Genomic DNA, 56337 nt, shown 5'->3' with positions numbered 1-56337 from the left:
TCCTATCCTGGAGAGCTTACACCGTAGAACGGTTTTTCCTCAAACGTGGGTACGATGGCGGGGGGGGGGGTTGCCTTCTTTTCCCCTTTCCCATCTGTTTCTCTCATCTTGAAACAGCTGGTACCCTAAGCACTAGCTGCCATGGGTCACAGACCACATTTTAGGAACTGCAGTTACAGAAAACAGGGTGATTGAGGTGGTACCTTTTAATCCCTTAGTTCATTATTTGTGGGTAGCCTTAGGAGGGAGTTGAATGGAGGTTAGGCAGGTGTTTAATAGACCAGGGCATTAATTAAAAAGGGGAGTTAAGGCAGACTTGATTAGAGGAGTACTAAAGCTGCATAGGTGCTTTAGGCCAGGATAAGCAGGTTAAACATGCTAGTGGATAAAGACACTTCAGTGGGGTGGCTGAGACACACGTGATGTGGCCTGAACGAGGAAGGCTTAGTTTTTGGTAAGACCCAATAGGAGCACTAGAGGAGCCAGAGTGGCTGGGGTGGTTGATGTAGAAGTAGATTCTCCCCCCACCCCCAAACTCGTCTTCTTCTGACCCAACTGTTACGTTGTGAAGACAGGGACTAGATTCAGTGACCGTTTAGTATAGGAGGAGGATGCAACATTGAAGGAGTTAACTTCAGATGACCTAACTTGCCCCTGGAGTACCAGTCAGAAGTTCAGCTCCTGCAAAAGATAGACTAGTCCCTTCCCCTGAGAATTGCAGGGAAACTGCTATAACCTGCAGAAGAGAAGCTTCAGTAGAACAGGGATGGAAGGTAGCTGCCCTGCTCTGTAGGGACCACGCTGGCTTTAAGTGGAGTGTAGCCCTCTCTCTGCCCCACTGTGGTAGTCCAATCATACAAAGCCACGCCCAACTTTAAGCTTAAACTCCCTTAATTCTCTTAGTTTTGCTCTATTTGCACAGTGCCTAGCACATAGTAGTGCTAGGCATGGACCAGGAGCCTAGCATGCTACCACAATCCTATGTCCCTTCGCTAAAGAGCGTACAATCTAAATAGTGGGTATTCATCCACAAAGTGGGTATTCACCCACGAAAGCTTATGCTCCAATACGTCTGTTAGTCTATAAGGTGCCACAGGACACTCTGCCAATTTTACAGATCCAGACTAACACCGCTACCCCTCTGATACTTGACACCATGCAAGGCACTGCATGTAGCCGTATGGACTGGAAATCCATCAACCTCATGAAGAAACTTGCACAAGTACAGATAGATACCATCTTCCTTTCCAAAGGCAAATGGATGGACATCATACCAAATGGACTGAAGGTGAAAAATCCATTGCTATCTACATACTGCACAGATCAGTGAGAGATTATGCCACACACTTTCAAAGAAACTGAGGAACCACCTGATCGGCATCCTATACAGAAAACAGGAAAACATCAAAAAAGAGCTCTCCAACCTGGAAACTCTCATAAATAACCAACCTTCCATACAAACGGACTTTACTAAAATAAGACAGTATATCTACATTACACACTTCCTCTCTACAAAGGAAAAAGGACTGTAAGCTGTCTAAAATCCTACCTGCCACCTGGGGCCACAATAGTGGTACCCCTAACTCATCCAGCAATATCGTCAATCTATCCAGCTACACACGCAGCCCAGCAGAAGAGTCTGTCCTATCTTGCAAAAAGAAAAGGAGGACTTGTGGCACCTTAGAGACTAACACATTTATTTGAGCATAAGCTTTCGTGAGCTACAGCTCACGAAAGCTTATGCTCAAATAAATGTGTTAGTCTCTAAGGTGCCACAAGTCCTCCTTTTCTTTTTGCAAATACAGACTAACACGGCTGCTACTCTGAAACCTGTCCTATCTTGGGGACTCTTTCTGCCCTGCCACCCCCACAAGCATGATACAGTTCTGTGGTGATCTGGAAGCCTTTTTTCGCCATCTCTGACTCAAAGAATACTTTCAGAATAACACTGAACAGCACACATACACCGATACCCTCCACCAACAGCACAAGAAGAACTCCTCCACGTGGACAACTCCTGAGGGTCAAAATGACAGTCTGGACCTATACATCAGATGCTTCCGCCGACGTGCACAGGCAGAAATTGTGGAAAAACAACATCGCTTGCCTCATAACCTAAGTCATGCAGAACGCAATGCCATCCACAGCCTCAGAAACAACCCTGACATTATAATCAAAGAGGCTGATAAAGGAGGTGCTGTTGTCATCATGAACAGGTCTGACTACCAAAAGGAGGCTGCCAGACAACTCTCCAATACCAAATTCTACAGGCCACTTTCCTCAGATCCCACTGAGGAATGCACTAAGAAACTGCACCATCTACTCAGGACACTCCCTACACTAACACAGGAACAAATCAACATACCCTTAGAGCCCCGCCCGAGGTTATTCTATCTACTACCCAAGATCCACAAACCCGGAAATCCTGAACGCCCCATCATCTCGGGCATTGGCACTCTCACGGGAGGACTGTCCAGGTATGTAGACTCTCTACTCAGATCCTACGCCACCAGCACTCCCAGCTATCTCCGTGACACCACTGATTCCCTGAGAAAACTACAATGCATTGGTGATCTTCCAGAAAACACCATCCTAGCCACCATGGATGTAGAGACTCTCTACACAAACATCCCACACACAGATGGAATACAAGCTGTCAGGACAGTATCCCTGATGATGCCACGACACAACTGGTCGCTGAGTTCTGTGACTTTATCCTCACGCACAATTATTTCAAATCAGGTGACCATATACACCTCCAGACCCGTGGCACTGCTATGGGCACCCGCATGGCCCCACAATATGCCAACATTATTATGGCTGACCTCGAACGACACTTCGTCAGCTCTCGTCCATTCACGCCCCTTCTCTACCTACGCTACACTGATGACATCTGGGCCCATGGGAAGGAAACCCTGGAAGAATTCCACCACGATTTCAATAGCTTCCACCCCACCATCAACCTCAGCCTGGACCAATCCACACGGGGAGTCCACTTCCTAGACACCATGGTGCAAATAAGTGATGGTCACATTAACACCACCCTATACCGAAAACCCACCGACCGCTATGCCTACCTTCATGCCTCCAGCTTCCATCCCAGACACACCACACAATCCATTGTCTACAGCCAAGCACTGAGGTACAACCGCATTTGCTCCAACCCCTCAGACAGAGACCAACACCGACAAGATCTTCACCAAGCATTCTCAAAACTATGATACGCACGCAAGGAAATAAGGAAACAGATCAGCAGAGCCAGATGTGTACCCAGAAGCCTCCTGCTGCAAGACAAGCCCAAGAAAGAAACCAACAGAACTCCACTGGCCATCACATACAGTCCTCAGCTAAAACCTCTCCAACGCATCATCAGTGATCTACAACCCATCCTGGACAAAGATCCCTCACTTTCACAGGCCTTGGGAGGCAGGCCAGTCCTCGCCCACAGACAACCCGCCAACCTGAAGCATATTCTCACCAGCAACTACACACCGCTCCATAGTAACTAACTCAGGAACCAATCCATGCAACAAACCTCGATGCCAACTCTACCCACATATCTACACCAGCGACACCATCACAGGACCTAATGAGATCAGTCACACCATCACTGGTTCATTCACCTGCACGTCCACCAATGTAATATACGCCATCATGTGCCAGCAATGCCCCTCTGCTATGTACATCGGCCAAACTGGACAGTCCCTATGTAAAAAGGATAAATGGACACAAATCAGACATTAGGAATGGCAATATACAAAAGCCTGTAGCAGATTTAAAAGTAGCCACCCTGCAGCAAAAAAACTTCAGGACCAGACTTCAAAGAGAAACTGCTGAGCTTCAGTTCATTTGCAAATTTGTTTAATCCTGAGCTGATGGTGTCAAAGACTGTGACTGGCTTGCCAATGACAAAAGCAGTTTCTCCTCCCTTGGTGTTCACACCTCAGCTGCTAGAAGCGGGCCTCATCCTCCCTGATTGAACTAACCTCGTTATCCCGAGCCTGATTCTTGCTTGCATCTTTATACCTGCCTCTGGGAATTTCCACTACATGCACCCGACGAAGTGCGTATTCACCCACGAAAGCTTACGCTCCAATACGTCTGTTAGTCTATAAGGTGCCACAAGACTCTTTGCCGCTTTTATTAATCTAAACAGAGAAGGTGAGACAATAGAGGGAGCCAGGAACAGGGGAGAGCAGAAGGGACTACCACATCTTAGATGTGCTGGAGCTGTAATTACACTTCTCATTATGCGCCTCGGGGGGTCCACTACCAAAACTGTGATGTATAAAGTGATAGGCAAATACCCCCTAGGACTTGAAAACGGGGGTAGCTCTTAACAAGGTCCGCTGTAGAGAATATCCACACACGGCTCTGATTGGGTTGTAGATCCCTAGCCCTGGTGGGTAAAACACCAGTGGACTGAGCTGTAGTGTAGGCAGGAATGTCTGTGAGGGGAGGGCTCCTGCCTCATACTGGGAATGAGGGGCGATCAACAGGTTATCTCAAGTGCTTATATACAAATGCACAAAGCCTTGGAAACAAGCAGGGAGAACTGGAGGTCCTGGTGATGTCAAGGAACTATGACGTGATTGGAATAACAGAGACTTGGTGGGATAACTCACATGACTGGAGTACAGTCATGGATGGTTATAAACTGTTCAGGAAGGACAGGCAGGGCAGAAAAGGTGGGGGAGTAGCACTGTATGTAAGGGAGCAGTATGACTGCTCAGAGCTCCGGTACGAAACTGTGGAAAAACCTGAGTGTCTCTGGATTAAGTTTAGAAGTGTGTGCAACAAGAGTGATGTAGTGGTGGGAGTCTGCTATAGACCACCGGACCAGGGGGATGAGGTGGATGAGGCTTTCTTCCGGCAACTCACGGAAGCTACTAGATCGCATGCCCTGATTCTCATGGGTGACTTTAATTTTCCTGATATCTGCTGGGAGAGCAATACAGCGGTGCATAGACAATCCAGGAAGTTTTTGGAAAGCGTAGGGGACAATTTCCTGGCGCAAGTGCTAGGGGAGCCAACTAGGGGGGGCGCTTTTCTTGACCTGCTGCTCACAAACCGGGTAGAATTAGTGGGGGAAGCAAAAGTGGATGGGAATCTGGGAGGCAGTGACCATGAGTTGGTTGAGTTCAGGATCCTGACGCAGGGAAGAAAGGTAAGCAGCAGGATACGGACCCTGGACTTCAGGAAAGCAGACTTCGACTCCCTCAGGGAACAGATGGCCAGGATCCCCTGGGGGACTAACATGAAGGGGAAGGGAGTCCAGGAGAGCTGGCTGTATTTCAAGGAATCCCTGTTGAGGTTACAGGGACAAACCATCCCGATGAGTCGAAAGAATAGTAAATATGGCAGGCGACCAGCTTGGCTTAATGGTGAAATCCTAGCGGATCTTAAACATAAAAAAGAAGCTTACAAGAAGTGGAAGGTTGGACATATGACCAGGGAAGAGTATAAAAATATTGCTCGGGCATGTAGGAAAGATATCAGGAGGGCCAAATCGCACCTGGAGCTGCAGCTAGCAAGAGATGTCAAGAGTAACAAGAAGGGTTTCTTCAGGTATGTTGGCAACAAGAAGAAAGCCAAGGAAAGTGTGGGCCCCTTACTGAATGAGGGAGGCAACCTAGTGACAGAGGATGTGGAAAAAGCTAATGTACTCAATGCTTTTTTTGCCTCTGTTTTCACTAACAAGGTCAGCTCCCAGACTGCTGCGCTGGGCATCACAGAATGGGGAAGAGATGGCCAGCCCTCTGTGGAGATAGAGGTGGTTAGGGACTATTTAGAAAAGCTGGACGTGCACAAGTCCATGGGGCCGGACGAGTTGCATCCGAGAGTGCTGAAGGAATTGGCGGCTGTGATTGCAGAGCCCTTGGCCATTATCTTTGAAAACTCGTGGCGAACGGGGGAAGTCCTGGATGACTGGAAAAAGGCTAATGTAGTGCCAATCTTTAAAAAAGGGAAGAAGGAGGATCCTGGGAACTACAGGCCAGTCAGCCTCACCTCAGTCCCTGGAAAAATCATGGAGCAGGTCCTCAAAGAATCAATCCTGAAGCACTTACATGAGAGGAAAGTGATCAGGAACAGTCAGCATGGGTTCACCAAGGGAAGGTCATGCCTGACTAATCTAATCGCCTTTTATGATGAGATTACTGGTTCTGTGGATGAAGGGAAAGCAGTGGATGTATTGTTTCTTGACTTTAGCAAAGCTTTTGACACGGTCTCCCACAGTATTCTTGTCAGCAAGTTAAGGAAGTATGGGCTGGATGAATGCACTATAAGGTGGGTAGAAAGCTGGCTAGATTGTCGGGCTCAACGGGTAGTGATCAATGGCTCCATGTCTAGTTGGCAGCCGGTGTCAAGTGGTGTGCCCCAGGGGTCGGTCCTGAGGCCGGTTTTGTTCAATATCTTCATAAATGATCTGGAGGATGGTGTGGATTGCACTCTCAGCAAATTTGCGGATGATACTAAACTGGGAGGAGTGGTAGATACGCTGGAGGGGAGGGATAGGATACAGAAGGACCTAGACAAATTGGAGGACTGGGCCAAAAGAAATCTGATGAGGTTCAATAAGGATAAGTGCAGGGTCCTGCACTTAGGATGGAAGAATCCAATGCACCGCTACAGACTAGAGACCGAATGGCTAGGCAGCAGTTCTGCAGAAAAGGACCTAGGGGTGACAGTGGACGAGAAGCTGGATATGAGTCAACAGTGTGCCCTTGTTGCCAAGAAGGCCAATGGCATTTTGGGATGTATAAGTAGGGGCATAGCGAGCAGATCGAGGGACGTGATCGTTCCCCTCTATTCGACACTGGTGAGGCCTCATCTGGAGTACTGTGTCCAGTTTTGGGCCCCCCACTACAAGAAGGATGTGGATAAATTGGAGAGAGTCCAGCGAAGGGCAACAAAAATGATTAGGGGTCTAGAGCACATGACTTATGAAGAGAGGCTGAGGGAGCTGGGATTGTTTAGTCTGCAGAAGAGAAGAATGAGGGGGGATTTGATAGCTGCTTTCAACTACCTGAAAGGGGGTTCCAAAGAGGATGGCTCTAGACTGTTCTCAATGGTAGCAGATGACAGAACGAGGAGTAATGGTCTCAAGTTGCAATGGGGGAGGTTTAGATTGGATATTAGGAAAAACTTTTTCACTAAGAGGGTGGTGAAACACTGGAATGCGTTACCTAGGGAGGTGGTAGAATCTCCTTCCTTAGAGGTTTTTAAGGTCAGGCTTGACAAAGCCCTGGCTGGGATGATTTAACTGGGAATTGGTCCTGCTTCGAGCAGGGGGTTGGACTAGATGACCTTCTGGGGTCCCTTCCAACCCTGATATTCTATGATTCTATTCCACCCCTTCTTTTGGAAGGGGCAGTAAAGGTACCCCAAAAGTTAGGAAGAAACAAGTCTTGCAGCTCTGGTAGTCATTGTCTGCAACAAGGTGCCCTCCCTGGAACCTGCCTCTGGCTTTCTCCAGTCACCAAGACACACTGGCCAAGCCTGGGGTTCAGCTCTAGATTCATCTAGGGCAGGGGTGGCCAACCTGTGGCTCCAGAGCCACATGTGGCTCTTCAGAAGTTCATTTGCGGCTCCTTGTGTAGGCACTGACTCCGGGGCTGGAGCTGTAGGTGCCAGCTTTCCAATGTGCCAGGGGGTGCTCACTGCGCAACCCCTGGCTCTGCCACAGGCCCTGCCACAGGCCCTGTCCCTACTCCAATCCTTCCCGCCCCCTCCCCTAGAGCCTGCCATGCCCTCACTCCTCCCACTCCCCCTCCAAGCCTCCTGCAGGCCACGAAACAGCTGATCCAGAGGTGTGGGGAGGGAGGGGGAGGTGCTCATCAGGGGGGCTGCCAGTGGGCAGGAGGCGCTGGGAGCAGGGGGAGCTGATGTGGGGCTGCTGACGTATTACTGTGGCTCTTTGGCAATGTACATTGGTAAATTCTGGCTCCTTCTCAGGCTCAGGTTGGCCACCCCGGGAGAGGGGTTGTTTTTGGCATAAGAGCCTGGGACTCATCTGCGAGGAGAGGCAGCGTTCTGTTTAAGGTGTTTCCTAGGTCTTTGTTCTCCATGCATGTTCACCACTCTTTCAACATTGAAATTAGGTCACCCTAATGAAAGAGCAGCAAAGAGTCCAGACAGACCCCAATCATTGTACGCAGTGGGTCATGCCTGCTGTTTAGGGGCACAGCAGCCACGAGCATTCAGCCTTACACACAGGGCTGCTGGAGGCCGATGGCACACTCTTGACTTTGGTGGTACATCAGAGCGCGTTCTTTGCGAACAAGAGCTGGCCTACATCTAATACATGAGGGCTTGGCCACGGAAGACCGTTGTCATTGTCTGTAGCAGGACTTGCACCTGCTGCCAATAGAGATGAATGCCCTGGAGTTCAGACTCCATGCAGGGATGTAAGTTACATTAAGTTTATATTCTTGTGCAAGTCTTTATCCTAGCACATTAGGCAAGTGCTTTAACAGCTGTGCTATAGTCACCTTTGCTATCTGTCCGCACCCCAGTGGTTGAAGCAACCAACCTCTGTCCCAGATCTGACATCATTACCCCCCAGCCAGCTGGGGTAGGGAAGACCAATGTGTTCAGCTCAAGTGACTTCTTTGCTCATGTTGCTTCTTTGATGCCTGTGCTGTAAAACCAAACAGCTTTGTCAGTATCCGCACAGGGCACCTTGTCATGCCTGGCAGCTGCTCTCTTGTCACGAAGCTGGAGCGAGACCTAGACAGGCAGGAGAATGCTCCCACCCCTCCCAAGACTAGATTTGCTGCGTGCAGGAGTCCTACACAAGGCTCTAGCTATACCTCCAGACAGGCAGCCTGCAGAAAGCTGCTTCTCCAGCTGAGGAGGCAGCAGCAGTGCTGGAGATAATCGGAGGGAGCCGCCAGACCGTCTCAGCTACACGCTGCTGTTACAGTATTGCTGTCACAGGGTTTCAGTGAGACGGGGAAGCTTCTCTGATCAACTCTGTTTACTACTGTCCGATCACTGCTGCAGAACACTGGTCAGCCCAGTTTGAGGTTGGGTGTAACCTCTCTGACAACGCCAGAGCACAAGAAAGGAGGTAGAAGGGATGCAGAGGAGAGCACTGTGTTCTTCCAGCCTGGAAGAGGTGATGTGAAAGCCAGCAAGATGGGAGGACTCCCCACCAGAGCCAGGGCATCATGGTACATTTTGTCCACGCAGGCATTTCTAGGGCCCCAGTTGCCATAATGTCTAGAGGTCAATGCGATGCTTCTGAATTTATGAGTGTCAGTGTTGGATGGCAGAGAGCTGCTGGATCACATCAGAGACTCTCCCCGCCAGATGGGTAACAAGGCTTTGCCAAATGAAGCGCTCACTGGAGTGGTAATAGAAACATCCATTTATTAGGAAAAACAAGAACCTTATAAATAGTAAAATGCGGGATTGTTAAGTTACAATTTCCACTTCTCAGGCTCAAGGGATCTCAGAGCTGGGGAAACGTCTAGATTTTTTTAAAAAAGGGTCCACTTCTAAACAGAACCATAAGCGTTAACTGTACATTTATTACATGGCAGCAATTTGAGGCACTAGAGGTCCTTTTAAGACACGCACAAACTGTCCCCTTCCCCCCCATGAAGTAAGACAAAGCGATGCCAACACCAAATGAGTTTCCAGCAGTCACTCTGGTAGGAGAGTGGGAGTATAGACTGAAATTAGTACGGTTGTCTTCAAAGATCTAAAATACAGGTCTGGTGGGATGTTATAGGAAGGTTCACAGAATGAGGTGCGCTATCCGCTGCTGTTCAGCAGAGGGGAATTAATCCAGCTGATCCCATATTAGGACATTTGTCTCCCACAAATGGCATTGTGCAGGTCAACAGCAAGAGGACACAGGCCTATTTATATTTCACTCCCCAACTATCCTAGAACAGAGCCACTCTGTCATTTAGGTTCCCACCTCTGTTCACATAGGGCACATGGCCTCTTTTATAAAGGTGCCCGTGTGACCCTAGCAATAGATTGGTATGTGATCAGTGTAACCCCAGTAGGGCAGATCTGGGCAGGAGTTTGCACGCACACTTCCCACAGATGGGTCTGTGGTATTTAATTTTTGTAAATAGTTCTGGTTCTCTCCAGTCTCGATGAAGCCAAGTGCTAGGCATTAAAATAAAGCTGTTTCTTAAATTTAAGGAGGGGAGCTTAATAGCAAATGTTTTCAAGAAGCATCGTTTCCAGTAAGTGAATTCCTAACCCTGCCAGTCACAGTCGTGACAGTTCAATTCCCTGAAAAGCAATTTAATACGCCCATTGGAATCCATTTCATTTTTGATCCACTCCAAGTGGATCATAGTCCTTTTAAGACACAGAGTTTTCCCCCTCCCAGAAGCAGTACAGGTGGCAGCTGTTGAATTTCATTTTAGCCTCTTCCTTGGGGATTATTAAATTTTAGGCAGGTAGGTACCAGAAAATAGCTCATTCATTCTCCCTCCCTCCCTTTCCTACAAGACTCCTGAGATTCCCCCAAGTTTTAACCAAAATAAACTTTGGTAACTTTCAAAATGTCAGAGCAGGAGGAGATGTGCAGCTGACTTCCCAGTCTGCTCTTCTCCCCGGGGGCTTGAGAGCCGTTCGTCTTTTTACTTAGGCCAAGAGTCACTAGAGCAGAGTCATGGTACGCAGAGCAGTTCTCTTGCCCTTGTTCATCGGTGAGGACGAGCTGGACTCCAGCCTCCATCTTGCAGCACTGGTAGGAACTCTCAGGAGTCCTGGTTGCTTCCTGTCACATCATTCCCACAGCACCGATACAGATGCTTGTCGTGCGTCAGAACACGGGCAGTGGGGCAGGTTGGTGGACAGGAACCACTGAACGACAAAAGTACAGGGGCCTAATGGGAATAGAGAAGAACCAAATCTCCAACATCAGCAGGGACAGGACAGCAGAAGTCAAGCACAGTTCAGCATCCCACCCCTCTCTGGTTCTTGCTTCTTTCCTTCCAAAGCAACAGCTGGTCTTGGCTTCTCTGGTCGAGATCTGTTGCTCTCTTTTGGCTCCAGTCAGATTGCAGGGACAATGCGGTTTTAAACATCGCCCGGGCCGCTGTCCTCTCAGCTCTCACCTACAGGTCATCGTCTGAGAGCATCAGCACTCTCTTCTCAATGGTTTTGCTTCTTTTCCTATTTTGCCCATCAGCTTTGGGTGCCGTGTGCCCAATCTGCCCAGGAGCTTTTGTCTCCGCCTCCTGCATGGACTGCTGAGTGTATTGCTGGTATGTGGGGGAGAAGTTGTGGATAGCATCCTGGACAATGTCCTGCGGGCTCATTGTCTCCTTCAGCCCACTAGAGATGCTCTGCATTGGGGCCACGTTTGCTGAAAGCAGAGAGACTTGTTATGAGTGATCCACTTTTAAAAGGAAGTGCCTCGCTAGGCAAGGGAGATGGGAGGGCAGGAGGGACCAGACAGAGGTCCTGAGCCTAGCGATGTAATAAAACCTCTGGCCAACAGGAAATGAGTCCCAACGTGCAGCAATCAAAGCACACTGGACACGTTTGATTTTTGAGTGGTTACAGTTTGATATGCCCTCCTGGAATTGGAGATGAGTGAGTGGGTAATGTGCAACAGAAAGGGTTAAATCCATTGTCATCTAAATCCATCCACAGATGAAAAGTTCTGTGTCATTGTTAAATGGACAACTAGAAACGTGGACCAAGATATCCCTTCTATACTCCAATCCTAGCAAAAAATAAAAGCTTGGTGCTTTTCTTCAAGCCATGAGCAAGTACAGCCTACGTGGAAGGTAGCAGGTAGGCAGCATGCAGAGATACAGCACGGTCCAGATACAAAGGGTGAAACACCTCTTCCAACAAAGGGATAAAATCCATCTCCTTGCATGCTGCCCACACCAAGCCAACTGCTCTGACTCTGCTCTGCCCAGAGATCATAGGCAGGTCAATAGCCAGTGACAGAAGAGGATGCTCTGAGCAGAGTAAATCTTTCTCTAAGTTTCCTAGGAAGATGGGAAGCCATCCCTGCAGGATGCCCATCCCACAGCACCATTTAGGTGAAGGGTTTTGTTTGCCATTCCTGGGGGGAGAGGAACAAGAGGCCAAACTAGCCCCTTCCCCAACTCCCCCCCTTTTCACTCTCTTGCACATTCAGCCTTTGGAGTTTGCAAAGGACCCAAGGCCACAGAGCACACCAAGGACCAGCCAGATACCTCCCCATTATAAAGAGTCCAACTCCTTGAAACCACTGCCACCTACACCACAGGACCCCAGGGCACAGAGGCCCTGCTCCAGCAGCAAAGGCTGGATGGGAAGTCTTCTGAGGCTATGCTGCTCCTTGAGCAGCAATGCCGGTTCTTACTGGAGCAACACAAGGCTTCCCTGTTCCCATGGGCACCCAGTGTAGTAACTGCAACATTCCCATCTCTGGAGACAGAGGCCAGTCATGGGATTTAAAGTGGAGTTTGGGGCTTGGCAGGAGATAGCCCACCAGCTTGGTTGAAATATCCCTTATAAAAAGGGATGCTATTACAGAGAACAACTGTCACCATTATTACAGCATCACCCAGGGGCCACCCTCCATATCAGGGCTCCATTGTGAGCAGCAGCCGTGTCTTCATAACACAAGAGCAGGCAGCCTAATTCAAGGCAAGAAGCCAGGACAACGAGCAGTGGGAGGGAATGGGAGAGGGACTCCATGACACATTTCAAGAGGTCAGCTTCATGCACAACTTGATGAATCTGAATCCTTTTTGACACCGGGTGTTTCCTGACAACATTATCTGTAATATTAACAATCCTCTGTCCCAGCAATCCCTCCTGAGAGGGCTCTTCCCAGCCATTAGCACTGCCTGAAGGCATCACGGGGAAAAGAGCCTAAAGGGAGGATTTAACAGCAGAGAGCCAAGTGGCTTTTAAGGCTCTTTACTGTTCAACTGAGAACAGGATCCCCTCATTGCTTATGTGCCTGGGGCCCCTAGAGTGTAGAGAGGATGGCTTCAGAGGTAGAGAGGATGGCTTCAGTTACCTGTTGAGTTTTCCTTCTTCTCTCTGTATACCTGGCAGGTAAAGGCATAGCGCAGAGCAATGGCGGCAAATAGCATCTCAATGCAGATTATGAAGTTCTGGTAGCCAGCAGCTACCGTCCCAGCTCCCACCTCCTTCCCGTCAATGATTTGGACTTCAGGGATCACCCCACACTTCTCCATGATGGCCAGCAACATCCCTGTAAAGAGACACAGAAAGGAGGTCAGTTCTGGTTCAGGGCGTCCAGTAGGTTGTACAGCTACCATGGGTCCTTCTGCTGCCTCCCAACTCATTGGGTGGAGTGATCAGGTGCTGGGAGAGAAGAAGGGCCGTCCTCCTGGAAACCCCACGCCCTAGGACCCACCTTGCCAGAAGGAGAGGAAGATGATGGCCTTGATGGTGAGGAACTTGAGGACTGGCTCAAAGGGGCGCAGGAGCTCCAGGGTGGCAAAGTAGAAGAGGAAGAGCGCGTAGAGGGCCATGCTGACAGAGAAGTTGTAGATGATGGTGATGTAGAGGTATCCACTGTGAATGCTGAAGAGAGGGAGTTACTGAGCTGAGCTGCTGGAACTATGCCCAATCACAGATCACACTGGCAGGTTGCCAAGAACCTACATGGGACAAGCTGCAGCCACTCCTCATCTGTGACACAGAGGCTACCCGGAGCCTACAGAGAACCAGATCATGAGGGAGTGTTACATACTGGAACTGATTCTCTCCAGCTGCAGCATCTCCTCCACACTTCGGATAAAGGCACCTGCAGCCCTATTGCAAAGGGCTGTGTTTGGCTGGGTGACAAGTAGCATACAGAAACACAGGAAATTGCTACCATGGTGGCTCACTAGGCTAAGGGCTCCTTGGTAGCAGGATGGGAGGTTAAAGGCCCAGAAAGATCTTGGTCCAAAAATTAAAGTGCACAGCTAGAACAAATATAGTGGGTGGAAACCAGCCACAGTCTAGCCCTGAAGTTAAAGGAAGGATGGGAGAAGCCCAGGTTTGTGTATCTGGATTAACAGCATAAAAATCTTCCCTTGATTCCGAGGCCTCGCCCCCTACTGCACATCTATGGAAGGCATGCAAAGCCCTCCTCACCCCAGTACACGCCCCCCCACAACCCATGGCCATGGTTACCATCACAGGGCTTAGAGCTCTTGGACATACCATTTCAAGTTCACACACAGGAAAGGGCAACAGCCCATCTCTCCCCATTCCAAGGCTTGTCTGAGCCCTGTTGCTCCTGGGAGTTAAGATTTCCATAGACCGCAACCCCCTTGAGCATTCGCGTGCTAGGAACAGTGCAATGGAAGAGTGGAGAGGGGGTCCCCAGTACAGCACGGTGCTGATCCAGCAGCCCCAAGGAAGAGCATTTAATTTCCCCATATCTGGTTTTCTTGTCCCCACCACTCCCAGAGCAGCCCCCTTTGAGAAAGAGTGCCCTGGGGATTTGGGAGGGGGAGGGGAAATGCCTTTGCCCATTCTTAGAGGAGAGGACTGATGCAGCCATCTCAGCCCAGGGGCAATGGGCTGTCCCATCGCCCTCGCATTCTCACTTGAAGTCACCATCGTGGTATTTCCCAAATGCCTGCAGGACAATGGTGAGGATCGCCACCAGGGGCTTCACAATGCAGAACTGCAGCGTCGCCTGCAGCAAGACAGAAAAAGACACCGTGCTATTTCCAGCTCTGTGTTCGAGAGAGATCCCACCACACTCCCACCGGAGGCACTCGCTGTTCTCCCAAGAGCTGCTGGGACCGCAGTACGCACAGTCCCACTCCACCTGACCCCAAGAGAAAGGAACCGAGTGTGTACTGGTCCCCACCACTCCCAGGATGGAGGGCAAGGAGCTCTGACATTTGGGGAGAAAGAAGAAGAGAGAGATTCCTCCCTCTCTTCAGATAGGGAGCAAACACTTACACCACTAGCAAGGGTGGCCAGTGATATGGAGTGAAATAGACCAGCCCTTAGCAAGTGGCCTGTCTGCAGCCACAGTGCACCTTACTGGCAGGATCCCTTCCCCCACATGCATCCAGCCTTCCCTGGCATCCCAGTGAAGTGCTCCAACCCAACCAATCATCTCCCCCACCTGCCAGGTCTCTCTGTGGCCTTCCTGTGCCAAGAAATCCAGTCCTATCAACTAAAGCCTGCCCCTCATCAAACCCCCAGGAGCTTCCCCCGGGCTCATTCATGAGCAGCACAGTAAGGAAGCAGGGCGGTAGCCCCATGGGATTGTCATGAAGAGCAGCAAACCCATTTAGGATACATAACTGATAACTGAAGTTACCCTCCCTCCAGCCCAGGACAGCACCCGCAGAGATATGTGCCAAAACTTGCCTGGTGGTAGGCGCCTTGGGTAATCAGTACCAATAGCTAAAGGAGCCTGGGAGCACTAAAACAGGATCTAGGCACCCCAGTGGGAGGGGACCCTGACTCAGCAATGAGTCAAGAGGCAGAGCAGATGACACCAAGCACAGCTGATTGCTGCTGGCTCGGTGCCTAATGGGCTGCGTGCGCTGCCTCACTTTGGACGAAAATTCAAAAACTCAGGCGCAGGAGGGAAGCATGAACGCCTCCAGAAGGCAGCAGTGAAGAACAGCCTGCCCAGAAAGACCCCTACAATTTGATGGACCAGGGCTCTCGTTTAGCCTTAATCTATGTAATATGAGCTAAACAGTCCAGGCCAGAGACCAACCTGCTTGCAGAATCTGAGGAACCCAATGGAATAGGACATTCCTTGTAGACAGCAGGTCCCATAAAGGCAACTGGACCTAGAATCAGAACACAATGAGAATTGGTGATGTTGGCCCTAGAGAGAAAGCCAGTGAAGGGAGCCAAAGAACGGGATAGGGACTCTGACTTACGCGATGGGCTTCCCCCGGATCTCAGACATGATGGTGCTCTCCCCTCCAAGGTACTCAAAGCAGAGGCTCAGGAAGCTGTAGATTACAAATGCTGACAAGACAAAGATGGGCATGTGAGCAGCGGATTGACGAGGCAGGCAGGTACTCATGGAAGGGCTACGTACATGCTACACATTAGTATTATTAGTTGCTTTCTGGTAGTTAACCGTGTCCTGCCTTCTGAGAACAAACTCTCCCTGACTCCTCCTGATGATGTAACAATCGCAGTGGGAGAGCTCTGTGGGTGGAGCTTCCTGGACTGGTCTGACCTGTAATCAGCTCATTTCCTTGGCAGCTTGAGCTAGTTGAATTAAGTTTCATTAACAAACCCAATTTGGTATTTTTCCCCTTTCACCTTCAGACTCTTACTCCAAACAGTATAAAATGCAATGGTGTCAACCAACCAACAACTTAAACTCCAGTGGGCTTAGGGCTCAGGGCTCAAAATGACCCAGTGTCACCTACTTCTTGGCTGAGTCCATCCATTTCTCAAGGACTCAAACCTTCATTTTACAAATATTGCATTTCTGCCACAAATGGTTGCATTAAAAAAAAAAAAAATTTCCGTCCCGATACAATGTGGATAGACAGTGCTGTGTTCCTGAGCCTGCAGACAAGCTAGAGCTCTGCGAGGTGTGATGGGTCCCTGTTCATAGGCCTTTTTGCTCCCTGGCTGGACTCCCACTGGGCTCTCTCCGCCTGGGATTTGATTTCATTTAGATGCATGCAAATGCTAAAAGATGGTGTCTGTTCATTGATACCGGGTGCCGTTGTATTTAAATCATCATACACAAAACCCCCAAAGCCCGTAAGTCCAGCAGTACCATTTAACATAAACCACTCCCGGTGAGCCAAGCAACTTAAAAACTTCAAACCCCCTCCCCTAGCACAGCCAGCCAGATAACAAGCACATGAAGCATGACTGGGTCTCTCAGAGGTTGCAGATGAGAAAGACCCTAGCAGCGCATCTAATCAGGCAGTCAGCTAGCCTGGGAGGGACTGCACGGTATAGTCCTGTTGAAACTGATCACTGAAGAGGGAGGCAGTGCCCTCCAACCCCCAGGCAAACATCTATTAAACTGCTGGAAACACAGACTTTGCTCTTGACATATTCTGAGCGTATTGATTGCATAGCAGGGAATCTGACCTCTGGGATTTGACGTGAAGGGAGGCAGCTGGCAGTATCCACCCTTGGAAAAGGATTGGAAATATTTGCCGTTTGATGAAACCTGGCACAATCCAGAGACAAAAATTCTGTTCTTCAGAAGTATTTGAGCCACAGGGATAATGGAGCCTATGGCCGTTTTATTCCGTTTTGCTCTTAGCCATCTCTGGCAAGGTACTGCTAGCTGCCCCAAGTGGAACTCCAGAGGTAAGTAGTCACCTCAACCCTCCCCTTCAGTTTGGTATGGAATTTTACCAGGGGTTCCCAGGAACATTCATCTCCCCATCCTGACTCGCAAGAGCCTTCTCCAGTGCATCACTGCAGCTTAGGGGCCCATCTCCATTCAGCACCAGCTTTGGTGACAGGGAGAGGAGTGGGTGTTGATCGTTTCCATTGGTCTCTAGGACAACAAACTCAAGAGTTACTATCAGGCAACCTGAAAACTCTCCCTGGGTTCCCTCTTGGACCCTGAAACACTGTGATCTGATTTGTGGGTGGGGTGGAGGGGGAGATGCCAAGTCACGCTGATGTGCCATCTTGCCTAGCTTCCACTGGAGGGGAGAGACAGACAAAACCCTTGTGCCCTCCATCACAGGTTCCTCCTGCACCATTCTCCTCCCAACCTCTACCATAGATGCCACCCCGCCTTGCTCACCTTCATAGCAGTCACGCACAGAGTTGAAGTACACATAATACTGGTGACTTCCAATGAGGAGGAGACTGAGCCAGGAGTCAAAGGCGTAGATAGGCACAATGAAGAGGATGCGGATAATATAGCGCTGCTCGTTAGGAATAGTGTAGTTCCTCAGGTGCATGTAGATCTGGGGAAAGGGAGACACAATCCGGGCAATGTAGCGACATTAGGCCCATAAGAGATACCTGCCGAAGAGAAGCCTAGAAGCAGACGTGGCAACAGGCCATCAGGCCTCTGCTTTGTGGGTGCAGAAAGGAGCATCCCTATGTGGTTTTCCAGTCTTCATCTCCCTCCTGCCCACTTCTTGCTCCCTGAAACAGATCTACAGTGAGATCTCTTGACGCCTGAATCAGAATCCATCCAGATACCCTGCCAGACTCCACCCGCCACCACGTGGTCCTTGCAACCTGCAGGAAGCACATAACACATGCTGCCAAGACATTATGCAGAGGAAATCAAAGACTAGTATTCCTGCAGGGAACAAGTGTAAGTGTGGGAGGATTAATCCCACTGGCTAAAGGCATAAAATCTCCACACAAAGTACTGCCCACACCTCAGTCCTACCACCAAGCACCCTGCTATTCCAGTCTCAGTTTCTCTACAGCTTCGCCAATGCGAATTAGTCCTGACCTGTCACATAGAATATAGAAGATGAGGGTTGGAGCACATCTCCTACTATTTCAGCTTGGGACTCCTAAGCAGCAATTACCAAGAGTACAAGAACTTTGCTGATCTGGGGGGAAGGGGGGAATTCCACACCATGAAACAAGTGGGCTGAGATCAAATAACTCATTTCATTTGTGACCCCAACCAATTTTAAATTTGGGTCTGCGGGGTGAAGAATCAGTGTGTCTACCCCACTGCACCACTTGGCCCAGGAATTAACTGCCATACGAATACTAACGCTGGGCCACATTCTGCTTTCAGCCACACCAGTGTAAATCTGCAGTAATTCTACTGATTTCAGTGGAGTTACTCCAGATTTACACCTACATACCAAGAACTGGGCTCTGGGGACAAATATTTCAGTTAAACCCCCAGGGGACACATGGCCTCAGACAGCAGGTGTCACGTGTTGTTAAGTGGGGAATGGGGACATTAGGAAATCCAGGGTCCCCAGAAAGGAGAATGGAGGACACTCCCTTAACCTCAGAACCGCTGATACTCTAGGAACTGTTACAGCTTCCCTCTGGGGTAAGCACTTCAGATAAACACAGCGAGGAAGGCCATGCAGGCAGCCGCTCAGGGGAGCTGAAGGACAAAGTCTGCTCTACCAAGCTGTTAGCACCAGGTTTGAAAAGGCTGGACTCATCCCTCCCTGTAACATGCTGGTCTGAAATTGGCAGAGGCACCTGCTGTAGACACTATAATAGGTGGGAGGCCATAGCCAGGAGACGGAGATGCTTGGCTGGAAGTAAGGGAAGCAGTTAGAGACAAGGAAATAGTCTGTAACTAGCTCAGGCATGGAGGCATTCAAGAATCCTGAGATTCAGTTGAGGTCCCGAGCAGCTCCCCTTGCCCTACCTCCCCCACCCCCACGTGTGCATGCACCCAGGTAACAGCACACACCCAGGTCCAGGGGAACACCCCTCTCCCTGCAGAGCCCTGCCTTTACCTGGTGGATAGTGAGAATCAGTGCTGACCACACAAAGATTCCGGAGATCACCTGCGCTGCCGAAGTGGTCAGGAAAATTTGCTGGCCATCTTGGGAGTAGTTCTGGAGGGTCCTCAGCAGGGAGTCGTCTTTAGGGGAGAGATGGCTGGAGTCTGTCAGAGGGACGATCCTGGTCTGCAGCATGCTGCCAGCCATGCTGGTCACGCCTACACCACCCTCGGTGGGAGCAGACATGCTGGTGTGTGTGGTATTGCTCATCTGGCAGAGAGGAGAGAGCAAATGTAAATACAACAAGGAAGGTGGTTAGAGAACAAAGCAGCAGACAGAGAGGGGGCAATGAGCAAAGGTAGAGCAGTGAGCAGCAGGAGGAGGAGGAATACCAGGAGTCAGTATGAACTGAGCACAGAGGGGCTGGGGGAGCAAAGGGTGGGGAAGCACAAGGGGAAATACTCAGCAGAAGGGGCAGATGAATAGATGTTTTTATCCCCGACATCCTTTGTCAGATCAAGGTCTCGGCTAACATTAGAACCTTTTCCCAGTAGCCTTCCTCTTGAAGCAGGGATTTACTGAAATGCACAAGAAACTCTGGAAGCCTCTTTCCTGGGCTCTGCCCACAGGAAGGAGTAAATATTGGGCACAAGGCAGTTCCCTGGGTACTTCCAGCCAGACTCTCATGGGCATCAGAGGGCTCTTACAAGAAAACTGGTTCCCATCAGACTGCCAGGCCCATTTACAGGCCACATAGCCCAAAGAAGCAGCAGCTTTTGGGTTCTTATCCAATAGGGAAGGTCACCCACCATCACTCAAGAGTCTCTTAAAAACCAACAGGTTTCAGAGTAGCAGTCGTGTTAGTCTGTATCCGAAAAAAGAGAAGGAGTACTTGTGGCACCTTAGAGACTAACCAATTTATTTGAGCATAAGCTTTCGTGAGCTACAGCTCACTTCATCGGATGCATAAAGTGGAAAATACAGTGAGGAGATTTATATACACACAGAACATGAAAAAATACACATTGTAAGGAGAGTGATCACTTAAGATGAGCTATTACCAGCAGGAGAGTGGGGTGCGGGGGAGAGAAAACCTTTTGAAGTGATAATCAAGGTGGGCCATTTCCAGCACGTTTCCAGGAGTTAACAAGAACATCTGAGGAACAGTGGGGGAGGGCGGGGGGGAGGCGGGGAGGAATTAACAAGTATAATACTTAGTATAATGACTCAACCACTCCCAGTCTCTATTCAAGCCTAAAGTTAATTGTATCCAATTTTCAAATTAATTCCAATTCAGTAGTGGCCAGGATGGTGTTTTCAGGAAGATTACCGATGGACTGTAATTTCCTCAGGAAGTCAGTGGTGTCTCGAAGATAGCTGGGAGTGCTGGTAGCGTAGGGCCTGAGGAGGGAGTCTACATAGCCAGACAATCCTGCTGTCAGGGTGCCAATGCCTGAGATGATGGGGCGCCCAGGATTTCCAGGTTTATGGATCTTGGGTAGCAGATAGAATACGCTACCAGCACTCCCAGCTATCTTCGAGACACCACTGACTTCCTGAGGAAACTACAATCCATCGGTGATCTTCCTGAAAACACCATCCTGGCCACTATGGAGGTAGAAGCCCTCTACACCAACATTCCACACAAGGATGGACTACAAGCCGTCAGGAACACTATCCCCGATAATGTCACGGCAAACCTGGTGGCTGAACTTTGTGACTTTGTCCTCACCCACAACTATTTCACATTTGGGGACAACGTATACCTTCAAATCAGCGGCACTGCTATGGGTACCCGCATGGCCCCACGGTATGCCAACATTTTTATGGCTGACTTAGAACAACGCTTCCTCAGCTCTCGTCCCCTAATGCCCCTACTCTACTTGCGCTACATTGATGACATCTTCATCACCTGGACCCATGGAAAAGAAGCCCTTGAGAAATTCCACCATGATTTCAGCAATTTCCATCCCACCATCAACCTCAGCCTGGACCAGTCCACACAAGAGATCCACTTCCTGGACACTACAGTGCTAATAAACGATGGTCACATAACCACCACCCTATACCAGAAACCTACTGACCGCTATTCCTAACTACATGCCTCCAGCTTTCACCCAGACCACACCACACGATCCATTGTCTACAGCCAAGCTCTACGATACAACCGCATTTGCTCCAACACCTCAGACAGAGACAAACACCTACAAGATCTCTATCAAGCATTCTTACAACTACAATACCCACCTGCTGAAGTGAGGAAACAGATTGACAGAGCCAGAAGAGTACCCAGAAGTCACCTACTACAGGACAGGCCCAACAAAGAAAATAACAGAAAGCCACTAGCCATCACCTTCAGCCCCCAACTAAAACCTCTCCAACGCATCATCAAGGATCTACAACCTATCCTGAAGGATGACCCATCACTCTCACAGATCTTGGGAGACAGGCCAGTCCTCACTTACAGACAGCCCCCCAACCTGAAGCAAATACTCACCAGCAACCACACACCACACAACAAAAACACTAACCCAGGAACCTATCCTTGCAGCAAAGCCCGTTGCCAACTGTGCCCACATATCTATTCAGGGGACACCATCATAGGGCCTAATCACATCAGCCACACTATCAGAGGCTCGTTCACCTGCACATCTACCAATGTGATGTATGCCATCATGTGCCAGCAATGCCCCTCTGCCACGTACATTGGCCAAACTGGACAGTCTCTACGTAAAAGAATAAATGGACACAAATCAGATGTCAAGAATTATAACGTTCATGAACCAGTCGGAGAACACTTCCATCTCTCTGGTCACTCGATTTCTGATCTCAAAGTAACTATCCTTCAACAAAAAAACTTCAAAAAACAGACTCCAACGAGAGACTGCCGAATTGGAATTAATTTGCAAATTGGATACAATTAACTTAGGCTTGAAGAGAGACTGGGAGTGGTTGAGTCATTATACTAAGTATTATACTTGTTTATTCCTCCCCCCCACCACTGTTCCTCAGATGTTCTTGTTAACTCCTGGAAATGTGCTGGAAATGGCCCACCTTGATTATCACTTCAAAAGGTTTTCTCTCCCCCCACCCCACTCTCCTGCTGGTAATAGCTCATCTTAAGTGATCACTCTCCTTACAATGTGTATTTTTTCATGGTCTGTGTGTATATAAATCTCCTCACTGTATTTTCCACTTTATGCATCCGATGAAGTGAGCTGTAGCTCACAAAAGCTTATACTCAAATAAATTGGTTAGTCTCTAAGGTGCCACAAGTACTCCTTTTCTTTTTAAAAACCAACCAATCACTACATTATCTGCTTCTTCGCTTCTACTGGGGATGATGCCCAAAACCCCCCACGAGCTCAGTAGAACCACCTTCAGGAGCAGAGCCTCCTGTACACAGAGTCAGCTTTGTTCCCTGTCTGTCTATCTCTGCTTCATGCACACACTTCCTGGTCTTTCCTCCTACTCTTCCCTGTGCTGTCCTGGCAGGGGCTTGTCACATGTTAGGGAAGGAAAAAGGTCTCCTTGCACCTGTGCCGGGGGAATTAGTCTCTTACCTGCTGCTCAGGGTCCCCTATGATCCATTTCCCTTGCCAGTCAGGATCAGCGATTTAAGGGAGGGAGCAATGACCTGTCTCAGTCAATCAATAGAACCTCAAACCCTTTTCCACTCAGAGACAGACTTAGAACCTTGCCAATAAATCATCAAGGCACCGATTGCCCAGGACGAAATTCCTGCTGACATGCTGTGCACACATCACCGTTGCCTTGGGAATGGACTAGCAGCATGAAAGACTTGTGGCTGCCTGAAATTTTGGCTCCCATTCTCCTCGGTGGTCTAGCGCCAGGAGTGAACACTGGTGCTACCCTAGAAGCCAGAGGACTGGCACTGCCCATGGCTCCCAGAGCCACAAGCCAAGCAAGAATAAAAGCTACAACCATTTAATGGTAGGATATAAGAACAGGAATCTCTGGCAAATTACCCACCATTTCCCGCAAGATTCTGAGGGCATAGAAGATCAGGGAGCCGACATGGGCTCTCTGTTCAATCTCTGCCCATCTCAGATGGTTTCAAGACAGCAACCTCAGGGCCAGGTGACATATAAAAAATCCTCAGGGAAAGCAAAGTGGCCTCATTCCACTATGGTTCTAAGACACAAAGGGCACCTTGATTCTGCCCTTGGCTGCAATTCCCGTTGTGTCTATGTATCCAAGATCAAACTGGAATCCATGTCTCATTTTTAACACTTAAAATAGCTGTTGTACCTAGCTGTGTGGTCAGTGTACCATGCACCGGCCAATGTCCTCCAACCCAGAGCCAGCTGCATTTCAGTGGGGCTGCATCTCATAGCTCATCAAGCACTTTGGGATGCATGTAAAAATTCTATTTTGCCAACCCTGGAGCATAGCAGAAATCTCTCAAGACTAGAGCCCTGCAACCCAGCTGGGGCCTATCAGCCCTTTAGGAAATCTCCACCACCACCAATCACCACAATAGAGTCAGGTCAGTGTCTGGTAGGGTTCCCCTTCCCAAGCCAGACCTCATAAAGGCAAAGAACAAAGTATTTCCAGAGCAAACAACCATCAGCATGTTCTGGGCACCACATCCCTCATATCTGGGCACAGGGAGGACCAACCTCACAATACACTTCTTTTGATGGGCGGCCTCAGACCCAAAGGCCTCCAGACACCCCAGCTGCCATCTTTGGCCTTTCATTTCTTCAGCTAAACTGCTTGTGTAGCACCTTGTATTCCAGGAATCCAAATAGTTTAACAACACTTAGATTTTAAAAGAGTCTTTAACAAGTTTCTCCCATAAATGGATAAACTAATAGATTTCTCCTTTTCCCCCATTAATTAACTGCATCTCCCTGAAGCTAACCCAGAAGTTTTGTTTGCCAAAACTCCTACAGGCTTGTGGGAGGAAAGATCCGTGTTAGAGGTTGATCCCTGCTATTAATAACTATTTAAATAATGATAAAAGAAAGAATTCTCCACGCAACCTCCTTTTCCACTCCCCGCACAATTCCTACCTTGCAGGAGAGGAAATTCAGATGGTGTCAAGCCAACAGCCAAATGCACCAGTGACTAAAAATATCTCTTCCCCCACCATTGACAGGGGAAGGGCTGGGTGAGAAGAATTTACATGTAAGTCGAGAGGTCCCAATTGCAGGCGGTGTTGCCACTCACGTTGGCAAGGGCTCAGAGTTCACCCCCAGAACATCTGTACCTGGGAGAGGGAAAGAAGAGAAAGAAAAAGACAGGTGGAGTGAAGGAGAAGATCGAGTTACCAAGCAGTCACCTGACTGCCAGCTTTCTCTGTGTAACAAAAACATTGTTGGATTCACAGCTCATTTCTAGCCCCCAGATTCAAGGGAGAGCAGGGAGCTGTCCTTTGGACAAACTGATACACCAGAGACCCAGCCATATAAACATTAACAGGATGGCACAGATAGCACAGGATTCGTGGAAATGTGGAGGAGGGAGTCAAGATTTTGCTTGGTTTTTAATAGCTATGCCCTTCCTTATTTGCTTTGTGATCAGCCCTGGAACAGCCTGGTACAGTAGCTGTGCGTTAGTGCTTGGACAGCTGGTGGTGGCCAGGCTGGGTCCAACCCCTCCTGCGTCCTCTGGGAAGGAGTGAAGCAGTTTTATGAAGCAATCCAAATGCAGACAATATTCCACCACAGGGAGGGAAAGCCTTAGCACCTAATCTATGAGGTATTGGTATAGCCAGCAGGTTGTGATGACACAGGAAGCAAGAGAGCCATATTACTATCTAGTTCTGTTTCTTCTATCTGCAGTGAGTCAAAGCAGGAGATGCACTGTAGATATCTCGACCCAGAAGACTTGCCCATTAGGGCTGTGATTTATGGACTGTATTGTAGTACCTAGGAGCCCCATTCAAGGGCCAGGACCCCAGCGTGCTAAGCGCAGTACAAATACAGAGCAAGAATGGCAGTCTACACAGATTCTCTCCCCTAAACAGCTCCCACCCCTTTATGTGAACACATGTCTGAGGCAGGAAGGCCATACGGGATGCAAAACCATTTCACAGCCCAACGCCTGCTGGGAATCTGAATGGACAACCTGAGCTCTACCAAGCATGGTGTTGAGAGCTTTGCCAGGCACGTAAGGATGCTAAAAGCAGTCTTGAGACACAGAGACTGCTCCACCAGTTGTACTGGTGAGTTTCTGCCTATTTATTTGAAAACTGCACACCGGTAGAGAGTCCCAGGGCAGCTCTATAGCGTTTTGATTTTGGTCACTGAGTCGCACGCTCAGAGGGGGGAAAAACCCCTCAACTCTCCAAAACTAAACAGGAAGCCACCTTTACAGCCAACTGACCCTAGGCACTTTGGCCCAGATCCTCAAGGTATTTAGGCTCTAACTTCCATTGAAATCAATGGAAGGTAGGAGTCTAAATACTTTTGAGAATCTGGGCCTCCATCTTCCTGCCTGCTCTCCAAACACTCAGCTTCTTGGATTCTGCTCTTTATTGATCCAGAGCCAACTGAAGTCAGTGGGAGTCTTCCCATTGGCTTTGGCTCAGAGACCTTTCAGGATAATAGACTGCTTCCCAATTGATGATGGGGCACGATATAGGGCTGTACAAATGCAGAGAGTTCTACAGTTCAATCTGAAGAGCACCATAACACAGAGCACTTGGGTGCACCTTCCATCACGGCTCATCAGACTCCTAGGGAGGGTGAGAAAAACTTCTGAAGCTTCTTATTAAAAGCCAAGATGACTCACTCTGATAACAAAATTATTCAAGAGAGATGCATCTCCCCAGAAAGCAGGGAAGGAATAGCACCATGAGCGGCCTGGAGAAGAGACAAAACAGAACAAGACACTCTTAAGAAAATAGGAAAGGAAAATGTTGCTGTCAGGCCCCAAGACAACACAACATGCCCTCCTAATCCTCCAAATGCCCAAGAACATTTGGGAGGCAAAGCTGTAGGTATGAGGGCAATTAACAGATGGACAAAAAAAAGCTCTGACTGAAGTGTGCCAAACTCCAGATGTGGTTCTACTCTGAAAAACAACTCTCAAAATGGCCTGGAGGGGCTCCATACTTGTATCTCAATCAAATCTGATCACTTTAGAAGAGGAAGGAGGTATTTTTCTAACAGCCAGTATCACAAACTCATCCAAGGCCCAGGCAGTCCAGCTGGGTTATTTCCTGCTCATGAATCACCTCCTTTAACAAACATTATGCAGATCACATCCTGCGCTCACACCTTTGTGACCTCCGCTGCCCCAATTAGTCTTCGTTACAGGTGCATAGGTGAAGCATGGCTGCAGAGGAGTAACGGAGCAGAACTGGACCTGTATTATCTGCATCACGGGCAAGAATGGGTGAGAAGGAAAGAACCCAGCCTGCCAGATGTCAAAGTGATCTGGGTAAGACTGTCAGATCTTGGATTCATTGGGCTGGTAGTGAAGGGATTGGGGGAGGGGAGGTAAAGGAGGCACTTTTCACTCATAAGATGAGAAAAAAAGATTTGGAATCATTGACAAGTGACAACAAGGGGAACCTCCCCCCCCCCTTCCATTTTAAGAGATACTTAGAGCAGAATCACACTTTCAGAGGCTCCAGCACTTGCTCCAGCACCCAGCATCAGTAAAACAATTAAGGCCTACATAAATGCCAGTTTTGTTAGTCTCTAAGGTGCCACAAGTACTCCTTTTCTTTTTATAAATGCCAGTGGCCTTTTCAACCCTTCGGGGTTAGTTTCGGTTATAAGTAAAATGTGTTTGGTCTCATCCTACTAACCATCTGCACACACCCCACAAGTGATTTGACACAATTAGCAGACTGCGCCTCAGGACTGACATACCCAGTGCAAGTGGCAGCTTTTCGTCTGCCCTGGGGGCCTGCACTGAAGCAACCCCCTGGGTGCCTCGCTATCCGTTGCTTGGATCAAATCTCCAAAGCAGACGGGCCTCTAGTCCCAACTCCATCACCATAGGCCAGCCCCCATCTTCACCCACTCTGTCAGGTTCTTAGTTCCATTCACTCACTTCCGACTTTTCTTTCCTAACCTGAAGGCCGGACCAGGCCATGGAGCCAAATGGAAGCCACAGGAGGCCCCTGCCTCAGACGTTTCATCCACAACCGGCTGAAATGGCAATGTGATATTTAGTGCCACAGGCTGTGGAGCATGAGCTGAGCTCTGTGGAGATAGCCGTATGTGCCCCTGAGGCATCAGGCCAACTCTCCCTTGTATTCAGCCCTCATTGGAGCCTATTGTAGATTCCTGCTCTCCCTCTTTAACAGGAATCGTTTCTCTGCCATCCCACAAAGCATACATCACTTGTTGGCCCTTTCCCTATTCTCCCCCCCCCCCCAAACTGTGTGGAACTGAACCCCTCTGGCTGCCCTGTTAGGATATGACTCCTCCCTACCCACAACTTGTACCACACAGCCAGAGGCCCAATCAAATGCCTTGGGCAGGAGGTTTAGGCCAAATCGCCTAATCTTAGCAGCTGCACACTGGCACATCAGCTGCTCTCTGGCTTTGATCTTAGCCAGCTGATGGAAAAATGTTGTTATCAATCGGTTTTATTAGCTTTCCTAGCCCAGGCTGAAAAGGAGTAGGAGCGACAATCAGGAATAGCTATGATTACACAGCCTTCAATCCTGCTGAGATTACTGCTGTTGTAGGACTTAATTAACAGTTTATAACAACACTCATTAAAAACAAAAACCTCTGCATAGTGCCGAGTTAGAATTCCCAGCTCTGGAATGTAATTAGATACCAGCTGTGCTGGGTAACTGGTCATTTCCAAGCAGCTAAAGACCCATTTGCTTCCAAAACAGAACACAGAACAGCGGGAGAGTTTGGGAAGAGGCGAATTGATACAGCAACTAAGCAACTCATACCCTTGACAGATCATATTAAAGCCCACATCTAATAGAGGCCAGAGCTTAAACATGTCAAGCTATAGGTTTCAGAGCGGTAGCCGTGTTAGTCTGTATCAGCAAAAACAACGAGGAATCCTTGTGTCACACTGAATCAAAAATTCCTTCAGTGTAAGACCACCACCTTATGGAGAGCAGTAGACCATAATACTGCATACCCCAGTGTTCAATCACAACTAATATCACACAGCAGCTAACTCATCCCAGAATAAACAAATCCAAAATACAGATAGCTTCATTTACAGGGGTGACCCAAGGACAGAACTTTCTCTTAATCCTAACGAGGAAGGCCTCCTTGAAGTGTGGTCTAGTATCTTGAACATGGGATTGTGAGCCAAGATTTATGAGTTCCGTTCCCAGCTCTGCTTCTAACTCACATGGCCTGGATCATCTGTAAGATGATTATAATACAGGTTTCACCTACTTCACCAAGCTGCTGTGAGGCAAAGTTAGGGTTTGAGACCCTCAGAAAGAAAGCACGACATGTTATTTAAAGTCACCCCATAGATGCCTTCTGGTTCTGATGAGTCAGTGCAACTGAGTTTCAGCTTTGAAATTTCAATCTCTTTTATACTGTACATTAAAATGAAGTCTACATGGAATACAGCCTATCAAGGCAGGATATTACTCATGCCTGCAGTTTGCACCTTAATTGCACCCTTCAGAGTTGGGAAGGATAACAGAACTCCCATCAATAACTAAGCTGTTCCTTGCTCAAGCAGGCAGTTTTTACAAAGTATCCTACCACTGAATGGAGAAAAACCAGTCCTACTTCCCACAGAACAAAGCAGACACTTTCCACTGATGAAAAAGAACATGCCATTCACCTGCCTCAGTCTTGCTACACTGCAGTCACATGACCTAGAAGGAAGTGCCCTTTAACCTACTACGAGACAAACACCAATATAAGTGAAGCACTAGATGTGCCCTACCCCAAGCTTATATTTGCTATAGGATAGGATTGGAAAGCTCCTGTCAAGCCAGTCACCAGCAGAAGCACAGATCTTTCCTCTTAGGAGACAGGTCGAGTTAGCTGGGTTTCTATGCTAGTCTCTGCCATAATTTTCAGGGCAGCCCATGACATCTTCATCCCTAAACAGATCCCATGCCTGACTGGTGAATGGCATAAGAATTTAGGGGCTTGTCTTCCCCAAAGTGCTGACTGCAGAGGCAAAGTCATCTCGGCCACAGGGATCATCATCCAAAAGGAAGCCAGCTCTCAGGACTGGGTGCATCATAGAGCTGGGTGGGAACTGCAGGCCAGGCATAGGCAACCCTGACAGATCTGTACGAGGGGCCCTGCAATGGAGCTGTGGAGAAGGTTGCTGCAGATTAGAAGCAAGGGGCATTGGCGAACCTGTGGGAGGGGCCAGCACTGGACATAGGGGCCAGGTGCAGGTCAATACCCAGGGGCATTGGCAGAGCTGCAGGAGGGGCCAGCACTGGCCACGGGGGATGGCTGCAGGTCCAGACCCAGGGGCATTGGTGGAGCTGCATGCAGCCCTGGCTGAGGAGTTGGAGAGCGCTGCAGGTCAGGATGGAAGTTCTCTGCTGTCAGGGTACCTACTCCCTGCATCCCCCAGGTGGTTAGTTTCCAGGCCCCAGAGGCACCCAGCTCAGGTCAGACTGCACACAGGCCCCCACCCCTCGGCCACAGAGCCAGGGGGTCCACCCCTGCCATGGCCCAACCACTTTCTGGCTGGTCCACACACACCTGAGGGGCGCTCTGCCCCAGCTCACGACGCTGCTCACTCGGCTTTGGGGCCAGGCTGCTGGGGGAGGGCCCTGAGAGAGGAAGAGGAGGGTCAGGCGCTGGTGTGGGGGGGAAATCTGTGTCCCCCTCCTTTCAGTAGCGCTCCGCAGCCCCTGCCAGCCTGCACTATCTTGGGGCAGCGCTTCCCCGCACACCCCCATGCGCGCTAGATCCGGGAGGGGTCAAGGGACTCACCGCCCCCACGCCGGCCCAGGGCTCCCCTTGAGCCCGGCCGCCTCCACTTACCCCGCCTGAGCCCCAGCGCGCCCGCCCCGCGCCTTGCTCCGGGAACCGATGCTCTTCGGACTCGCCCTGCAGGGTCCCTTGGCACCTGCCACCCCATCCCACTGAGCGCCTCCCTCTCCGGCACCTCCACCTGCCTTCCCCCGGAGACTCCTCCCCCCGGGTCCGGTCACCGCCCTCTCTCCTCCGGCGCAGCTTCTCCTCTTCGTGGCACTTTCGGGAGAGTTCATAGGTCTCTCCTCCAGCTCCGCTCCCCCAGTGCCTGCAGCCCTCCAGAAACTCCTGTGCCGTGCACAGATCCTGGCCGGGCTCCCGCCTGCCTTGCCCCATGCTGAGACAGAGCCCCCCTGTTATCGCTACTCGTTCCCCCCTCCTTCCGCGCCCCGCTGATCGTGCCTGGATCCCTTGATAGCAGACAAGGCAGGTTTGATTTCCAGCCTCCATTTAAAGAGTTGCAGAACTTACATTTCACTCTGCCACGCTTCCCTGCTGTTCGATTTCACTCCTGGCTCAGAGCTCCTCCCCTCCAAACACCTAGGCAATCATAATCCCTGCCCAGCCCCACGGATACTACACCCAGCAACCCCTCCCAAGGATGCCCCTTCCTTGTTCCCATGCTCGCCTACCGTATTTTGCAACAGTTGGGGATCTCCTAGTAGATCAGTGCATGATAGCTACCAAATCGCGCCTGGCTCTGGCTACTACCTAGGAAACCACACGTAAGTGCCACTTGCACAGGGGCCAGCGAATAAACCCAATCTTCACTCTGTAGGCGTGGCAATATGGTTTGGAAAAGTTGTAATTTGTTCAGGGTTTGGAGAAGCACAATTCTTGGCCCTTGCAGGGAATGGAATGACAAGCAGATAGCTTGCCTTGCAGAAAGGGCCAGGGCATTTGCTCTGTTTATTGGGGCACACACCTGCCTTTGAGTCACAGTGGTGCATAAAGCCCCGATGGATTCTTTCACACCCATCACCTGTCTCTAACTTAAAACATGTAGGGAGACAGTAAAATACCAGCTTAACTGACTGCCACTTTAAGGACCAGCCAGTTGGCTTCCACCTTCCCAGGCTGCCTGCAAAGGTCCAGATGTGGTGACAAACAGCATCTTTTAATACCAATGTTGGTTGACCCTTTTAGCTTTTAGGCAATTAGAACTGATACTCGTCAGAATATAGTGGTACTATTTTGTATTGTCATGGTGGGGGTGCAATTCCGGTTCAATTTGCAGGATGTCTTTATTCCCGGAACTGGTAGTGGCTGCGAGTACAGTAGGGGTACAGTGTTCAAATGTTCAGTACTGGGAACTGATTTGTATTTTTCAATGGAAATCCCTAAATCAATACAGAAATAATACTGACAGACTTTAGAGCTTCCAGTCCTCCTTGGTCAGAAGAACAACAGGAAAGAATGAGAGTGGGGAATGTAACATGGGAGGTGGGGGGGACTCTTAGGATTATGACACAGATGCAAACCCCATGGCTCTGGAAAATATAATTCTGAAAAATGCAATTAATTGTATTTCCCTTAAGGGGACACTACAAGCCTGAAGCTTTTAAACCTAACTTAAAATTACACTTCCTGATACATAATCCTTTCAATAGTATGTCCAGATATTTGAAAAAAATATTAAAAATGTGTAAGGTTTTTCTACTCCTCTACTGATGTTTATATTTATAAGGGTCCTTTCAGCCAGGGAGAAACTGACTAGAGCCCCTGTCTTGCAACTGGATCTAGGTAGGTGAGCCCTTGTGCCTGTATGTAGCCCTACTGAAGTCAACGGGGCTTCAAGGCAGACACAAACATTCACCAGTGAGGATCCAGCTGCAGGATCAGGGCTTGACCTATTCAGTGAAGCTCATCATCAAAAAATAAACAAACTGAAAAAAAGAGACTAATATTTTGGTTTGATAATTTCTTTCAGCGACAGCAATGTTAAGTGTTACCCGTCATTACAGTAGGTACTATATTTCAAAAAAATATAATTTTCTGCCACTAAAGAGAAACCATCAACTTGAAGACAGGGAACCCCACCATGGTATTAACTCACTCACACTGTCAAAACTTACAACTCTTTCTCACGGACCCTAGTCAAGTGTCAAAATTCATCCCTATTTTAAACTGCTTACAATTACCACTGACTTTATTCTGACTCCAAATATTTAATTTAAACTGATCATGGGGAATAAACAGGTAACATTAAGCATTTGCCAATGTGTATTTTTATTGATTCTACATCACATTTTATACTTTACAGCACAGTGTTTCATTGTTACATCGCTTGAAGCCATTTACTTCTCTGGACACTGCTGCAAAGACATACGCAGTTTTCCAAATATACATCCCCCACCCAATGTGATGGAAATGAAATTTCATTTTGTGTTGAGAAAAACATTCTAACTTCACTGCTAACTGCATGGGCTCCAAACCCAACAACAGCAGCAAAATCTCCCAATGTTCTACATAGTAGAGAAAATTAATGAAATCCTCAACAGGATCCAAAACCAGCATAAAGGCATGTTTTGTCCTTTTAAATAAACAGTAGTAGGTCACTGACCCAGGATCCCTTCCTTGCATCCAGACAGCCCAGCTTCACCACACTTGGCAACTTCGGATCAACTCCTGCAGTGCTTTTATTCCTTCCATGCTCTTGTCCTTCAAAGCTACAGCCAGGAGAACAGGTTTGTTCCCAGCTTCCTGAGACACAAATGTCACCAGGTTTTTAGCACAAACATGGATGAGGGGCTGAAAAGCAAAAAAACACAAGTCCTTCAGTTGAGAGAATCTTCTCACCCTATTCATTCACTATTAATGGAATGCTCCTGGAGTATCTTTTTACTAAGCATGGTTTCAGAGTAACAGCCGTGTTAGTCTGTATTCGCAAAAAGAAAAGGAGTACTTGTGGCACCTTAGAGACTAACCAATTTATTTGAGCATAAGCTTTCGTGAGCTACAGCTCACTTCATCCGATGAATGAGCTGTAGCTCACGAAAGCTTATGCTCAAATAAATTGGTTAGTCTCTAAGGTGCCACAAGTACTCCTTTTCTTTTTACTAAGCATATTAAGTATATTAAGGACTTATCTATACTGGACTGAAACTGGATTTGCTGACAAGTAAATGTAAAGACAGCCAGGTCTTTACATTCACCACATTTGAAATGGTATCATAGCCCTTGGTTAAAGCCCCAGAGTGATTTTGATAGAATAATGTAGACTTTTTTTTTAAAAAAGGTGAGGCTAAGGGGTATTAGCAGGAGAAAAGGGATATAATTCCCTTTAATTGGGGTTTCTCTAACAAGTATGCCCAATTTGTCCAGATCTTACTTACATCCATCTTGCTACATATATTTATCTGAAGTTTATTTTTATTTGGTTTTGTTTCAACACTGGTTTGTGGGTTTTGGCAGCATGCATCACCACGAAAGGCTAGGCAGGAAGTACTTCGTTGTCATGTTAATCAAAGTCTTCCTCAAGGTCGTTTAGATTAATTAATTAACATACAATACAAAGGAGCAGATAATGGACATGTAAGTAAGACTTGGGGAAATGATTTCTCCCATATGTAACAGGAAGAGCCACTGATTAACATAATGACAGGTTTCAGAGTAGCAGCCGTGTTAGTCTGTATTCACAAAAAGAAAAGGAGTACTTGTGGCACCTTGGAGACTAACCAATTTATCTGAGCATAAGCTTTCGTGAGCTACAGCTCACTTCATCGGATGCATAATCGTAATCATAATCGTAATGCATTGATGAAGTGAGCTGTAGCTCACGAAAGCTTATGCTCAAATAAATTTGTTAGTCTCTAAGATGCCACAAATACTCCTTTTCTTTTTGTGGATACAGACTAACACGGCTACTACTCTGAAACATAAAGATGAGCTCCTAAGAGGATCAGGAACCTGTCACATCGTTGAGGGATTTTTTTGGTTATTTTACCCTGTTTAGGGTTAACAAACGACAGTTCTGACTGCACTGCAAAACCAAGTAATCTTGCAGTATGCTGTAACTTTATATTTAGTGCCTGTCTAATTGATGTTTTCCAAAATATATTATTGTTTTCTCTTGTTTCTGTAAAATAGTCAATGAGAACTCATTTTAAGCCAAAATGAATTGGATAATTGACTTATCTAGGGCAACTAGTGGCAAGCACAGTTGGGGAGCGGGTAGGAAGCTGAAGTTGATTATGAGAGGCAAAGGTTTGGAGAAAAAGAAGTGGTGGGATGGGAAAACTGACTGGGACAAGCACCTGAGAAAGGCTAGTGAAGGCCATTACACTTGCCCCTGAACCACTGAAGTGAACGGGAGCTGCAAAGCACCACAAGAATAACCAAGTATGAAGTGACAGATCCCATATATGCCTTCAGTGTAGATTCAATTAGACATTTGTTATGTTAAATGCCAGTTGAATGCCCAAGCTTTATTGATGAACCACTCCTCCCCTAGTACAGGATTCTTTAATCTTACCACTGCACAACTACACATCAGCCGCTTAGCAGCCTGAGCAGGCTCGAATTTTGAGCTAGTAAGAGATTCACCCTCAATCTTCAGGGCTACATGCTCTGCTTTGTACCTCATCTGTACCCAGCAGCACTTTTGTGGTGAGCGAAGGTTTGCTGATGTCATTGGCTATTGTGCTGGGGTCCACAGAGACGAGCGTTCCCATCTTCCCATACTGCGTCACCACCACAAGAATGGAGTTGGAGAAGGCAGTGCACACCACCTCTGTTGGGACACCCCTCACCACCTCTTCTCTCTGCTTTGAAGTCACAATAGGTTTTGCTGCCATGGCAGAGGTCTTCATTGCTGAGTAAAATAATATATTAGTATTACATATAAAAACAGTAACTAAGGGCCATAAAAAGGCTGAACATTTTCATTAAGTTTAAAATACCTGTTAAGTTGTTTTAATGATATAAATATGCCCAGAGATGTAAGCAACAGGTGCAGCTGTATATAAATAATCAGGAACATCTGATGCCTGGGTTTATCTGACTCAGAAGTGAATTTTAACTGCCCCTCGTTAAAGAGCTACACTTAGGCTACACATACACGTTGCTATTTATAGGTTTTTATGCCATTCATAGTTTGACACTGATTACAACTGTTTTTGTGTCACATACAGCAGATCATATAGTCCTATTAGTCTTGGGTCCTGACTCCCAGAGCCGAGGTCTCTTGGTTCCTGGTCCCCACTAGAGCACGGTTTCTCTCAAGCAGTGGCGTAGCCAGCATGGGATATTTGGGTGGGCCCCGACTTCTGGTGGGGAGGGCAATTATGGGGAAGGGGAGTCTGGAAAGGCACGAGGGATGGGGGCCCGCCTTCCCTCACCCCCTGCAGCTACACAATGGATGGGCCCTCTGGCCAGGGGTTCCCCAGGGCCCTGGGCACGCACCCAGCTCTGGGAGGAGAGGCTGCGCTCCAGCACGCACAGCTCCCGGCTCCCTTCCAGGTCCCACTGCCCTATGCCAGGCCTGGCTCCCCCAGACAGTGGGCTACCTTTTTTGAAGATCTCCTCTACCGCTACCGGCCGCCTGCTCGCTTGCCCTCCTCACAGTGGCGGCTTAGCCACTGGGCCAACCTGGACCCCTGGAAAAATGGGTGCTCCCGTGCCCCCACCCGCTCCGCCCATCCAACGCTCCTGCCAGGGAGCACGGTGGGCATGCTGGGGCTTGCCCCGCTCCACCCGACCCCAGCAGAAGTGCCAGGTGGGCAGACCCGAACACGACCTGCACCCCCAACCCCACTCCCTGGCAGGAGTGCAGGGCAGGTGGGCAGAGCGGGGCAAGCACTGGGGTCAGCACAGAGCTGGGGGTGAGCCTGAATGCTAAATGGGTGGGCTAAGTGTCTACACCCCTGCTCTCAAAATGGACCAAATCCAAAACCATTTTGCCAAACTTCCCTACCCAAATGTTGCGGCCCGTCTTGTGCTTAAGGACCCCCCCTTCTTTGGAGCCTGGCGTGCCCAGGCCAGTGAGTCTCATTTTGCAGCCGTTTTACTTGGACCGAAAATCCCGGGGGAGGAGCTGGGCTGGTCACTCAGAGCCACCATTCGCCCCGTGTCTCCTCTGTTCTCCTAACACCAGGTGCCCCCCTACGGGCGGAGGCTGGGTCGGGATCACACCACGACTCCAAATCCCGACTCGATCCTGGAGCCAGGCGCAGGCTCACACCATGATCCCACCCCCAGACTCGGGGCATGGGCAGGGTCCTACCCGGCGGCTGGGCCGTGGAGCCCCGGGCAGGGTCGCGCCCGCCATGGGCCCAGCCAGCTCCAGCGCTCGCCCCGGCCCGAGCTCGCCGGCAGCTGCAGCCGCCCCGCCTCCAGGCCCGGGAAACCGGGCGCCATGGTAGGGGCCTGGGCCGTGCCCGGCTGGGAGGCGAGACCAGCCCGGGGCCCGCCCGGGAGGAGGCGGCTACCGAGACCAGGGCCTTCCCGCAGCGGCCTCACCCTGGCAGTTCCGCCGCGTCCTCCCCTCTCCTGCCCCGCGGCTCCCTCGGTCATCGGCCGCCGCGACTCCCGCCCAGGCCGCTCTCCGCGCCGGGCGCCGCCGCTGAGTCACTCTGAGCCCGCCCCCCCCCGCATCCAGCCCCTCCGAGCAGGGAGCCGCCCCCACCCTGTGCGGCCCCACGGAGCGGGAGCCCCCCCCCTACATCCGGGCCCCTCCGAGCGGGGAGCCACCCCCACCCTGTGCGGCCCTACCGAGCGGGGAGCCCCCCTTACATCCAGGCCCCTCAGAGAACGGAGCTTCCCCTCACCCCGTGCTGCCGCGGGGAGCCCCCCCCCCCACATCCGGCCCCCTCAGAAACCGAGCGAGGAGCCACCCCCACCCTGTGAGGCCCCACCGAGCGGGGAGCCCCCCCCCACATCCGGGCCCCTCAGAGCGAGGAGCCACCCCCACCCTCTGCGGCCGCGGGGAGCCCGCCCCCACATCCGGCCCCCTCAGAGAGGGGAGCCCTCCCCGTACTCCTTCCGACCCCCCAGGGCCTCTCCAGCCCCACGGAGATGGGAGTCCTCTGCATCTCTCTGGCCCCACCAAGCGGGGAGCCCTTCCTGCATCCAGGCTCCATCCGAGCAGGGAGCCCTCCAGCCCCCCTGCATCCTGGCCCCAACGAGCAGAGAGTGCCTCCCACTTCCCTCCTGGCCCTATCGAGTGGGGATCCTGCTCCTGCACCTCTCAATCCCATCTCTCCCAAGGCACACAGAGCGGGGAAGATCTCCATGCACCCAGCTCACCCTAGCCCCCACACTTATCCCTCCCAGCCTCGCAGAGCAGGGAAGTCCCCTCCACACCCTGCTCCTCAAATACCCGCTGTCCCCACAGAATGGGAGTCCCCTGCACACCGCACCCCCTCCAGGTCCCACCGGCCCCATACACAGGGAACGCCCTGCAGAACCCTGCTCACCCTGTTCCCCATGGCCTCACTGAGCGGGGCAGACCCTTCCACACCCAGCACACCTTGTACCACTCCACACCCCTGCCCTATACAACTAAGTAGGCCCCTTTTCAACCAACTCACTCTTTACTTCCTGCAGTCCTACAGACCATTATAGACACTCATCATACCCCAAGGCAAATGGGGAGGAACCCCAGCTAACCTGAGAGCCACAGCCCCATCTCTGGCTTGCCTTGCCCAGTGCCTATGAGGGAGGGTGGTGAGAAGGAAGAGGTCTCTGAGCCAACAGATTCTATCCCTCTGAATATAGGCACAGCACTTTCTCCCGACCCTGCTTTCCAGCCTGGCAAGCCAGCTTTGGTAGCTGCCCTGACCCAACTGTTGAAATGCTGATGTTCCTTGTCATTTACACATCTCTAAGGCATCATCTGTATAAACTCCAAGGACATTCTGAAATGGCCTTGACTTCCTTTTGAGCTACCTTCTGCGTGTTTTAAGTTCTTTAATTGCTCTCTTGGGATGTTTTCATCTATTCACTAGCTACAGCAAAACTCATGCTGCAGAAAAGTCACCTGCTCTCTCCAAAGAATCCCAGCTTCCCATCGGTGACCAGAATGTGAAGGTCTGTGTGGAGAGATGGAGGTTGGGATAAGGTGAATCTTAGCCCCAAAGCAGAGAATAGCAATTCGGAAATGGCATGGTTCCCTGTTTCCATATGGGGTTCTGAGCATCCCCGGCTCTTCTCTTAGCATGTTGGCACCCAAAATGTTAAAGGTCTGACTGAAATTGGCAAACAAGAAGGAACTCAAAACCAGGCCTCTCACATTTGAGTGGAAGGGATTCTTCTTTGTTGTAAGTTCAATGCTCCGTAGTGTTTGCATCCTTGGCTGTGTACATTGTTATGGCTGTTTCCTGTAGATTTGAATGAGTCATTCTGGATGGCAGGGTCTCTCTTTTGGCCATTGAACTCTTTGGGAATGTTTTCAGATGTAGGATGCTGGGCAGAGTAAGGGATCAGGCCACAGATTGGGTAAATCCTGCCTTTTGGCTTGTCATGGTAGACAGCATGGCTAATGTTATAATTATGTATTATTTGCATTATTGTAGTGTCTAGGGGGTCTCAGTGGTTGATCCTGTAATGCAAACAGTTACATCCTTTTCAGCAGTTCCACATTCTTCTTCATGTGCCGTAATTCATTTTTTAACCAAAAACCTAATTTAAAGTAGCTTGTCTAGAGTGGCAGTGTGGCCGAATGGGTAGAGCCCTGGACTGGTTCTGTTTCCAGGCCCGACAGGTGACCTTGGGCACTTACATTCACCACTCTGTCTCAGTTTCCCCATCTGTAAAATGTGGATATATGATTCAACCTCTTTTGTAAAGGGCTTTGAGATCTACTGCTGAAAAGCCCTAGATAAGAGTGGGGTATTATTGATTGATAGCTACCACACACAGATTTCATGATAGAAAACAAAGATGGTTTGACAGTGCAAAAAAAGAAATACTAAAAATGTAATACATATATAATAAACATCTTAAAAACTTCAGTTTCTTTTTGTTTTCCCCAAATTCTTGACCTTTGCTCAGCCCAGAATAACATTTTTGGCCTAGATACACATCCCTAAAAATTAGGATTTCTTAAAGAATATCCAATGCAACCTTCAGCACTGCTGTATGTAATACTATGAATTATATAAAGCTATATATAATGCTAAAATAAATGTCCCCCAAACCTTTATTTCCATTTCCCCCCTCACATCCTGCCCTCCTACCACACACACCAATCTTGGCAACAAGAATTCTGAATTTCAGATCATCTGTCCAGACATCTTCTTTTTAAAGGCCTAGTGTTCTGAATTGTTTTTGCATGAAAAGTTTAAATGAAACTTTGAATGAATTTAACTGTTAGTCATAGCGTTGAGAGTGCCTTAATAGACCTCCAGAGGGCAACAGAGTTCCATGGAAAGGCTCCGAACAGACTAAAGTTGCTGCCTTTGCTTGATACGCAGAAGGGGGAGTCTTGATACCTTATCATCTGGCAAATCCCCTGTTTTCCAGTCCTGTGAAGAACTGACATTTCTCTCCTGTTTACTACAAGCATTCAAGGGGTTGCCTGTGTGACTGAGATAATGGCAGCTGCTGTCAATAGGTCCTCCTACCACCTCAAGAATGAAGTTTATTTCCACTATACCTTCCTTGGAGGAGAATTTCATCTTATGAAAATAAAGGGCTAGATCCTTCCTGGCATCCTTTTTTTGCTGTGTCCCTACTAACCTCTCTGGTCTCCTTTGTACATGGCTGGAGGACAGGGGGATCCATTTGATCTCAGGTCATAGGGAAACATCACTCCTACCTGCACCTGGGGGACAAGCATTACTGTAGGAAGTAGCAGCCGTGTTAGTCTGTATTCACAAAAAGAAAAGGAGTACTTGTGGCACCTTAGAGGTGCCACAAGTACTCCTTTTCTTTTTGTAGGAAGTAGGGAAACCTTTACCCCTTGAATCAAATGTTAATGCCACCCTGTCCAGGGCCTGTGGAAAGTCTCCGAGTATAACAACCTGTGACTGCATACTGGCAGACACCAGCAGGTGTTTGAACCTTGCATCTTCAGCACCAAAACCCCATAATCCCTTGTCATGTATCCTAAAGAAGTATCTGTCAGTAAGTAGCAGGCTCTTTTTCTTGATGTGAGCCAGCCACTACGGGGAGACTTAACATACACCAAGCCAGTGTTGGGAGACAATTGTGAGCTTTCTCCGGCTCTTTGCCTGTCATCCTGCCTGCACTTGGGTAGCTTTGGTGCTGACAGGGATACTTGTCTCCACAGATGATACTTTGCACTTGTATATCACTTTTCATCCAAAAATTTCCAACCACTTCATGAACATTAGCGAATTAACCTTCAGAAGCACCCCTGTGAGGCAGGAAATTAGTACTTCTATTGTACAGAGTGGGAAACCAAAGCACAGAGACATTCAGCAATTCACATAAGTCATTTACAGAGGCTAAGATAGAATCCAGGAGTCCCTCCCTCCTTCCAGTTTCCTGCTCTAATTACTGAAGAAATATGTACCACTGTCTCTGAGACTGTAGAGAATTGGTGAGACTGCTGCCCCGTACTTCCCCAGGGAAAACTGCCCACCATATTGTAGTTTTACATATAGTATTTGTTATTATTTATCTGAATAATTTCTTCTCAGGGTAATTCTTTTTAAAACAATTAAGTGTCTGTGTGCTTTTGGATTGGAAGAGAGCTGCTTTTGATTATAATTTATTGTTTGTATTACTGTAGTGCCTCAAAGCCCTTGATGATCATCTCTCTGTTTATATGAAGTGGTATGCAACCTCATGGAGCAGACACCCAGGCTCCAAAGCGCCTTAACGTTTATTCCCCCTTCACTAGAAAACTACGCACCTGATGTTTCAGGACAACCATTAATAATCCCCGCTCTTGAGGGAGCCTCGCTATCAAAGCTTCTGGTTGGTTTATTAGTTTACTGTTTATTAGTTTACAGGTTATTACTTCTGTGGTTTAGATTTCTGTCTTGTATTTCTGTGCTGCAGAATATAGACTATGGGCCAGAACCTCAGCTGTGACTGAGCCCTGCTCTGCAAAACAGAAGAGTGGGGAGAGGAATTACTCTGCCCCCATGATCCTGAGGCTGTTTGGGGGTGGTTTGGGCCCCTGGCATAGATAAGTTAATGGGCGGAACACTCCTATGATACCATTCTGCTGGCCAAGGAGTGCCCAAGTGCTCTGTTCATCAGCTTGGTATTCAGAGATTCCCTTAGGCCAAGGGAATCCCCCACTTCCCAGTTAGGAAGCTTTCTGGCTACCCCATGCTGCCTGAGCACTGCAAAGCAGCCAGAGGAGGAGCCAAGGAGGACCCAATGATTTTTCCAAGATGATTCATTCTCCAACAGTTGGTTTGTGTTGTGGGTGTGGTATTTTTCTGATCTGGGAGTGCAAACAAAGCCTAAGGGCTGCCTTCTTCCTTTTAAATAACAGCTTGTGACCATCATTATTGCTGAACAAACAGGGATCCCCTTATTTTTCTCATTTTGAGCCCACCTATGGCCTTTCTCCTGTGAGCAGTGTTGGAGGGCAGCAGAGCTGTGATAACCAAGTGAAGCTGGCCGGAGGCTATTGGTGTGGGGCAGACATGGTGAGTATACTTCATAGCACTCCCTTCACCTGCTGAGGAAAGTAGTGGAGGGCATGCTTCATGGCAACTACTGCCAGAGGCTAGCAGGCATATGGAGAGTGGGGCCCTGCCATACCCCCAGCCCAACTGGTCATGTCTCCCTGGGGCAATGGAGCACTCTGCACACATCATACACAGAGGATGGCAACCGCCTGGAGCCAGTGGGAGGTCCAAGTGTGGAGGAATGTCACTGAGGCCTCTGGTGACCGAAGCCCCAACACGGTCCAGGAGAAGAGAGCTGGTAGAATTCAAGCTCTTATCAGGGCCCACTGAGGCCAGGGTCAAATGGGACTGTGGATGTGGAATTGGGCTGACACTGGCCAGTGAGTTGTGTGTGTGTGATGTGGCACCTCATGTGGTCACACAGGTTGCATAGGCCCAAGGCTGCCCCAAACAGTGTTTAGTTTCTCAAAGATAGTGGCCAAAAGGCACAGTAAATCCCACAGGCATCTAACGTGGGGGTGATGGGCCCTGGCATTGATTTGACTTGGTAGCATGTACAGGATCCAGCTGGGGTACAGGGAACCCACGTGGAGGATACGTTCTAGTGGCAAAATGCTGGCTCCATGAAAGCCAATGGCAAAACTGCCATTGACCTCCATGGGGCCAGGATTCCAGGTTAGCAATATTGAGGTATTCAGGTCTTAGTGTAACCATGACCTTTTATGCACATGTGCATTGGGGGGGTGTCTCTGTGCTCACTGGAGAAAGGAAGGTTGATGTGATGCCATCTTGTTAAACATTTTCTTGGAAATTAGGTTTGAATTCTCCACCAGTAAATCTATAGCATGTTTTTATTTTCTCTTCTGTGCCTGCAAAAAGTGACCCCTCACCCCTATTCTGTGCTTATGTGTGTTCCTTTGTTTCTCCGGGCGACTCTGGGGTGCACTGCTGCTGTTGTTACTAATATGATGTGACCCTCCTTTCCAGGTTCTACAAGAGCACTTTAGAAGAGGTTTGACCTAAACCCTGAGATCAGAGAAGAGCACTGGGGTATTAGATTTAAACTTGCTAAATTGAATTAAGCCTCCCACCAAATGATTGTGGCCTGCTCCAGTCCTTCTAATCTTCTTCCGAGTTTAGGATAATTTGTTTAGTTGTGCTGATCAGCTGGAGGTTAATTCAATTGGACTTCAGTTATTTATTCATGCCCGGATTTGCTAAGTGTCACATTAGATACATGAGGTCTCCATTACAGTTATGAGACAGCTTCATTAGTGTGACAGAGATTCCATCTGGATCACTTCTTCCTTTCAGTCCAGTGACTGGCTGTCAGAGCTCTCTCTAGTGGGAGGAATCCTTACAGCTTTCCACTTTCATTTGTATCATAAAGGGATACGGTTGGTTATTGTGCATTGATTATAGCAAAAACACACTTCTGTATGCTGATTGGCTGGGAAGGTCTCACCAATAGTCTGAGAAACCTTAGTAATTTTCTAGCTCTACATTTGAAACTGAGAGCATAGTTGAAAAAACTAAAAGCAAATATCTTATAAAAGCAATTTATTAATAACATAGGCTTGTATAGCGCCTTTCATCTCAAAGACTCCCATGGTGATTTAGGGATCACTTTATTCACCAGTGAAATGCAGTCACTTCTGGGGTGGAACATAGTATCGGTTTAACAGTGCACAGCAATACTACACACACATTTAGGACAAAACTGAAGGAGAATACTGTAGCTAGCTGAAACTGCTGGAGGAATTCAGATTGGCAGAATGTGGTTGCTCACATTGGAATGTGGTCAGGACACCTGGATTAACTCTTGCAAAATGTGTCACTCAATTACAAGTGTTTGGGTAACCTTGGATGTAGGTTTTATCCAAAAGCATGTTCCCCTAGCAACACAACCCTCTCGTTATCATGATGGGACATTGGTTCAGAGATGAGTCAGTGAATTTTGTCATTGTCTTCAATGGACCAGAGTCAGGTCTTTAGAGGAAAGAGCACCACCACTTGAATCACTAACAGAACCTGAAGAAAAGAAAAACACCCCCCGATTAGCTTTTAATACTACAGAAAATATTGTGATTATGTCTCCCAATCATACACTGCAAGTAAAGGCCGACAGATTCACTTTTATGTAGCTTGTGGGAGAGGGGCTTAGGGATCGACTGGTGGGACAAGTGTGCATTATAGAGAAGGCCCTGGGTCAGATTCTGTTCTCACTTACACTAGAGTGGAGTAATTCTGTTGATGTCAATGCATGAACTCCAGATTTACCCCAATGAAAACACAATTTGGCCTCCTGTCTATATTCCCCCCCCACCCCAATGTCTTTTTCCTATCAATCCTCGAGTATCTGTGTTATTGGCTGGTCAGGATGACACCATCAAGCATTAGCACAGGCCCTAGATACTGCTTCCAGCAGTCCTGATGATTAATGGCATTATTCATCATCATATCTTCTCTTTGTCTCTATTTTTCAATTAAATTGTAAACCTGTGCTGAGGATCAGTCATTAGCTTTCAAGGAGTGAGAAATTTTCCCTCACGTTTGGCCTCCTTCAGAAAACACTGTCGCAGCTACACACCGTGAAATATGGTTTCAAACAGAACAATGCTCCAGAAAGCAGCTGGGACCCACATTACAACTCAGCCTGCTTTTTAGAAAGTTTATTTGTTATTGATTTGGAAGCCAAGTTAGTGCTTGTGAAAGGAGATTTCTGTTTGTCTCCAGGACAAGTATGTCTTTTGGCATCTGCAGTGCAAGCTTCCCTGAGCAGGAGGAAAGAGGGTAGTGCAGTGTCCATCTTTGTCATAAAGTAAGAAGCTGGCCCTTTGAGGGGGAGGGGTTGGGACTCAGCTGCACCTGTGCCAGGCTTGTTCCCAGGCGAAAGGAATGAGTCCAGGGATCACATGATGGGAGCAGAATCAGGCCTGTTGGGAGTTATAAAGAGCAAGCCTGTGCCTGTTTAGGGTGTTTTTCCCTAGCTCTAGTGTTAAAAAGCTGGAGGAGTGCTACCTGCAGGAGTTGGTGAGGAAGGCTGGTGTTCAGAGTGCCCCCTGGGAAGACGGCAGGTGAAGACTCTTTAAAGCTCCTAAGTAGAAGCCCTCGCTCTGGTAGTCTTGAAAAGGACTGAGAGTCAATGGAGGGAAGCTGATGCAATAGCTAGCCCTGAAGCCAGATCAAGTAGGTTCCTGCTACAATCACTGCTATAAGTGCTGGCCTGTCTGGTGAGGTTGCAACCAGGCTGCTAACTGTGGTGATGGATTTTTGTTAGGGAGACTCTTATGAACTACTGGACTGAGACCACCAATCCATTTCACAGAGACCACCTGATAGAAATGACTCTCTGTGCTGGAATGGATTTGGTGAGCTAAAGGTGCATAGCTCCATTTTCAGTATCAGTCCTGAGTCATCCACTCCCCTTTGTGAAGAAACCCCTGGAAATGAGGGGCTCCGACAAGCCTTCCCACGTTGCTCTCTGAATGCATCTCTGCTCTGATCTCTGCCACGCCCTGCTGTTTCACTCTTAGGCCCCTACACAATCCTGACCTAAATCTTCCTAGCTGTAGAAGAGTCTGGTTTTGCCATTCTCTTGAATGGGAAGAGGCTCCAAGCAGTGAACCACCCCTGATAATCACACCAGCATGTGATGTGATTTGGACTGTGGTATGACCGCTTGAGTCTAGGCTGAGACCGCCAAACCTGCAGCCTGATCTGAAGCCAGGTCTCCAGAGGTGAAAGACTAGTGTAGGAGCCCCACTGCATCCCTGAATGCAGCTCTTCTCTTGGGGACTAAAACATCCCTGGCAGTGAGAAAGGAGCAGGAAAGCAAGATAGAGACCTGGGATAACTAGGAGGGCATTGGTGTGTTTGTGCAAGAGGGAATGCTTATGAAGAACCCACACACCCCTCCCCTATTTATGAAGCTGCGCCAGGGAGCTTGTTGATGAAGTTTATTTTGCTGCTTATCTCTGAAGTAGAGGGCAAAATCCACTCTGGTTTTAACCCCATGGATTTCACTGCAGTTACCTTAGAGATGTATTTGGCCCAGGCTGTCTAATACATGAAGCTATTACCCATCCTATTTGGAGCCAAAGACTTCCTAGATTCTTCTTCTTTCACTGTGGGAGCTACTGAGCATCTCCTTTTCCTCCAGCCCAGTCTCCTGTTCCTCTTCTGCATCATCTCTGGCTTGTGTATATGCTAAATTTTGAGTCCCCGAAGAATTCACTTCATTTAATATTCCTCTTCCCTGTCTTCATAATTTTTCATTTGTAGGTTAAGCTGCACCTGGGATTCTCAAAGCTTCCTCTAACTTTACTCTGACTGATCAAACTTTTAAATAAACACTTTCACCTTTTCTCCTCAGTTGTGGGGCTCTATTATCATTCTGGATTTTTAAAAAGCAGCAAACATGGAAACAATCACAGATTGCATTTATCTGTGGAGAAACAGATGGACTCGCGTAGAGGATCAGACCTATTACTACACAGACGTAATCTGCATCAGGCACAATGGGCCAAATTCATTCCTCATGTAACTCCACTAGAAATACACTAGGGACGCATATGACCTGCTTGTGCTGTGCCCACAGAGACAGAGCAGGCGGAAATTTGCAGTCAGTTATGTCCATGATGAGTTGATGGAAGCTAGACCGTGTAATTAGGAACAGAATTAAGCACGTGATGTGCAGGCTTAGCATCATTTTACACACATGGTATGTGCTTACGCAATGTCTACCTCATGCATAATCCATGTTTGCATATGTATATCATATAGCCATACTGAATTTAGGTATATATCCTTTCACACACACCTTCCTTCTATGTACAGTATCATCACACACAAGATCACATGCACTGTGGGTAGATACATACAATATCTCACAAACGCAGACAAATACAAACCGATATCTACAGGTATATACCAACACTCATAAATATCCCCTATGCCCATGTAAACCGTCTCATACAGGGAGGGCCAGAGCCTTGGTTATAGCCAAAATAGAGAATGTAAATCTGTGTGTGAACGTAAGAATGGCCATACTGGGTCAGACCAAAGGTCCATCCAGCCCAGTATCCTGTCTGCCAACAGTGGCCAATGCCAGGTGCCCCAGAGGGAGTGAACCTATCAGGTAATGATCTAGTGATCTCTCTCCTGCCGTCCATCTCCATCCTCTGACACACAGAGGCTAGGGACCCCAATCTTTACCCATCCTGGCTAATAGCCATTAATGGACTTAACCTCCATGAATTTATCTAGTTCTTTTTTGTGGTGGGGACAAAGCTGGTCTAAAACCTTTCTTGGAACAGCTGTGATCCATGTGCTGCTGAGTACATGGCCTTCCCCTTGTGCAGTGTTAGAGCAGCCTTCAGGCTGCTATGAAATGTATGTAGTCCAGGATTGCTATGGCATAGGGGCAAGGGTGGGAGGCCCCAATATTTGCTGGGGGTGTGCGTGGGATGTATACTTCCCTGTTGGCTCTGTGTTGCTGAAAGAACACTGTTGCTGATCTTCCTGGGCTGGTTAAATGGCCTTGGCAGTGCAATGCAAAATGGTAGCACCATACCCAAGGGGCTAGCTCAGAAGCTCTTCCTTTTGCATAGGAACAGATATATGTGACTTGTACTGCAGTGTGTTCTAGCCAGCACACCCATGAGTCCTTGGGGAAAGCATGCTGCCACCTTTGTACCCTCAAAAAAGCAGGAATCCTTGGCAGGGACCATGTAAGAAGCAGAAGATCTTGGAGTTTAACCTTAGGGGAAGCTGGCACCCTGTACAATTAGTCCTTAGGGAAGGCTGGCTGGTGTCCTTGACGGATAGCTTAAAGGGACAAAGAAGCCCTATTTGGTGGGTAGCCTCCAGGGAAAGCATTGTTGGTAGGTAGCCTTTATGGAAGGCAAGCATTCTGCAATTTGTCTTTAGAGAAGGGAAGCAAGATTCACTAGTAGGGGCAGAATAACCACAGCTGCTTGGATCCTATTCCCAGGGTATTGGGTTCCATGGGACTTCCCAGGTACCTATGTGGCTTTAGCAGACCAAAGTAGATTGTTACATGCCCTGTTCTCTGCTCTTCTGGCTCTCTATAGTCTAACTAGGGAGCCAGTCTCCCTTCAGTGTTAATTCACTCATAGCAGGCAGCTGTTGGGAAGGGGAAGGCCTTCCTGAGAGGAAGGGAGGACAACACATCTGGATGGTAGCCCTCCAAGGAAGGTGAAGCAGGAACAACTGGCAGGTAACTCTCAGAGGAATGGAAGCAACCCACCTTGAGGGCTTCTTGCCAAGGGAAAGGAAGCAAGCGGCTCCTAGTGGAAGCAGGTGACATTGGCAGGTAGCTCTGTATGCATAGGCAGCAACAACGAGATTCTGCTCAGAGCTTTGAGTTTTAAATCCTGCTCGTTAATGATGGAGGGCTAAGCTGGTCTGAGGAATGTGTCTGTAAGGTATGAAAATGCTCATCAATCACTGAGCTCAGAGCTCTGAAAATTGGTGATGCAGACACACTGAACAGGAAAAAGAGCAGCCATTTAGAGCAGGAAAGATTAAAGCGCTGTCATTCCACTGACTGTTGGCACATCACAGGGTATCAGGCAGTCAAAGCTGCTCTAGCTTCTGGATACAGTTGAGGAGATGATGTCCCACAGAGCATGCTCAGCCAATGCAGAATACACAGGCACTTTAGGGACTGGAATCCCTTTTTAAAAGTACTTGGAAGATTTCCGCCCCCCCCCCCCCCGCCCATTTGTATATTTCAGGCTGGGTTAATTGTGTGACGGGAAATATTTCCCTCTTCTCCTTTGTACCTCCCCCCCCTCCACTTTTTCATCAGTCTTGCCACAATCTTCTCCATATTATTCAATTAAATAAAAAATTAAATACATTAAAATGGAATCTTGTATCTCATGGGTAAAGAAAATCTTGCACTCAAAAACAAAACAAAATATATGACTAAAGTCTGGAATTCAGTCAAATCCTCCCAGGAAAAGGATGCAAAATATCTTTCCAATAAAAAAATATTTTGACACCATAAATATAAGACCAAATTTTCCTGTACAATCCCACTAGAGTGACACACAATGTATCAGAAGAAAATTTGGACCTTGCTTCGTACCAGCTTCCCCCCCCAAGAGCTCAACAGACACTCTAGATTTGAAATCGTTTAATTTCCAGTTGTTGCATGAAATCAGTTCGACACTCTTCCACCAGCCAATGGAGGATTTTAATATGCTTTTGGTTATATAATGTGGCATCCATGTCCTAAATCTTGTCCTGCACAGCCAGTGAGTAGGCAAGCATTTACAGAGTCATAGGGGAGACTGCAGATATGGGGGAGGGAAGAATCCCAGTTTGCACTGACTGTGGAAAAGGGCAGGGGGTGTGCTCTGCAGGGAAAGCTGCCAGTGGATCAATGTAGTCCTTACACAGTTGGTGAATTCTGGTTGTCTGTGCTCAGCAGCAGGATCTCTAGACTGCTAGGTCAGCACTTCCACCCTTGTCTCTAATTCAGTACCCAAATGCATGGGCTGACTTCCAGGAGTGGTGGGCACCCAGAATTCCAGTTAGGCATCTGTTCCTTTGCAAAGCTTATCTGCTCAGTCAACAGCTGATTCCTTTCCCTGGATGCTCTGAATTTCTTCTGCGGGACACTAGGATGAAGTTTGCAGACAATACCAAGATGGGAGAGGTTGCAAGTGTTTTGGAGGATAGGATTAAAATTCAAAATGATCTGGACAAATTGGAGAAATGGTCTGAAGTAAATAGGATGAAATGCAATAAGGACAAATGCAAAGTACGCCATTTAGGAAGGAACAATCAATGCCCATGCACAAAATGGGAAATGACTGCCTAGGAAGGAGTACTGCGGAAAGGGATCTGAGGGTCATAGTGGATCACAAGCTAAATATGAGTCAACGGTATAATGCTGTGGCAAAAATAGCAAATGTCATTCTGGAACATATTAGCAGAAGTATTGTAAGCAAGACACGAGGTAATTCTTCTGCTCTACTCTGTGCTGATATGGTCTCAACTGGAGTATTGTGTCCTGTTCTGGGTGCCACATTTCAGGAAAGATGTGGGCAAATTGGAGAAAGTCCAGAGGAGAGCAACAAAAATGATTAAAGGTCTAGAAAACATGATCTGTCAGGGAAGATTGAAACCATTGGGTTTGTTTAGTATGGAGAAGAGAAGACAGAGGGGACATAACCTTTTATGTACTTGAAAACTGTTGTTACAAGAAGGAGGGGGAAAATTGTTTTTGCTAACCTCTGAGGATAGGACAAGAAGCAATGGGCATAAATTACAGCAAGCGAGGTTTAGGTTGACATTAGGAAAAACTTCCTAACTGTCAGGGTGGTTAAGCACTGGAATAAATTGCCTAGGGAGGTTGTGGAATCTCCATCACTGGAGATTTTTAAGAACAGATTAGACAAACACCTGTCAGGGATGGTCTGGATAATAATTAGCTCTGCCATGAGTGCAGTGGACTGGACTAGATGACCTCTTGCAGTCTCTTCCAGTCCTATGATTCTCTGAAGCCACCTCCCGCTTACTTAGGCCAGTTTGAGCTCAGCCCGTGTACAGGAAGATACATGGAGTCAGGGAGTTGTAAGGACACCACCCCGTGCAAGGCACAGGCATAACTGTAGTCCCTGCCCAAGTGCTTCCTACTAGTTCTCCCTAAAGGAGCATGGTGGCCCGAGGCATAGGCTGGGCCACATCCTCACCTTCTCTTTTGCAATGGCTTGCAGAGCTGAGCATGTTGGATGGATCTGGCAGCCCCATCCAAAGAGATGGTGTATGGTACACGTTCCTGTTTCCACCAGGGAGCAATGGTGTCACCTGAGGGACTATCCTTGCCAGCGCACTCCTGGGGTGGTGGATCTCTGCTGCCCTCAGCACAGTCCAATGCCTAAATAGTACAGAGCAGCCAACAAATCACATAAAGGAATGCCACATACCTGAGGGCTGTGCATGCAGGAGGGGAACTTTGGAGCAGAACCTGTCACCTTAACAGTGCAGCTTAAAGGCCATCAAAATCCATAGGGCAGCCAGCTGCAGAGGGAGAGGTTTGCTTGAAACATGAACAAGAAAATATATTTTGGGGCAAGTAGGATGGAAACTGCAAGTGCTAAGAAAATAAAATGAGCAAGCTGAATTTGTGAATTACTAACTTATCAAGTAGGAGCTGTGGATCTGCCAGGAAATACAAGCTATGCTATATTACCAGGTTGTATTGTACATTTGGACCAACAAGGATCATGCTTGTTTGAAATTAAGACTAACCCAGAGGTGGTGAAAATCTACCATTGCATCACATAGTTGAGAAACAGACCATTTCTATTTGACATTAATCAATACGTGTGCACCTCTTCTAATTGAGTCAGTCCAGCCTTTCTCCAGGATCTGACAACAACAACCTAGCTCCTTTTCCCCTGGGCAGATGTGATTGCCTTGCTGCAGTAAGTATAGAAAACACTGTATATCAATCTGATTTCTCCCAAACATCTGTGCACAAATTGCATTGGGTACAGAGCTGTAGTATGTCCAGGCAGGATACTCTGGTAGCTACCTTTGCTGTGTGATCTTGAGTAAGATACTTAAGGCTAGATTTTTTTTTTTTGCAAGTTCACGCTACCCACAGCTGGGGCCACATTCTGAAAAGGGCTGAGCTCTCATTCAGATGCTTAAATAAGGGGCTGACTTTCCGAAATGTTCCGAATCCAACCGCTTCCATTGTGACCCAGACAGCCTGATATTCAAGAGTGTGTCACCCAACATGCTGAGCTGTTCTGAAAGTTGGAACATGTATTCTGGTGCCTGAGAGATGCACCCCTTTGAAAACTCTGCTCTCAGGCAAGCTGACATGGACAGAGGTTATCAGTAAAATTAGGATAAAAAAACCAACCTTGCAGAAGGCATTGTGGGGATTACTTAACTAATGTTTGTAAAGTGCTTTGAGAGCCTCAGATTAAAGCACTCTAGATGTGCAAAATGAGTGGTGTTTAACTCTGGATTCTCACTCACATACACAGGCTTGAAGTGCTGGCCAGATTGAAGATCAGGATATCTTACTGCAGGGAAAATGGTGGGATTTTAATCTGGCTTCCTCTAGTACCTGGAGTCTGGTCTCTTAATAACTCTGTTATTACAGGGTCCAGCTCTTTTTCTTTTTTCCCTTTGTCAGAAATAAGATTCAAATTTTCTGGATGTGACTCTCCTGCCTGAGGTTTCTCAGTCTGTGCGGTGGGATATTATGAAATCTTCCCTCCAAGGCAGAGTGGTGAGAGGAAATATACCAGGGAAGCTGTAACTCGTGCAGAAATTGCAATTAAAGATCGGGAGCTGAAGCTGCTGTTACAAAAGGCCCAGAGGTGTTTAAAGACTCCAGGCAGAAAGGCAAAAGCACAGACCTTTTAACCACTGTGAAGGCTCAACGGGGTTCTAGACATTAAAGATCTGGAATGTGTGAATGAGGGCCACAGGGCTGAGCTGCTCTCAACATTCAAGCGAGGAGCTACAGTGTAGTTTCTGAGCTGGAAATGGCTGAATAGAATGTACAGCAGATTTGAGGCTCATCAGTGGGGACTTTGTTAAACTTTAAAAATTGCTGCATTCTTCTGAACCTGTGAGGCTGGTGGAATATTTAATGATTTTCTGGAAGGGCTGAATCTGAATGAAGGAAATGAGGAGGGAAATACTTGACTCTCCTACTACCGTGAATGAGCTTAAAGAGGCTGCTAGGTCCCTGTCATCATGAAAAGCTCCTTGTTTTGATGGGAGCCTTAATGGGTTTTTCAAAAGACTCTTTGAATGCCTCTCCCTGCTCTATTGGAAACGGTTATTTTTGAAACTGGAACGTTGCCACCTCTCTTTCTGTTCAATACTTTATTCAAAAATAACCTCAATTACATTTTCCCAACGTTCAGAGCAGCTCTGGTTACACTGGAAACCGGCGCCAGCGCTGCCCACACAGACACTAGGTGAAAGGCTCTCCAAAAGGCGAAACTCTATGACTGGGGAGTAGAAAATCTGCTCTTGCTGCAAGTTTAAGGCCCATGCAAAAGACTGAGCAGCTCATTTGTAAGAGGGGACCATTTCTATCTTATCTCCCTGGGGCTCCACAGGCTGTACCCATTGTCACAGTAGCCAGGGTGTCAATGATTTGATGCTGCAGTGATCTACCTGATATTCTGGAAAATTAAACAAAAATGGGTGTAAGCTGCAAACTTCGCCTGAGGATCTGGATCTGACCTTCCTAGAGCTTGGAAATGTTCAGGTCCAGAATGTGTGTTTGGCCCCCATCTCTAGGATAAACATCCAGTCTCTCCTGTACACCTTTCCTTGACTGCCTCTCCTGGAACAGCTTGACAGGGCCTCAGTGCGGAAGGTACCATGTAGCAAGGTGACGTCCTCACTCTTGCCAAGAAAGGGGGATCCTCCAACCAGGCCCAGTCCTGCTCCCACTGAGAGATCTGCCACCTACTTCAATGTGTGCAGTGTGAGGCCCATCATGTGGACTGGAGCTAAGGCTTGGTCTACACTACCAACTTATGTCAATATAGCTAGGTTGCTTGGGGTTCGGATTTTCCACGCCCCTGTGTGATGTAGTTATACTGACCTAACCCCCAGTGCAGACAGCGCTATGTCCATGGGAGGCCTTCTCCTGTTGCCATAGCTACTGCCTCTAGTAGAGATGGAGTATCTATGCCAGCAGGACAAGCTCTCCCGTCGGCGTAGGTAGCATCTTCACTGAGCACTACAGCAGTGCCACTGCGCCAGTGCAGCACCGTAAGTGTAGACAAGCCCCAAACCATTGCTCTTCGCTAGTCAGAACAGAGACCAAACACCATAACCCAACAAAACATACAAACCATTAGGCTGATTTTAAGAAGCATCAAGGCCACAGTACAGTGGTTAATATAGAGCACAGCTAACAAGGGCACAAGCGGGTTTCCAGAGCTCTTAAGTGCGTGCAATGCACCTCATCCTACAATATCATTTGGCCCTTAGTACAAGGAAGATACAAAGTCATGTTCTGATGCCTGAAAAGTCAGTTGCGGTGGACCATTTTCTTTCCTCCTAAAATCGTCTGACTTCTGCAACGGCTAAACTCTTATCTGTCCCCTGCCAAATTCTCTCTAAAGAGGTTTATCCAGCTTTTCCAGCATGGCTTAGCATTGTTCATCCAGACCAGCTAGAAATGATCCTTTATTTTGCTAACATAATTAATAGCAATAAGCTGTCCATGGTGATAATGGTATTGATGCTCTAATGCCCTGCAGATAGAGCCCGGATTTAGTGCAAGTTGCATGCTAAGTATGGTGTTACTTGTCTAGCCTGCTCCCTTCCAGAATGATTTATCTTCTTACAATCCCACATCATGTTCTGGAACCACATCTCCTGCTGCTCATGCTAACCGAGGTATTCTACATTTTAAAAACATGTTATATATTTTTGGCAAGAGAACGTTCCTATGTGTAACAGAAGCTGAAACTGTTAGACTATTACCATTGCTGTTTAATGTAGCAGGATTAGTTTCTCTAATGCCAAAGGTGGAGATAGGGCTCTTGTAAATATTCCTCTTCCTAGCCAATTTCTTCATCTGTACTCATGTTTAAACTGATTGGCATATGAACTACCACATCACCCAGCTAACATATCAAAATGCCAGACTCTCCTCTGTTAGCCTTCTCCAGTGATTTGGATCAAATACACACGAGAGGTAAGGAAATTTAAAATCCATTCTTTAAAAAAAAAAAAATCCTGTAGCACATGTTTGGTAATATTAGCATGAATATTTATGGTAGGTAATAATTGTCTACGTATTTACGGCACTCGGTAATGCCAGAGCTGGGGAATATGCAGAGTTTATAAACTATCAGGAGAAGAGAGAGCCACAGGGTCTAAGAGAATACAGGATTTATCATGTCTGCACCTGGAGGCATTAAACGTCACGTGCTCCTGACCTCAGATGCTCCATCCTATCTGACAGTTCTATAAATAAGCCCCGGAAAGCTTTTCTATGGCATTCACAGCTATGGTATCTTAGCACCTCGCTGTACAAACTGTCAATGTGGTAGTGCCAGGAATTAAACCCATAGCTCCTGAGAATGGTCCCTTAATCACAGAGAGATGCATCCTCTCACCTGTGTAAGTTGATCTGAAAAAAAGAATGCAAGTACAAAACGGGCAACCAGTCACAGCTGATAGCAATGCTGAAAAAGCTGTGGATGGAATAGCTTGGAGTATTCAATGCAATGATGTGGGTAAAAAAGGCAAATGCAGTCATGGGATATAGAACTAGTGATATTGCATGTAAGACTCAGGAGAGAATTTTTCCCCCGTTACACAGCATTCGATAGATCATTGCTGAACTGCATACAGTTTGGGGCCCTGTACTACAGATAGAATAGAGCAAAAATGGAAACAATAAAGAGCTGCTAGAAGGGAGATTCAAGAGAATTAAATACATGCAGCCTGGAAACATGGAGATGGAGGGAAGGGAGGGAGAGGAGGAGGAGGATACAATCCTGAGATATATGTATATAAAGGGATGATACAGAGAGGAGATGGAGAAATTGTTCTCCTTAATTAGCAACTGATAAGGCTAGAGATAAGGACCTAAATTGGAAGAGGAAAAATTCAATTTAAGTAACAGAAAAGCCCTTTTTAATGGTAAGATCAACCAGGGATTGGAGCCAGCTTTAGAAATAAGCAGTGGAATCCAAATCACTGGAAATACGCCACTTACGGCTTGTTCAGCATGCAGTGGAGATGGTCAAAAGATGATACTGATCAGTGACTGACATTGCTTTTGCACCCCCAGCACTTTACAGACTATGCAGAGGGTTTAACTTCTTCAGCACCGCTCTACAGTTCTCTGGGGTGGAAGTGGCAGCTGTTTAGCAGTGGCCACAATACGCTACAGCCCTTCAGGAAGTAAAATGAAGGTGAATATCTCATCAAAGTGAATGATTAAAGAAACATGGTAGGGGAGGTGATATCTTTTACTGGACCAACTTCTGCTGAAGAAAGAGACAAGCTTTCCAGCTGTAGGCTTGGTCAACACTACATACTTCAGTAGAATTACGTCACTGAGGGGTGTGAAAAATCCATACCGCGGAGCGATGTAGTTATACCGATCTTAACCCCCTGTGTAGACAGCACTATGTCCGCAGGACAGCTTCTCCCATGGACATAGCTACTGCCTCTCACGGAGGTGGAGTTATTAAACTGATGGGAGAGCAGGGGTGAAAGTGAGCTGATGCGGGCCGGTACGGCGTACAGGTAAGAACCTGCACCGGCCCATACCCAGCCCACGTTAAAGCGTTGCTGTGGCAGCGCTTTAATGTCCCTGCCCCTTTGGCCTCCCCCATCGGCGGCCCTGCTGGTAGGGTCCATACCGGCAGGGCTACTGCCGGGGGGGGTGGGGGGGGGGGAAGGGGCAGCAACGTTAAAGCGCTGCTGCGGCAAAGAACCCTGCAGCGCTTTAAT

General features: G+C 48.1%; 2 protein-coding genes across 3 annotated transcripts; both read right to left on the bottom strand.

The window, feature by feature from the left end:
• Nucleotides 1–9419: 9419 nt before the first annotated feature.
• TMEM184A (transmembrane protein 184A) lies at nt 9420–30827 on the bottom strand. Of its 2 annotated transcripts, XM_074964579.1 has the most exons (10): nt 30758–30827; nt 24401–24597; nt 19374–19631; nt 17720–17885; nt 15861–15951; nt 15692–15767; nt 14553–14644; nt 13367–13536; nt 13004–13201; nt 9420–11341 (listed from the first exon to the last, which is right to left on the bottom strand). In XM_074964579.1, the coding sequence occupies exons 3-10, from the start codon at nt 19629–19631 to the stop codon at nt 11091–11093; spliced, it is 1302 nt and encodes a 433-aa protein (XP_074820680.1). In that variant the 5' UTR covers nt 24401–24597; nt 30758–30827; the 3' UTR covers nt 9420–11090. The 2 variants fall into 2 exon arrangements, with proteins under 2 accessions (XP_074820680.1, XP_074820681.1); XM_074964580.1 differs by lacking the exons at nt 24401–24597; nt 30758–30827 and adding an exon at nt 22925–23021.
• A 1688-nt stretch (nt 30828–32515) lies between these two features.
• PSMG3 (proteasome assembly chaperone 3) lies at nt 32516–36860 on the bottom strand. The gene is made up of 3 exons (XM_074964578.1): nt 36746–36860; nt 34867–35099; nt 32516–33037 (listed from the first exon to the last, which is right to left on the bottom strand). Exons 2-3 carry the CDS (start codon nt 35095–35097, stop codon nt 32885–32887), a joined length of 384 nt encoding a protein of 127 aa, XP_074820679.1. The 5' UTR covers nt 35098–35099; nt 36746–36860; the 3' UTR covers nt 32516–32884.
• Between the last annotated feature and the right edge of the window lie 19477 nt (nt 36861–56337).

The sequence above is a fragment of the Natator depressus genome, chromosome 10 (genome assembly GCF_965152275.1).
Source record: "Natator depressus isolate rNatDep1 chromosome 10, rNatDep2.hap1, whole genome shotgun sequence".
Classification (NCBI taxonomy): Eukaryota; Metazoa; Chordata; order Testudines; family Cheloniidae; genus Natator; species Natator depressus.
Note: the sequence above shows the minus strand (reverse complement) of the source record. Positions and strands in the feature narration are given on the sequence as shown.

Coding starts and splice junctions, on each gene's coding strand:
- TMEM184A (XM_074964579.1), bottom strand. CDS start 19,631: ATGAGCAATACCACACACACCAGCATGTCTGCTCCCACCGAGGGTGGT. Junction 17,886..19,373: donor TGATTCTCACTATCCACCAG/GTAAAGGCAGGG, acceptor CCCTTTCCCCAG/ATCTACATGCACCTGAGGAA. Junction 15,952..17,719: donor TGTGCGTGACTGCTATGAAG/GTGAGCAAGGCG, acceptor TTGTCTTGTCAG/CATTTGTAATCTACAGCTTC.
- PSMG3 (XM_074964578.1), bottom strand. CDS start 35,097: ATGAAGACCTCTGCCATGGCAGCAAAACCTATTGTGACTTCAAAGCAG. Junction 33,038..34,866: donor TGCTGCTGGGTACAGATGAG/GTACAAAGCAGA, acceptor TTTGCTTTTCAG/CCCCTCATCCATGTTTGTGC.